The sequence below is a fragment of the Telmatherina bonti genome (assembly GCF_933228915.1).
Source record: "Telmatherina bonti genome assembly, chromosome: 14".
Classification (NCBI taxonomy): Eukaryota; Metazoa; Chordata; class Actinopteri; order Atheriniformes; family Telmatherinidae; genus Telmatherina; species Telmatherina bonti.
Window position 1 is genome coordinate 29,314,945 of NC_136612.1, and position 72,089 is coordinate 29,387,033.

The window sequence follows — 72,089 nt, forward strand, 5'->3', positions numbered from 1 at the left end:
GTGATTAAAAGTCCACCAAAAGAGTGATTAAAAATGGCTGCTTTTCAGTATGTGCAGATGGGTTTCAAACAAGGGTTTAGAGAAAGTTCAAAGTGTTGAAGTGGGGAATAGAAAAGTGGGAAACAAATGGGGCCGAGGCGGGGGTGTGGGTTCGATCTCTCTGCAGTCCAACTTATGATGTCGAAATGTGTGTGCGTCTGAATATGTGAGATCGTATTTCATCGAAGTGGACGCCTGCATCTGACAAGTACAATTTCACAGAAGAAGTCAGACAAGTGATTTGTCCTGGGAGGAAAAGTGCTTAACGGGCACAATGTAGCCGGCAGAGCGCCGCGGTGAAAAACAGCAACCTGGAAGAAATAAAAAGACGAGGAGAAAAGTGGAGTAAATATCGAAATGAAGCATGAAGGAAAGCCATTAATCATGTTTACAGGCTGGAGACTTCAGGTTTTCATTTATGAGTTCGGTGTGGTGCAATGATGGCGTCCCAGCACACACATTCTCCTCTGACAGGAAGTGTGTGTCCTGACAGATGTTAGCAGTGTGACCAAAGACACAAAGTCTCACACATACAATATTTGTTGTAAAGCATCTCATCATTTCTGTGTAGGTGTGTGCGCTTGTCAAACATAACCAGCAGCACCAGGTTTTGTTTCTTTTCTACATCCTACCCGTCGTCTTACGAAGCTGAAGCTTTGAACTTTTATTTTTCACTCGTTGCGTTTCCATGACATTTTTATTTTTTGCAAAATAAAAGTGATATTTTTAAGTTTCAACAAACAACAATTGCAATTTGCATTAAACAGTGTTTAGTGCATAAGCTTCAATTCTCGTGAAATCTCATTATTGTCTCAAGATTTTGCAAAAATTGTGGTTGATGCAAATTAGCTACGTAGTGTTACTTTGGGGTTTTCTACTTGCTGCGGAGAATTTGGGGCTGTTTTTCGAAGCTTTTCTCCCACATTTTCTTTTCTAAAACTGAAATTTGTGAATGTTTGTTCCACACCGCACCATAGAGCGCTGACGATATGCTTTTGTCCCGATTCGATTCGATTCCAATTTTTTTGTGTGCCAACTCGATTTAAATTGCAATTTATCACAATTCTTCAATATTGCTGATTTTTGTAGATTAAAAAGAAAAAACATTTAGAAATATTTTTTTGTTTTGCCTGTCAGTTTTCTGGATTTCAATGAGGAAAAAACAACGCAGTAGCCAGACCATCATTCTGCTGCTATAATGCCCAAGAAGACAAGTAAAAAGATCAATAAAAACAATAAAAATGACAAAAATTTTATTATGGATTATTTTATATTTATTTGATTGATACCATTTTTTTTTTTTTTTGTTAAAAAAATCAGTTCTTTTGTTAAAAAAAAATCCATTTTTAAAATTGTAAAGTAAAAAAAATCCCGATTTTAGATTTTCCGATTTGATTTTCCCACCCCTACCTCACCATCTTTACCGGAGATGAACTGGTCATGCTCTATTACGTCATGTTCGGGGATACGTCAATGCCAAAAAAAATGTTTCCACAACACTTTTGCGAGATGTTTCTGTATCAAAACATCTGAAAAACCACCTCATAAGAGCCTAAAAATTTTTGGTGATGTTTGAGATTTTTTTTTTTTTTTAAATGTGTTTCCATTAGTGTTTTTTATTGCGATATTTAGTTTTTGAGCAATTTTAGGTGTCATGGAAATGAACCTAATGACACACAGCAGGGGACATCACACAAAGTTTTAACCTTTTATTTATCCTTAAATTACACATTTTTGCCTCAGTTCTTTATAAACTTGGCTTGTTTTATTTAAAGTTTAATCTGATATTTAAAAAGAAAACAGAAAAGGTCATCTTGCAAAAGTTACGGCCCCTCAAGTGCTTTGACATTTTTAAGACCTCACATCTTTTATCAGCTTGTTGCTTCTATAAGTTGTTCACAGCCGTCCTTGGAAAAGCTACTTGATGCAGCTTTTCTGAGCTACATAAACTCCTCGGGCAGCTCCTCTAAAACGGCTTCTTCACACTTCAAACATGAAAAAATAACTGATGGAGACAAAACAGGACAAACCTCCGAAACAGAAAAGTGCTTCACATTCCTTTTTCCTCTATAATCTAAATATGACATGGCGCAAACTTTTAGAGTGGAAACTGCTCCTTAGCTTTCTAAAGCAGAGAAAAAATGCTAATAAAAAGGTTTGACTTTTAAAGACCATCACAAAGATTTAGGTAAACACCACACTTCCTGTAAATACACAGATAAATTAAAAAAAAAAAAAAAAGTGTGTTTCTACAAGATAATGATCTTAAACACACCTCAGAGTTCACAATGAACCGCTTCAAAAGGAGCGAGCTCAAAGTCTGCCCCCTCACAGTCCACTGACCTAAACATCATTAAAAACCTGTCAGCAGATTTCCAAACAGCAGCGTGTGACAGATGGATCCCACAGAGCGGCAAAGTTTTTCAGAAAACATTATTGAAAATCCTCAGAAAAAAGAAATTATAATTTATACGACTACAAAAAGTGCCTCTACTTTCCATCACGACTGCAGCCGCGAACATGAAGACCGCACAAACTTTAGCTTTGGCTATTTTTTGTTACTTTTAAACAGAAGCCAGAAATTAAACTTTGATGTTGCTGGAAATGATAAACTAATCTGTTACTCACGTCAGCCCGTCTTTTGGCTGAACTGTTCAGTTATTTGTAAATTATTTAGGGTGTAGTTAATCCAAATTTTAAATTACAAACGGGTCAAATCTAAAGCGGTAGGTCTACAGCAGAGGTAGGCGAGTCTGGTCCTCGAGGGCTGCAGTCCTGCAAGTGTCAACAGTTTCCCTGCTGCACCACATCTCGATACCTATCAGACTTAATTTACAGACTTATGCAGAGCTAGAAGTCAAACTCTGCACAAGTTTGCTGATGAGCCATTGATTTGAGTCAAGTGTGTTGCAGCTGGGAAACTCTGAATACTTGCAGGACTGCAACTCTCAAAGACTGAAGTTGTCCATCCCTAATATACTGTGTATAACAACCTGTGCATTTTCCCGGTCAGGTACAACATTCAGGCTTTATACAGGTCCTGCACACAAAGTCTTCAGGAGTCTTGTTGACATCACTATAAATGATCATCAGTTTCTCGTACCAGAAATAATTAATTGTTTAAGTATTACTGTATTCTTTACCTTACTGTCATGATGTGCAATGCTGTATTACTTTTTTGGATAAAGATTTTAACATGAAGAGGCTGGTAAGAGAAAGAAGATCTACACATGATAGTGGAGTAAAAGGGCCTATCACTGTTGAAAAAGTGTCCTATATACCATAACCTCATATTAGTTCTTCGAGGCATTTAAGTTTATTTTTGATTTACATCTGTGATAAATGATATTGTCATGAACAATGAATTACCCATAGTTCCCACTGTGTACTCATGACCTACAGATTGGTTGAAAGTAAATTCTTGTGTGTAAAATGCATGCTGGCGTGAATAAAGCATACAATGATAAATGTTTTTGCAGATTTGTCGATATACATCAGCAGTGCAGGGAAATAATAGCATCAAATTGATTTTGGCTGCCCATCTGACACCACAAGCAGCACGGCTCCTGAAGCTGACTGAAATATCAGTGTAACAAATATCTTCTTAGACATGATGCCTTGCAGCTAGCTGAACTAATTGATTCATTTTCTTTGATTACTACGTACAGGACCAGTGATTCCACGATGTTTTGAAACTGCTGCATGCCAATGGGAGGCAACTTGAAGACTTCCACAAAGTGTTTTTTGAAGCGCTGCGGTGGCTGAAATAAAGTGCATCCTGTCATCCTGAAAGCCTCGGTGCCTATTCATGTCTCACGTGTGCTGCAGCGATGAACGGAGCTAAAAGGTATTGATTATTTTTCCGAGGGAACATGAGGACATTGTTCAAGGTTTGCGCCACAGGTCTCTGTGAGAGATTCACCTCTAGTCTTTGGATATCTCCTGACACCTGCAGGGAGGATGTTTTTTTCCAGGCTTTTAGTGAAGGACTGGGTCACCGGTCACAGGTCAGGTCATGATAGACAGCTATCGATTAGCCCTGTAATCTTTAGCGTGGTTAGGCAGAGCAGTGAGTGGGTAGTCCCTGGAGGATGTCGGTACTTCTTCTCCAGGATGAACCCTTCATACCAGAAATAATGTTAAAGACGTCCTCACACACACACACACACACTGCCCACAGGCGAGTATTGTAATATATTCATGAAAAAATCAACACATCAGTCATTCATTATTTTCAAAGCTTGTCAGCAACAGTTGTCTCCATTGTAGGACAGACGGGATTAAATTAAAATGCTTCACCGAAGACTTGGGCTCGCGTTATTTGCTATCTTTTCCCCTGCTTCCCTCCCAGTTTCTCACTGTGGATGAGGTTGAATAAATCAGTGCTGCAGATGAAATGCTGAATATCAGTGAGCCAGCTCATCTGCATACAGAAACACTCCCAAATACACACTTGGATTTAAAATGCAGACTAGAATAATCTTACAACCAAAAAAAAAAGCAACAAAAGAAGCACGCACACACACACACACCATCAGCTGTATGCTTAGCTCCAAGTGCTACAGGATGAAGGGGATCCAATGTTGTCGTGGTGATGGTGAAAGATGGCTGCTGTGTTTGTTGTGTTCATGTGTCTCTGAATGTGTGTGTTTCACCAGGACAGTTCAGTCAAGCGTGTTTCTATTTAAGTCGACACAAGTGGCTTTATTAACATACATTCACAGTCGGCGTAGCACAAAGAAATGTCTCATCGTGGATTTTAAATGCATCAGCTGTACTTCAGAACATCCTAAATCAATTTACTGGCAGAGAATGGCCGATTTATTTAATCTTTCTTTTTTAAAAACGGAAATAAAACAGAGGTTCTCTGTTGTTTCGACCTCATGCAACCCCGTCATTGTGGAGCGGACACTAATGTGACAGAGGCAGATGTGAGTTTTAGGACAGTTTGAGGAAGTCAGTGAGAAGGACTCATAATGAGCTTTTATGCCACATCTTGTTATTAAGTATTCATGTTCCAGATATTTTTAACTGACTCTGCAAAACTGACAGAAGTCATGTTGCCAAAGAGCTTTGGTTTAAGCAGGCAGAAGACTGAGACACTTTCCAACAAAGGATTCATTCATGTGTGACTGTGACAGGTGGCGTATCGAGTGGCACCTGCTGTCTTTTATGCTGCTGTGTTTGTGTTTGTGGAAAGAGGTAACTGCATTATATTTTATAACTCTTATCTTAATAATCACTCAATATATTTTACACTATAAGCCACATTAAGTCATTTACACACATATGATCATTTTTAGCGTGTAAAGTCATGGTTTGAAATATGGAGGAACTATATTTTCAGGAGTGGACAACTCTGGTCCTAGAGAGCTGCAGTTTCCTGCTGCAACACATCTGACTAAAACCAATGGCTAATCAGCAAACTGTGCAGAGTTTGACCTCAAGCTCTGCACAGTTCTGCTAATTAAGTCTGATAGGTATCAGGATGTGTTGCAGCAGGGAAACTCCTAACACTAGCAGGACCGCGGCCCTCGAAGCCTGGAGATTCCCACCCCTGAACTAAGGGGCACCAAGTTCACTGAAAAGCAGGTTTCCTGTAGACATTCATCTGAACCACCAGGGGAAGGGTTCACTTTCAGGTTGAATATTAATTTATCTACCGTAAGGTTTCTGAGGTGCACTGTGATGGACTGGTGACCTGTCCAGGGTGTACCATGCCTCTGGCCCAAAGATTACTGGGCTAGGCTGCAACGTTTCTGCAACACTTAATCAGACTAAACGGTTCAGAAAATGAATGAATGAATGAATAAACGTTTCAGAGGATTCTTAAACAAAGAGAATCGTCAGTGTTGTGGATTTTTTTCCTATATTACATTAGATTTCATGAACATTTAAGATTGTCTGCTGCAGTCACTACAGACTCATGGCCTGTAAGTTACAGGGGGGCGAATAAACAGGACTGATCTTTAACATTTATGATTTTGTCATTTTGTCATATTCCAGGAATTTGCTTTGTATGATAATGCAGGACATGTTAAACTACATATGTGTGCTATGTTGCTTTTTGTTGGCTCCAAATTAAATGTTGAACAAATAAAACTCTTCAACCTGAATGGGTTTGAGGGGTTTAAACTAATTTTATAGGGGGGGTGGGGGTGTCCCTGAGTATATCACTATTAAAAATGCATTATTCTTGTTTCATTCATGTCATTTTTTCTAATTTAGTCTCTCAAACCACTATAATAGTTTAAGAGTAAAACCTGCACAATGAGGGAGAACAATGAGCAAGACCAAGAGATTGACTGACTGCAGTGTGATTCTGCTGAGGTGTGAATATCAAACATTAAACCTCACTACTCCATGTAGCGATGTGATGAAACTCTGTCAGACTTTCATCTCCATCATCTTCAGTTTCATCATGAAGTGTCCCCATGTTTTTTTGATGGGGTGCACGGTCTTGTTGCCACTTTATTTCTGTTCATTTTTTGTGTAATTTCACAAACTACACACCGCAAGGCACAGGAAGGGTGCCAGTGTGTGTTTGTGGTGAGTGGGCAGTGTGTGCAAACACCAAATTCTCTGTTTGCAAGTAAATTGCAGGAGCGAAGTGTAGGAAGCAGTTTTAGGCTGTGTGTGAAAGGAGTGGGTGGTCGAAGCCGTGGATTGATGATGTCGGCGGGGGGTGTCTCAGTGTGCATGGGAAACAGAAGAAATCTTTTTTCTTTCATTGATTTTTTTCTGTGTTTGTGCAGCTGTGGTAGTAAAATTAAAGCTCGGGTCCCGTCAGACTTGAGAAACGCTGACCCTGATGCGCTCCTGAAGTTACATCTGCGCAGTGTGTTGCAGTTATTCCTGGATTTTATTTCGCCGTGCCTTCACCTTTTTTTGTTGTCCCAATCATACAGTTGGAAGATGTTATAACTCAGAAACAGGATTGTCTTCCATCCTGTAAATCTTTCACTGGTCTTTTACACAAGAGCTGATTTAATCTGAAAGTTAAATCAAATGAATGGAATTTACGAATAAGTGGAAACGATAGATGTGGTCATCGACTGTTTTTATTGGACAATGTGTGCTGCATTGGTTGGGTGTTTATTAGATGTGATGCCTCAATGACCACATTCCTCCTTTTTCAGGAACAATGGGCAGACCATCCTCAGGCTCTCCTGTCCAGTAAATCTTGTTCATGCTTCTCTTTCCAGCACTAGTGAATCTCATTATCCTCCTTATTTTGAACAAGAACTTTACTCACTGAGCAGCAGTTGTGGGTTTCATCCTGCAAAAAGAGTTGCTTGCAAACAGCCAGATTCTCCCAAACGAATTGATAAGTTTAAATTGATAAGTTTAAACTCCCAGCCGAGGAATCAGCACAGTAGTGTGAGCACTTTTCATTTTCTCCAGAGAACGAGACTCCCCGCCTCTCCAGAATATAGACATATTTTTCATCAATAAACTGAAACAAAGAAATGAACGAACAAATGAATAAAAACATAAAAACAATACAAAACATTGAAATATCACATGAATTTTTAAAATGAATTATTATGAGTATAATTTGAGGCATTATTTTTTAGTTCGAAGCTCTAATGGCAAAATGATCCCTTTCTCTGTAAAGTGAAGAATCCTTTAAAACAAAACTTCTGCATCCAGGTGGTGATCTGGATCCTCTACTAAATGTAATTACTTGTTCCTTATTCCATTTCCAAGACTTCCCATAAAATTTGGCCAAAATCAATCCATATAAATGTTTTTGAGAAACGTGCAAACAGAGTTACAAACAAACCAACTCAGATGAAAACATGACCATGCAGGTAAAACAAGAGGAAATATATTAAGAAAAATAAAATTACATAAATTAATGTGGTAATATGGAGGCAATTAAACAGAGAAAAATAAAAATATTGTAACTACTTTTAAAAATCATTTCCAAGTATATATAATTTTTGTAAACATATTTACAACAGAAAGTATATTTCTGCTTTTTTTTCCCCTCAAATAAAAAAAATGAAAAATTGAATAATGAAAATGTAATGAAAAACAGCAGGAAAAGTTTGGAATTTCTACACAAAAAGGAATTGTTTTTATTTCTAATACATTTATTTATATTTGTATTTATAGGTTTTTTGTGTTTTTACTAATTTATTTTTGTATTATCTTTTAGATTTATTCTTTATTTTGTGGCACTCCTGTAGCTTCATTAAAAGCTCAATAAAAAGTCCATGCAAAAAGGTTTCTCCTTGTCTGGTTTGTTCCCTCTCTATGATAAGAACTTTCAAAATGAGTTTTTATACTAAAATAAAATCTTGACGGTGGAACAAAAAGCAAAACACAACAGAAAGATTAAGAGCATTTATTATCATCTTGTATAATTTATATTTGATTAAAACTAAGATTGACTATGAAGTATAGTGTTGTTTAGGTTAAACAATAGTGAACACATGCACAAGTCTGGCAGAATCATACTTTTAGTTTTCTTGTGGCTTTGTGTGGAACAAAGTCTGCATGAATAACTCTGCTATAAAACAAAATCACAGTAATTCCAGTTTTTTTTCTCAAGAAAAAGAAATTTAAAAGATAAAATGTCAGTAAGCCACCTTTGTTTGTTGTGTTTGGTCTGTTTTTCCGCCTCCTAAGGTAAAGCAGATCTCTGCTTCTGTGTCCGTGTGAGTCTGCTTGTGTATCTGCCGTGGTCTGGTCTCAGCGGTCTGCATTCATCTTCCTTAGTTTTGCCGGCAGGTTGTCCTCCAGCCTCGCTCCAGCTGACAGAAGAGGGCTGTGCATTGGGACCGGAGCAGGAGCCAGCGAGGTCGGGGGGCTGCGTTGGTACAGGTCTCCAGTGGACTGGGTCATAGGCTCAAAGCCCACTTTGAGGGACTTGAGTTGCAGCCGATCCTGCGCCACTGGACTGCTTGAGGAGCTGAGGCGCTGCAGCTTCATGGGGAGGTCCCCCGTGCTGCAGGCCTTCTCAGAGTGCTGGGAGCTGAGCAGGAGCACCTTCCTCTGCAGGTCCTCTTTTCCAGATGAACTCATCCTCTGCAGCTTGCTCGGCAGTCGACCTGCAGTCCCTCCCTGATGGCCCCTTTCCTCTGAAGTGTTGATGCAATCCACAGAGAACACCCGGTCACGCCGGGCCCCGTGGCTCTCAGTCAGTGCGGGGGTGGGAGTGGACAGAGGGGAGGGCAGTGAATTCTTCTCCTCGTGCTCTTTGACACTATATGGTGGTGTTGGCACCTCGAATGTGCTGTGGAACTGCGAGTAGTCTACTCTGAAGAAGCCTTCCTCCAGAGACATCACTGGCAGAAAACGATGGCCCCATAACACCTCATCCTCGGTGTATGACGTCCGGGCCTGGCATGTCATACCTAGACGAGGATTACAGAGGAGTAAAAGTCGTTAAATACAATAAAAACAAAACAGTTATTAGCTGATTAGGAAGAAAATGAAAGGACAGCATGCTGCCTCATTAGCTTCTTCCTCTCTCTTTAGCTGTGAGGAGAGTTTCATGCTGCTGCACGCATCATTAGTTCATTTCTAGTCACAAACCAGAAATGTAAACACAGCTTTTTTTTTTCTTTTTTTTTTTTAAAGCATTTTCTGCTTCACTGACACAAACGCAAAGATTTTAAAAGCTATTATCACAACTTTGTCTTCCTTTCTTCAAATCAGACTAATGGACTGTAAAGGAATAACAAGGAAGATGAAAGAAAAGGAAATCATTTTGTGAAGTTGAGGAGAGAAGAAGTGAAATCTTTGCAGCCTGAAATTTGAAGTAAATTACCTGTGAAGTCGTGTGATCCTCACACTTTTTGCTGTTAGCGCAGGTGGACGTTAGCGGTGCTTAATAACACGTTAATTACCGGTGTAAATGATATTGCATCAGTGGATATAGCACCACTATTTGACAGCTAGATATAGGCTTCAAGGTCTTGTTCAAGATCAATAAGCTCTTAGTCCGTGTTTTTTCTGAACCAGTAGCTCTGCTTCACGATGAGCTTCTCTGCCAAACACAACTGTTTCCTGAAGAGTAGGAGTCTGATTGCATGCCTCTGAGGGGTATGTGCAGGATTATGTCATAGCTCCATGCTATTCCAAGCTCACTACTCATCTTCATCTACTGTGAACCTTCAACAGTCCTTCATCGACTCAAAGATCATTTTCTAAGCTGCCCGAAGGTTTGGCTTTAATTACAGTAGTGAATGCAAGATAATTTTCCTGCTTTTTCTGCTTCTCTTGGTTGCATTTCTGCTGACTGTGAGAGCATAAGACAACATTAATATTACTGAAGTAGGAGCTGGTGCAGTTAAAGCCTGCCAGGCATGCTAGTTTAGTTTCATGTTTCAGGCATCAACCACCTGATTCACTCACTGGTTCTTGAATAAAAATGAAAGCCCTCAGGACAACAAGCTAATAGAAGTCACTGAGAAAGAGGTCCGTGCAGACAAGTTTATGTGAAATGACTAACAGTTGCCTTCGCTGACTCAGAACTCAATGTCATGATTTGTGATTCCAGGTGAATGTGACCTCTGAAGAAGCTACGACTGAATGAAACCTGAGTCATATAGAAAGAAGTATCTGTTGTCTGCATATTAGTGAAACTAAAAGGGATCAATGTTGATGTTTTCTTATTTGGAATTAATAATTCAGAATAAAATAATTCTGAATAACAGTATTCTCCTGAGGGTTCACATGGAAATAATTCTGAAATAAGGTTTACATGAAAACATGTCTTTACTTAATTCTGTTTTAGATTCACATCCGCGGACGTGATGTACTGACATCTACCGGAAATACACAAAGTTTTCTTCCTGATTGTTGTTTTTTCAGTCGTAACATGGAAAACTACATATTATGTGCCAGTTTCGTCATTTTGATTATAACTTTGAAGTGCAGCTCGACACGAGCTTACTTTTTTTTTATTCAGCAGCTGAGAAGGAAGATAGTCTACCAAACACAGGAGGCAAAACAACGAGTAGAATATGTGTGTCATCGGGACGTCATTGGGACGGATTACGACCCCCGATGGAGTTTGTCCAGGGGTACAAATGGATGGCAACATTATCAAAAGAAAACCAGGAAAATGCACAAAAGAAGGCTTTATTTAGGACCCACTAGTCCTTAAAAAGCATCAAAACTCACAAACCAAAAGCCAAACCAAACCCAACAACACAAGTGTAAACCAAAACTGGCACCAACCCAGCTATAATCACAAAAATGTTCAAAACACCAAACAGTCAATCTCATTCACTGTCAGTGAATGAGTGGCAAGCTGTGGCACCAAGGCTCAACCAAACACAGCTGCCAGGAACGAAGGTCAGTAACAGCGTTTATTCTGATGCTCAGCAGAAGGTCCGGCCAATCAAGGGTAGGTGGGGTGTGTGGGCGACCTATCAGCATCCAGCACATCAATCTGAGGGCAGTGCCCGGAAGAAAACCAGGTGTATCAAATCCTCCCAGGTTAATCAGTTTAAAGCAGATTTAACTTTTATTTGGAAATAAAGAGCAATTTAAACTCTCATGTTAACTTGGCCAATGTGTCAGAGCATTCATTTATCTATTATCTTAACCGGATAGTCCAATGAAGGGTCGCGGGGAAGGTGGAGCTTATCCCAGCAGTCTTTGGGCGAAAGGCAGGGTACATCCTGGACAGGTCGCCAGTCTATCGCAGGATGTTTTAGAGCATAAAAGACTTAAGGACCTACTGGTATACAAAGATGTCTGCTCAAGCAGCTAAGGTGCATTGAACCCAGGATAGTATGAAAAATCCAGCTTAATTAGCAGAGGATTTCCAAAAGATTTCACAACTTCCTTTGGTTTGGTTGCATTCAAACTGCACTTAACTCAAAGAAAACCCGACCAACTGGACAACGTTACGTAGTTACAGCAACTGCTCGCTGGAGGGCCATTTCACTTGACTTTCTCTCACCAAAATTCAAGTAATTTATATCTGTCTGTATTTCCATGATAATGTTCAGTTCAGTTGTTGGAATAGAAATTCTCCCTGAAGATTGTTGTCAAAATCCCAGTAGATTAGCAGTTTCTGACATACTCAAGCCGATAACCAAATCCACATTTAAAGTCACTTAAATCTCCCTTTTTATCCTAATTCTTATGCTTGGTTTGAACTCCAGCCTGCATGACAAAATGAATTGCTGCCATGTGATTGGCTGGTTTATTTTTGCTGGGGGGTATGTTTACCAAGATAATGATCACTGCCGAACAGTGTTGTACATTAAGTATATTTGCATTGGCTCTGTCTGTTGGTTTTAGGACTAGATGTATTTGGTGTTAACATCTGGTAAGTCAGTCTGACATGAAGTGATTTTCTGATTTCAATGCGTCTTTCAAAGTTGGGACTGACAGGAGGATTGATTAAGTTGTCTTCTATCCTATCTATAAAGTTTTCTCTGTGTAGAAAACACACAACATGTCTCAAGACCTGAATGAAACAGAAAGCAGGGGATTGTAAGACTGTGTAGGAGAATTGCAGGGATTAACCTGACTAACCTCCCAGACCTGTGTCAAGTGAGAATCCTGAGCAAGACCAGTTCAGCCCCTTGGCTTGTGAGTTCCCGCTGCTTCAGTCAGAGCAGGTGGATCCTGCCAAAGTATTACGTTGTCCCTGCTTCCATCTTCTTTATTTTCTGTTTTCGTTTATCATTATCATTTTGATATTTATTATGTGGTGTGTGATAGTTGCATTGATTGGTTGTTTTACTGCTTGCAGCATGGTGAATTACCCCAGAGGGATAAGACAGACTCTCTGAACTTTGAAACTTTAAGTCTTATTGAGTGGTAATCTGTCAGGTGTGGCTGGAAACGAGTTGAGGAGATGGCTCTGTTAGCAGCAGCTGGTTGTGCAAGAATTATTGTGTATGTGTTGCGGTAAATGGGTATTGTGTTTGTGTTGGTAGTACAGGAAGTCCCCTCAAACTTCTGGCTGCACCCTGATAAATGGTATTACCAGTGGAGCACAGACTAGGCTGCCTGCCTGCCCCTCTGCCTCCCTGCTGATCCCTCCCTTCCTCCCTCCTGCTCTGAGCCTTTTCAGCTCTCTGCTCTCTCCTACAGCAGTGACAGTGTGTGAGTAATGGTGGATGGATGGACGGAGAGCTGAAAAGAAAAGAGGGAGATGGATTTATTTGTATTGGACTTTAGGGAAGAATCATTCTGTTAAATATGCAACAGGGAGAGCAGCGCCGCTGCTGAGGCATGGTTGCCGGTAGTTACCAGGCTGCGTACCAACCTGAGCTTGCAGGTGTCATCAGAAGACAGCAGAAGTTTGACTAAAACCTCAGCTAATTCATCACAGTGACACATGCATCCATGACTCCAGACTTTTATGCATAAAGCCGGCATAAACTGATTCTGCAGGAATGAAATAGACCTCATAATTCAGTAAGAAAATTACTCGACTTCTTCCAGCTCTGCTCAGAAACGCAAAACTAGAACTGATGGGAAAATTAGATCTCAGAGTCTGGACTGAAGTCTGTTTTCACAGCAAGGTTTCATGCATAAATGTTCATTATCAAATTTGAACTTGGAGTGAGAAAAAAAGAAAGGAAGCATGAGAATGGGGAGGGAAACAATAAGCGGAAGATTCCTCACCGGTGGTCTCCACGATGCCCTCGAGTATAACGACGATCTCAAACTGTTCGTTCATGAGAGAGCGCTGCGATAAGTCGAAAAAGGGGCTTTTGGGGTTAATTTCATGGCAAATGGTGAGCGGGGACACCAGGAAAAGCTGGTCTGCACCCGTCCCAAAACCGACATCCAGCTCACACTGGTCCAGAGGCAGGAACTCCCCCTCGGGGGTCTGACGAGACTGGAGGAAAAGAGGCAGAAAAAGGAGGAAAGAGACATGAAAGAGAGGCTTAGATTCATGTTGTTGCAATACATGGTAAGAGTTGCGTCTTCTGCTTTCATCTGATCCACGTCAATTCAGTCCTGAAGCAGTTCAAGTCTCCTCATAGTTAAAATCAATAAATACATGACAAGAAACGTGGAAGTGACGTTACTGACATCGTCGACACAAGTGCAAGCTGGAATCAGAATACATGAAAATATCTAAAAAGACAAATGTAGCAAAAGCAGCAGAGAAAATCATTTTAAGCTTCTTTTTTAAGAATGGACGCAGTTGGAGTGGTTGTTGCAGTCACTGCAGATACGAGACCTTCCGGGTTGCAATTTAAGCATGCAACGTTTAAATATATGTGATTAATCTGGTCTCAGACCATAGAGGGACTCCTAGATGTTTAAGTCCCCTACAGGAATATTTTGTTGTTTGAGCTGGAAAGTACTTATGATCCCTTACAGCCTTATCTTTAGCAGGCAGACTCGGGCTGGAAAATCAGGGAGTAATTCTGATGAGGAGCAAAGCTAAGAGCTGCTCAGGATGGGGCCAGAAGAGCGGATGTTTGACACCTAATGTAACTAAAAATGTTGCACTTTCAAAGTGGTTCAAGTAAACATTTTAAATATTTTCTGTTCATACAGAAAAACTGTGTCTGTGTTGCTATGTGTCGTTGCACGATGAGTTTCCCACCATCAAGTCGAGTCATCAGACTTTTTGGATATCTTACTGCTGGGAATTACTTCATGAGGGATCCAAAATGTTTGTGCTTTTTAAAGCTTTCTATTATATCTGATCCCTTGTAGTTGGTATTTTGAGATTAGAGCAGAAGTGTGAGATGTTTATAAATAAAAAAAAGAAGAAGAAATTATTTCGAAATGCTTGAGTTTCAAAACTGAAAAGTTATAGAAGATATTACAAAAAGCCTCCATGTTTTCCATCATTGTCCTGTTGGCTGTAGCTAAAGACTTTTAGTGCTCCATGTTGATGTCTTGCAGGACTTGCAGGCAGAACATACGAGACAATCGTGTTCGCCCACAGCGAGTTAACTGATGCAGAAACATTTAATTGTCCAGATGATGTAAGAGCCGAGCACCGAGTTCCTGGATGTCTTTTTGTTTTCTGTCACATCAATCTGTTCAACTTTGCATTTCTCATTTTCTCAGTTTGTCTTTTTTCTGAATACTATTTCTTATTAAATACCTGAAAAGAATATTAACAGCAAAAATCTCTTTTTCAGATAAAAGAAAAACTTGATTTTACCTCAAGTTTTCCAAAACCTGCTTATTTTTATACCTTTTTTTTCCCTTCTTTTTTTAATTCTTTAGTTTAATCTCTAACCAATACCTTGGGATGTTTCAAGCAATAGCCACCCACCTAGACACACACGCAGCTCCATTATCAGCTCCCACGCAGATAAACATACAGTCTCATCCCCTCGCTGAGGTTTTTGTTGACGATGAATCTTTGTTTTTCTTCTCTAAATCCCTGGAGCACAAAACTTTAAAATCACAATAAGAGCTGGAAACGGTGGCCTGAATTCAAACAGTATTGATGATATTGTGGGTGATTAGCTGAGCAGGCTAACAATTACAGTCCTAAATTTGAGGAAGTAAATCCACTTTTAATTCATTCCAGACATTCCTCTAAACTTATGCGAAAATCATAAGCTTGACTGCATGTTTTTTATACTCTAAACATTTGCTAAAAGTTGACCTAAATATGATTATACTTTACTATGAACAACAGTTTGAATCTAGAAATCATCTCCACTTGTCTGTGAGGCTGGAAAGTTGATTAAAATGTGTTTAAAGTGGATTTGCTGAGTCTGGTGGTGAATTAAATCATCCAAATCAACGAACAGAACAGTTGATTCTTATTGATTTTCTTTCTCTACATTATAATTGCTTCACTTATACCTTCACTCCTTGCTCCAGAGATACACTCCCTCTCAACAGTCATGCCCTACCAGTGAAAGACGCCTCATGTTACCACCACTCCGTAGGGCTAAATCACTAACCAGACTCTTTTCCTATGTTGTACCACAGTGGTGCAACAAGCTGCCACACTCTGTCTGATCTGCAGGGTCCTTTTCTACTTTTAAGAGACAGCTGAAGATGCAGATCTTCAAGGAGCACTTCCACACTTAATTTAACGCTTTGTGTCAGAGGAGTTGCAGAACTTGGCCCAGTTCTTTGCAACAAATATTATGGGATTTATTTTTTGTATTTTAACAAAGGGAACAGTGTCGGGAGGGGAAGGCAAACATGGCAACGCCTGCATCCAACTGGACTTGCAGCAGTCTGACTAGCACCTACCTACGATGTCTTCTACTGTTTGATTTTGTGCTTGTGCTGTTCTCATTCTCGTATGTAGGTCGCTTTGGATAAAAGTGTCTGCGAAAGGACTGTAGAATAGAATAGAATAATATCAATACATACGTTTTAAAATATCAACAACTACCAAAGTGTAGAAAATCTACCAAAGCTCAGAAATGTTTATTTTCTGTAAATCTTCATTTTAATCAGTAACTTAAATTACTGAAAAGTACACTCAAAAGAAGTCGGTAGCAACACAAAGACAAATAGAAAAGTTGACAGAAATAAATAGTAGGGAAGATTCGATGTCAAGAGACAAGTGAGGGTGTCAGGATTGGGTATAAAAGAGCACTTGACAATCTGTTTAATTAATCCTAAATTAATCCTTTGATTTGAATCAAGAGTAGAAGCATTTCTAACAGGAGGGCAACGATCAGGACTGAGGAACACTGATGTAGGGGTAAACATTGGAATTTTTAGTGTTAAAATGGCACACATCTTTCTGCACAACTGGCCTGTCTGCAGTTAGGATTGTTCTCCTTTTGTTGTCAGGATGTGACAGTACAACAGTTCAGCATCCTTTACAGTCACCGTGCAGTACATGGCGTAACTTTGTGCTGTCCATAGTGACAGATTTCAAGGTAGAGACGGTGGGTTCATGCTAACAAGCACCAGTCCCAGACTAAGCTAACTTCCCTTTTCTAAATGAAAAATTGTACTGATAATCATTATTCTGTGTTTTTACAAAGACAACCTGAGAGCAGGAAAAGTCTTTGATACTAATGCGTTCTACATAGGCTACTGTAGTTGTAAGAAACAAGTGTGTTGACACAGGATCAGAGTTTTGCATTTTGAGCCCTGAACTGAGCTCAATACCGGCCTTGAAAGTTGCAAGATCTCTGCCTGCTTTTTTTTTTTTTTTTTTTTTATTGTCCAGGGTCCATAATCTTGGATCAAGGAGCTTGATCTGCCAAATAAACCTTCCGCTTGAATGTACAAAAATGCCTGATTTAGCAGGTTGCTAATTTCCATCTGTGGTCCCCAAAAGAAAATGCATGATATCAACAACAGTAATGCAGTACTGTTTAACTATGACTTAACACAGAAGTAGTTTGGTGATTGGATTCTGTTTCAGTTTTATTGTTTGGTCTGTATTCCTTCAGTCTCTGGATGTTTCTGGGAAACATTTTGTTTCCTGGACTGGAGTGTTGCTTCTTCCAGCAGTTGCTATTCATTTATCATTGTGTTATTTATACCTGCTTGTCTGACAATAAGACTTTACAAGGTTTGGGACAAAGGTTGCACTAATGGCACATCTGCCCACTCACATCATATTGTTTGGATCCGTTATCAGTCTGCCAAAAACAACAAATTACAGCTAGATCTTAATAACACCAGTAAAGTTTTATACTGATGCAACACTGTTGACAAGAGAAACATAAAGCATCTGTTAAAGTGGAGGTTTGTTCAAGTTGCTGCTGCACAGACACACACACACACACACACACACACACACACACACACACACACAGCAGGTGTGATTTTGTGGTGTGAAACTACTGTTTATATCTTTGAATCCTCTTTTTCTACCTCAATCCTTAAGTTTCTTCTGCACTTCATCTTGGACTCGGTCCAGTTTAATCCCAAGCCGATGGCGGTGTTACCGTGAGGTTTAACCCTCTGGGACAGAAATGAGGTGCGAGCAGTGTTTTCTGGCTTTGCATTGCCTTCTTTCTCCTGTGCATTTCAATGAGAAGCTCCTCTGGATTCAAGTTGGAGGAGGGTCGTCGCCTCGCATGGGGAACTGTTCATATGTTGGGCACTCAATACTGTTTAGCATCATTCCCACATGAGGGTTATCTTGCACTAGCTTAGGGAAATTCTACATTTCACTTTCTCTCTTTGTCGCTTAGGATTAAGAAGATGGATGACTGTCTGCAAATGCTGACAGGCAAAGCTCCTCGTACATTCCCATGGCCATTGTACCAGTCTCCCCGCTGCACAGAGCTTGTTTGCGTTGTCTTTTTTCACTGTAAATTTGACACGCTGTCCCAATAAATGAACAGGTTTTTCTTGAGGAGTTCTGACATCTGAGGGCAAGGACTCTTCATCCAGTTCAACCATGTTTCCCAGGAAATTCTTTGGAGGACAAAGCAGAAATTTCCCCCCTCACATCTGATTGTTGCTGACCTTCAGAATCAGCTTTAATATTCTCATTTCTTCACACTCTAAAATGGAGAAATTTAGTGGTTTAAAGTGTGAACATTCATACAAGTTATAGATAAAATTGATTGCACTCTAAGTGTCCTGATCTTGCTATTTATTTCCAGTCCTGTCTGCCAGACCGCCATCAATCAGTATTCTCAGTAGAAACAAGAGTGGAGGAGTTTGTCTGCAGTCCAATCAACTGACAAGCCAGTCGAATCCCACTGACTTTCACCTGCTGGACGTCATCAGCCTGATCAGTACATTTAATAAGAAGAAACCTCTCAAACATTTCACCTCATGCTTTCAAGACAAAGTGAAGTTAAATGGTGAGTTAAATGCTGTAAAGCAGACCACCTGGCATCAGCCTGATCTCACACATGCATTAAATAAGCAAAATGCTTTCACAATGAATCACATGCTAAAGTAACACACCAGCACCACAGAAGCTGTGCAGCTTTGTCTTGCTGGGAGCTTCATCCCAATGAACTCCCCCAATGTAATAGTTCTACGTAAAGCACTTTGGGTGCCTTAATAAGAGCTACATAAATGTATTATGATTAATATGATTATGATTATGATTATTATTATTATGATTATGATGATTATTATTATTATTATTATTATTATTATTATTATTATTATTATTATTATTATATTCTTATTGTTTTAGTAGTAGTATTATTGCTCTGTAATATTTAGTAAAATCAATACTGTTTGAATTCTGCTATTGGACTGTACTGTAATAATTAGTACATGATAATTATTATATAAAAATGTATAATTATTATATAAAAAATTATTATATTGTTTATTATTTATTTATTTTATTATTTATTACATTATTTGATAATGAAATTAATTTGAAAAATAATTTTAGAAAATAAAAAAAATCTGAACACCTCTATCAGCACTCATCACACAAAAGTACCCACAGCAATATTTGTAAAGTATAATGAACAAACTGTAAAAGATCACAAAAAACATAAACAGAAGTCAGCATGGGTCAGACTGGCGAGATAATAGTTTGCCATGTCATTTTTAGCAAGATGTCTTTGCTCCCAAATAATTTTTCCACTTTCTCTGTTGTGTTTTTTTGTAAACCAGGCCCCACAGTTTCAGCTGTATTCCAGACAAGGCTGCATCCTTAAACACGCTTGTTTTCAGTCATTTGGACTTTAAGAATGGAAGACAATAAATTTCCAGATGTACGTGTGTGAGATATGACAGAAGATCAGGTGGAAGCAGAGAAAAGCAGCATCTAATGTAAAAATATAACAACGTCTGAGTCTACTGGAGGACAAACTGGTAAAGTTGAGCATCCATCATATAAATTTCACTGTTACAATAAAATATTTGTTCAAAATCATCAGTGGTATTTCTGTACATATGAGACAGTGTGATTATTCCCTGAACCTAACCAAGAGAATGTGGTGTGTAAACTTAATGTTTTAGAGCCTGAACCTAACCAGACTGAGAATAAACAGACTAATTATTCATCTCACACTGCAAATATGAGCTGCATGTTGTGAACTTGCATCTCTTCACCAACTCCAAAAGCCAAGTAAACCAACTTGTAGCAGCAAATATAGTTTAGAAAAGTGAACAATAAACTTAATTACAGCTTAGAAACACTAGCTGCTTTGTTGCAGCTCTTTAGTTTAGCTCATAATCAGACAGACCTGCTGTTCGATCAGCTTGAAGCTTGAAGAGGCTCTGAGCCACCGGTGAATCAAAAAGGCTGGCGGTTTGCCGTGTTCTCCACTCCAGGGAGAGTGTGACTGAAGATAGGTGTGGTTTTTTTTTTGTTTGTTTGGGTGTGAAAATGTCCACTGAGACTGAACAGAAGGCCACAAAGAAAAGAGGAGTTTCAGGTTTAAATTGGGCCTTGCTGTTGTACCAACAGGAACATTAATGGGACATCTGTTCACACACATAATTGAATCTTGAGCCAAAAGATAAACATGGTTCATCCCCGTTTTATTTGTCTAATTATTGTCCACACTTTAACTCGCAAAGCAGCCAGAAACTCCAAATATCCATCAGAAGTTTAGAGAAAGTTATCCCACTTAATTCAACTGAGTATTGTGCTGATTAAACAACTAAACTGTGTGTTACACACTTTAACTTCTCTTTGTAAAAAGTGGATTACTTCATAATTTTGTGTTGCAAAAACATAAAAGGAGCACAACACAGAGCCACACTCGCCTCCTGTTTTATGATGTCTTGAAATTGTTTATTGGTCAGATTTAGGCATGCAGTGATGTGTAAAACTGCAGAGGCTTGCACCACTCCAAATTTACAGATTAGACTATAATGTCTGCTGCTTGTCCATCTCTGGGTGTTTATTACCTATTTTTACTTCACAAAAACATTTTAATCCCCGCTGAGGGAATAAGCGGCAGAGATAGTATCATGTTGTGGTTGGAAAAATGATGTACTGGAGCATCTTTACTGAGAAATAATCAAGTTATATTTTAGTATTTTTGCATTTGAAGCTCAACTCTAAATGCTCATGCACACCTTCGGTGTTTCAGGTGTGTAGGAGGAAATATCCACAAGAGAGAGAGGATTGAACTCCCTCACACAACCCTGTTTTACTTTTAAAAATGCGTTATAGGAAACACAGCCCTTCAGTCCTTTCACCATCACACGGTAAACAGTTTAATGCAAATCAAATAACAGGGTTTGGATGGTTTAGAGAGAACTCTTAGCTAGAAGACCAAGGGTCGTGTATAATTTCACATGCTTGTTTGTTTTTTAATGTGCACACCTGCGACAAACAGCCTGTGAGGAATTATTCAGGTTCAGAATACAAAAAAAGAGAGATAGAGAGAACAGGGTTTTCTGGCTCTCAGCTCACTTATCAATGATTGCAGAGCATCAAGTTCTCTCTCCAGCCCTCATGGTCATCTGATATGGGAAAAAAAAGGAAATCAATTCTAGTTTTAGTGGCTCTGTAGCCATCTGTGGAATCCTCCGTGGAGATGTGAATGGAAAGTATTGGAAAGAAAAAAAAAATCTGTAAGTCATGTTATTTCCCCTCTCCCACCCCCCTTCTCAGTACTTTCCATCACTTTCTATCTATTTCTTCCACATCCTTTATCCTCAGAGGAAAAAACCAGAGTCATAATTTTTCTGCAAGGATGTTCCACCAGGATGCCCTCCGAGGCCGTCACGGATGCCCAGCGCAGCTACATGTCAGCTGCTTATGGTGAGCTTTGGATGACAGCTCCCATTGGGCTGTGTCACCATGCTTTCTGCATCCTGTCATCAAGCAATCATCCGCTACGGCACGGCAAGGCTCAGATGCGTCAAACACAGCGGTGCAAACAAGTGGTTGCAACTTTTCACTCAACGTTTATCTCTATAATCCTTTAATCTCATTTCCCCCCTTTTTTTTAAAAAACCTTATTAGTTAGTTAAACATGCTAGAAAATAATCAAAATGATCGTTTCTTTTTTTTTTTCTTTCTTTTTTTTTTTTTTGTCTTGTTCAGCATTTAAGCAGCAGAATGATGGTCTGGATGCCGTTTTCTGCTGAGCAAATTTACTTTGCCAAGGGGAGCATGACTGGTCCGATGATCCCCTTGATTTTCTGGAGTTTTATTTTATTTCTTTATTTATTTTGTATGATTGTAATACAGAGTTTCTACTGCTGGACCAGACCAGTTTTGTTTCTACAGATTTACAACCACACATAAAGAAGAAACTTCTTAAATGTTCACATTTCTTACATTGTTCTTGCTACTAAGTCCATGTGCAGAACGTCTCCTCCATCGGAGGAGCAGATGGCAGCCCCGCTCTGCAGCATATGTTAGCAGTTTGAACTAAAACCCGGCCAAGCTGCATTCTCCGCTTTCCTGGGTATCACCGACGAGAAAGGGAAAACCAAAACTCTGCATGCAGGCGTGGGCAGATGGCCACAGGCCCACTTCAAACCAAAGGTCAGTGAGTCTGTGGATTGCAGTCAGAGTGGTGAAAGGCTGGTGCTTTTATCCTCCACAACAGAGCTCTTCTGTCTGCGTTATACACACATTACAAGTGAGCTGTGGTGGTTTTTTTAGCTGACGTACAGAATAATGACAGGCTAGTCACCGCATAAAGAGCGCCGTCTGCCTTCTTCCCTCCATCACAATAACAAGTCTGCACAAAACCAAACAAAGATGGTTGCTTATGCTAACTGTTGCTTGTTTGGAGGTAATGGAGACTAAAAACAGGCTTCCCTCAAGTTTTTCCTGCTTCTTATGCAAAAAGGGTAAAACTAGTGACTGTTCAAGATTTTATAGCGACTTTGCAACTTTTAGTGTTGATACTAATGGCATCATCAAGTCTTTTTGTTCTTGTATGTTTAGATGATAAGACAAGCAGCTGCGCAGGTTAAACCTGCAATGTCACTGCACTCAGTCTTCACTCAGCAGTTAAACACTGGAAACAGCAGCAACACCTTGATTATTATCATTATTGGTTCATGAAATGTTGTTTTAGCTCCAAATATCTAAACTTTTACTTTGTTAATCATAAAACATGATGAAAAGTGGGATTAAATTGGGGTGTTATTGGCCAGTAAAAAGCACAATGACGTCCACCTAATGAAGCTGATCCTTTTCTATTTAATACCCCCACTAAATGAACTTTAGCTTCACTGTTGTTTTGTATGTTTTACAGAAATGAGAGCGTTTGGATGGATTTCCAGCTGGAGAACCAGGATAAGGAAAGATGCAACTCATCAACTAAATGCCAGAAAACCCGCAGATGCAAAGAAGTCAGTTCTGTGTTGAGAAAATAATGCAGTTTGAATGTGAATGAGCAACACAAATATTGTTTTTACCATAAATTGATCACAATTTAGTTCTTTATTTCCATGCAGGTTTCAGGCTGACACTGAGCTGAGCTGATTGTGTAAACGATGCGCTCAACAAGAGGAGCCGTGAGTCACAGAGACTTAGATGTTTAAACTGAATCAGTCCTCCACAAACAGCTAAATCTTTTTACTCATATCTGCATGTGTGAAGAAGAAAAGGAGCAACAGCTGTGGCTGCTGACAGTTCAGCTTTAACTCAAACGGCTGATATTTTGGAGATTACAAATATTTTCATAATTTGAATTGTTTAGGTTGTTGTTAAAGCTCACGAGGCGCTCTTCATTCTGTTTTTGGAGATCCAACCTATTACTTAGACCCTGTATTTGTTGCTTACGGTGTTCCTATTGACATCCAGTAATATCTGAGTATTTTTGATGTGGCGTGACTGAATGAGGGCTACAGCTCAACAGCACCTCCAACATCTCCCCACGGAGACTGCACTGCAAGAATCCACATTTATAGTTTCTTTTTATCAAGGCATTGCATGTGAAATGTAATATTGAAAGGGTTTTTACATCCTTGGCAGGGTCTTTGTCTCTGCACTGACTCACCTGATTGCGTTTCTATGCTTTTTCTATGTTTTTTTTCCCCCCTTCTATGCAGCAGAGCTGCTGACAATCTCTGAAGCGAAAGAACAAGGTTAGAGTACAAAGCCCTGGAGCAAAAATAAAAAGATACTAAGGAGGACACAGTGGATGCCGTGTTCGTTTCCCACGATGACTAAGAGCACAGATCTGATGTGGAGCTGTAAAACGGGGGTTAGATTCTATGCTGTTTGTATGTCTTTCATTTCTGAATGAAAAGGTGAAACAAATCTGGATCCAAGACAAAAAGAAATCGTAGACAAGCTTCAGTTTTCTCACTCAGATCTCCTTTACAGTGCAGATGTAACACTTTTCACGTTTCACAGGGACACGGACAGCTGGAGTCACACAGGAGAAATGGAAGTTGTGCGACTGTGCTGGACGCCTATGAAACTGTTCACCTCCTCTGTGCGTGGAAGCTTGGTCCTCCCCGCCGCCCTCCCTGCCTGCACGCACCATTAGGCTGACCAGCGCTCTGCTGGATGTGGCTGTGTGGAGGAGAACATGGACATAAACAAGCTCCAAGCACCTCACTAATGCTGTTTGTCTTCTTTATCGCCCATTTTGCTCACTGAACATGGATGTGGCTGAGAGGAGCTCTATTATAGTAATTAAAAGAGGAGTCAATGGACCTTGCTGCTGTTGGTGGTAATTTTCTGCATTGCTGCTTGTTTTCAGAGTGAGAGGTTCATTAGTTGCATTTGCTGCTAAAAATCTGCAAAACTCTTCTTTAATAGTGAGGAATGAAACCCGAAGCTGCTTTGGGGGGGTCCGTTTAGCTGCATGGTTTAGACCCCAGAGTAAAAAAAAATTTAAAAAAGCATGAAACATGTATAAAAGGGAAAAAGAAGGGAGAACATGTTGCGGCTTCTAGACCCTCACATTCTCCCAGCAGTGCCTTTTTACCCTCTCAGCACTGGTTCACTGAGCTCAACTTTCTTGCTAAAGCTTTGCCTCTCTCTGTCACATCCACTTACTGATACAACCCTATCTGTCACCAGCTGAGGAGGAGCTGACGCCGGACACAGACTCCATCATCCACGCTGCAGCGCTCCCAACAAAGAGCCAGTGCAGGCTTTGCTCTCTTATCTCAGTGCTTTGAGGTGTTCCTACCTGGCTGCCACTCAGCCTCGCCATCCTGCAGCTGGTGGGGGGGATTATGGTAATGCCACCTTAAGCCTGCTTTGTTAAACAAGGCGGATATGTGTAGCAGGACCTGCTTACCATAAAACATGGATAAAAAAATGTTCATTTTAACCTTCCATGTGCAGTTTGCAGCTGTTTCTCTTGCCTCCACATGAGAAAGTGAGGAGAATAAAACTGTCAAGAAAGCAGCCATGCTGCAAAAAGAAGAAAAAGCTTCTTTTTTTTATGCAAGCTGCTGTGATTTGCATAAACTGTGTTCCATACAGTCACCAAGTGAAATGGTGATGCACTGCAGCCACAATTCAGCAGTAAGTGAAACTTGTTTGCAGTCAGTGGATCTGTTTAATTGCGTTGATTTATTGGTGAAACGCGCAACTGTGCGCAAACTGTGCGCTCCTACACTGCAGGGCTTCACTCACGAAGCTGATATCACATCTCCCGTGTCTTACCTTTATGAGCTTGCACCTGATCTGTGCGGACACCATGTGGCTGTTCCGCAGGTTGCCCACGCGGAACATGAGGCACAGTTTGCCGTCTCGCTGTGAAATCACTGCGTCCTGGCTGAACATGAGCGTCTCTGCGCGTTTCTTAGGTTGGGACATTTTTATGAACATGCAGCCGATGAGGAACGCGTCCACAATGGAGCCCAGCAGCGACTGGAACAAGAAGAGGATGATGCCCTCAGGGCACTTCTCTGTGATGTACCGGTAGCCGTAACCGATCGTGGCTTCAGTCTCAATGAAAAACAGGAAAGCTGAGGGAAAGTTGTAAACATTGGCCACGCAGGGGGTGTAGGACGAGTCGTGGCCGTGATTTAGATCTCCCCTGATGTAAGCAATGATCCACCACATGGATGCCATGACCAGCCATGCGATGGTGTAAGTTAGGATGAAGATGAGCAGGTTCCACCGCCACTTGAGGTCCACCAAAGTGGTGAACAGGTCAGAGAGGTACCTGCTGGTCTCCCCGCCGAGGTTTCCGTGCTGCACATTGCAGCGGCCGTTCTTCTCCACGAAGCGTTGCCGCTTCTTTTTGACCGGAGCTGAAAAAGTGGTGGCTCGGTTTGTGTTCACCACCTGGTAGTCCTCTCCAAATTTCCTACGAAGTGCCGCCATTTCAGCTCAGCTGGAGTAAAATGGAACAGTACTTGCAGTTTAATCCATGTTGTGTTTGTTGTAGCCTCCAAAAAGAGCGGTTACCTGCAGTGCGTAAAATGCGCCATGGTCACTTCAGCGCGCACAGACAATCCTGAGAGTTGTTCCAAAAATAAATTTTAAAAAAAGATGTGCTTCTGTGCTTTTGCCCCCTTTATTTTAAAGATCTCCACTTGTTCCCCCAGTCTTTTTTTTTTCTTTTTTCACATGACAGCAGAGGGTCCGTGGCTGTAACCGTGCGCTCTGCTCAGCCTCCAGCCGGCGGAGCGGAAAGCAGTACGAGGAGCTGTCTACCATTCACAGCTTCTGGTGGGATGTTAAAGATAAAGAGGGTGTGCGAGAGTGATGGGGAGAGAGGGAGGGAAGGGGGCAGGGAGAGAGGAGGAGAGAGGTGGGTAATTTGACTTTTTGTTTGTGTGCAGTTCAGCTGGGTAATTAGATAAGCGTGGGGGTTTAATTCTGTGTTCATCAGCAAGCTGATTGATTAATTCATTAATTATCTTCCAGACTCGCCATTGTCTTCACATTTTAATTGATCCTCCAGTTAAACAGCTTTCAGATTAACACATATACAAAGTGATGATGTTGGAAGATTTTTGCTCTTGCAAATGAAACTCTGCCATCTACTGGATGAACGATCCATGTGCAGGCCTGATATGTGGGATGGGACAGGATGGTTCTCGTTCACTGCAGGGCATCTTTGTGCTTCTGTTGCTTTTATGAAGAAATTTTCATTGGTAATATACAACAAGAAAAAACTCACAATAGCTTGTTTCAATGTTGATATGAAGAAAAAATCTCATTTTCTGAACTGCTGACTTGATGAAATTTACATTCCTCATCCTCATCCTGAACCTGTCTTTCCTTATATCAGTCGTTTTGCTCTTTCTTCTTAAGGCCTTGCATAGATTTAGACGTTGACTGTCTTGTGGAGAATTTCCAGGACACTTTTCTCCTAAAGACTGATTGTAAAAGGGATGAGTCACCCTTGGATCTGATTTGCCCTCATTTTAGTCAGACTGCACATGAAACTCAGCACTGCATGAAGGCTCTGTTAACAAGTGTTTAATCATGCTTTCAATCAGACCGGAAGCACGAAAACATCCTCAACTTCTCTCGTTTCACAACCCGTCCTACTCTCAAATGTGTTTTCCTTCAGTTTTTCAGTTTGTGATGAGATGCAGAAGTGTCCCTGATCTGAAGGGGCAACATCCAAAATCAGATCATGACATCATTTATTGATTAAAAAAAAAAAATGCTCTTAAGATGCTCTTTTAAGCTTCTAAATAATAAATGATATCACCATCTGATTTTGGATCAGAGTTCATGTAATAGCTGCCCTGATCAGAGAATCACTGCCAACCTGGTCGGCTACTCTGACTTGATCTTTGACTAATAAAAATCATTTAGGTTTGTCTCCTGGTCAAACTGGTGTAAATCTGAGAATGCAGCCCAAAACTAACAAGTTTGTTTTTGCCAAGTTTAACTATAAATTATTCTGAGGTGTTTAAGATCAGGACAAACAGACATGTATGAACAGAAACCAGAAAACATGACTCTCTTTTGCACAACTGATACCGGCATGGAGCTTAAGAAGATCTCAGATATGAAGATAATGCAATAATCCTGCAAGAAATCTGACCTTCATCGTTCCTCTTTTACATTTTTTCTCAGCCTGGTTTAGTTTATCTGATGAGCTTTTATTGTAGTGCTGTCTGGTTATTGTTAAATAAATGTTAAAGTACCATAAACACCGGTCCTCTTACATAAGATCATCATGAATAAATGTTGGATTTTACGCTGTCAGACTGTCAATTGTTCTAACATCAGTGTGTTAAGAGTTTTTATTCTATCTATATATTAAGATATATTAATGGATCAATACTTTCAGGAACTGGATGTGAGCTTCCAGCCTCTCTAGTCCTGTCCGCATAATATTTTTTGTCTTTTACTCTGTTTTTTTTCCTTTCCAAGTCATTTAAGTCATTGAACAGAATAAACATCCCTGCAGTATCGTCAGGTTACATATGAAAGAAAAGGAAGAGAAAACTAAAAGCTTTGCTAGTTGTAAAATGTGTGAGATCATCGGCTGTCCTTGGAACACATTTTTCCAGGTTAAATGAAAATCTTTCATGTGATGACAGCCAATTCGTCCTGACATGCACATCTCAGATGCTAGAAACTGAAACCTGATAGTTGTAGCATCGCTGCAGCGACTGATAAACTTAGATCCCACAGTAGAATAACACTGGAAATGTAGTTTTCTCATCTAACATTTAAACAGAAAGGCAAAAATTGACAGATCTGTGCTGTAGATAATCAAACGTTGAGAAAGTTAACAGTTAATGTGTTTTAACTTTTCATTATGAGAACACATTCAGATGGATTTCAGAGAAGAAAGGAGAGCAACACTGATGTTAGCGTTGTTAAAAGGAGCTGCTGATGATGGTGGACCACAGGTTCATAAGTTTAAAGCACAGCAACTCTACTCCATATGGTAACGTTATAAGTGCTGCTCTGGCTGGGTCTGGTATTGATATTGTGATTGAGATCTACTTTGTTGCATATTTAAGAACCATCATTACCCTACACATAAACCCCCGCAACGGCTTTTTCTAATAACTGATCAGGGACTTGTATCTCAACAGAGGGAGCTCATATACTGCTGTGATCCCCCTGAGAATCGAGGATTAGAGTGTAGGCAGCCAGGATCGCCATCTGTTATATGTATAGGCATCAGGCTTTCCCAGACAGAAGGATCCAAATCGGCACAACACAGGAGCTCGCCAAACATTGTGGCTCTCAGCTGCGGCGTTTTCCAGGCATGAAGGAATATCAGCATTCATTTACAGATTATGTGTGCTGTTTGTGAGGTTGGGATGGTTGCAGGGTAGGAGAGCACAAAGACATGCTGCACACAATGAATTATTAATGAGAAGTTAGAGTTGATAACCATCTGTGTCATATAAAACACAAACTGCCTCAGACGGACTGTTTACCCAGCTTACTTGTCACTGTGATATGTGTGCAGACGCTCTCGTGTGTCCCCCGGCCGACATTCACTGAGGAATCAGTGGCGCACAATGTGATAGGAGCTCACGCAGGAATCCTAATGTCCTTATAATGTTACCTTATAATGTCCCAAACACTCGGCTGATGGAAAGTGGAGCCATACATTGATGTTTCCTACCATCATCCAACATTAAAGATTCAGAGCTTGACACTGAAAAAACACCGTGCAGGATATTCTCTATTTGTCTCTGGTGGTACGGGTCACTGTGGATGTATTTGCTCTCTTTAAAAGGCTTTTTCATCCCCTTGTCTGCTGCTGGAGTCTGGGTAACTAAGCATGGGATAAAGACTGGGAACAGGAAAAACAACTTCCCTGATTGGGCCCAGAAGAAACTAAATCCATTAGCACATATTTCAGAGCCCTATCAACATCTTATTTGTGATAAACAATGAAAAAAAATATACATACTAAAAGAATTTCACTGTAATGGTTCAGTGAGCAATATTCAGCTATATTTTTCATCAGCTGCTTAAAGGTGGAGTAAGTAAGATTTTCAATATTTTCAAAATAAATTAACTTAAAAAAATAACTACAATCATAATTATATAGTTTTTTTTAACGTGTAGGTTCCAGTCTGTCCATATTTGATGCGTTATTAAATTACAAGTTTAATTAATGACAAATGACAAATAGCAGTTTTTTGTTTTTTTTTACTGGTAGGCAAACATTTAAGAAGGGTCTTTGTCATTAATTAACCTTGTAATTTAATAACACATCAAATATGGACAGACTGGAACCTACATGTTTTAAAAAATACTATCTAATTATGATTGTAGTTATTTTTTTAGTTAATTTTTTTTTTTTTTTTTTAAATATTGAATATCTTACATACTCCACCTTTAAGAAAAACCTCAAAGAAATATTTCTGGTAATTGTGCTACACTTGGAATTAGTTTTGAGTTTATTTTGGTTGTATTTCTGATGCTTATATAATGTTTTCTTCCTTGGATGTCTGATTGAGCTACTCATCTTTTCTCTGACGTCACTTCTGATATATTTCAATGTCATCCATATGAAAACATGTCAAGAAAAGAATCGCATCCACTTTATATATTTATGGGATATTAAATGAACCTTCCCTGAGCTCGTGCCTTGAACATAAAGAGGAAAATCTACTTGGTGTGCTTATAGAATAGTTTTATACATAGACAGATGAAGTAAGTTTTATGTTCTTCCTCTGACAGTTCTGCATGTTTGTGCAGAAACGCAGCATTTTCTTGTTAGATAGAGTTAAGGCAGAGCAGATGGCATTCCTAATAGCCAAGCTAATAGCACTGATAGTTGTTTTCAACCCATAAAGCTTGGATAATGATCATAGCTGGTCATCAAGAAACAGTCTGCAGTGTTATAATCAAGCCGGGGTTTCTTAACAACAACGCAGCAGCCTCATTGGGGGAAAAAGATTGAATCATCAAATTAATCACTGAATGACAAAATTATTTATAGAAGTAGTTTATGAGCCTCAGTTCATCACCATCATGCAGATTTAAACGCATCAGGTATAGTATTTTCAAAGATTCACCACATATTTTGAGGCTTATGGACATGCAAACAGAAGAGGAACATCACAAAAAATGCATCCTCTGATCGGTTCTCCATTACTTCACTGCTCCTTCTCTGTGCTATCTGAATGAATTTCTTCATTAACACAGGCAATCAAGAGTGTGTGTGGGTGATGAGGTCTAACTCTGATGTGCTCTTTAGATGTATACACAGTTATTCATCCAGCAGATCAAAGAGCTTTTTTTTCTAAAAATATCTGGTATAATTTCCTGATTGGGTGGGCTGCCACACAATATTAACAATCAGCCCAAGCTATTTGATTTTTTGCACAACTTTGTTCTTTAGGCTTTGTTTTTTTTCTTTTTCTTTTTAGAGCTAATTAATTATTAGAGTATGTTGTTGCCAGTCACAATTTCAACACATTGACCACCTGTAAAGTAAGTATACTGTATGTGTTCCAGTTTGTGTTCCTTTTAAAGTTATTATATTGTCTATGGCCCTGGTTTCCCCATTTCTGCCTTTTTCACTTTGTACTGCAGAAATCTTGAGCCACATTTCATTTCTTCATGTTTTGCTTAGAATTAGAAAATTGTTCTGCAATTTATTAATTTAATTTAACAGTTTTGCAGCATTTAACTTCTTAGAAAAAATCTGATTCTTGTTTCTTTACCACCTGACATTCAGTGATGTCAAGGAAAACGTATAGGGAAAGACTGTTTGCATGCGTGGGTTCTGTCCAGGTATACATGGCTTCCTCCCGCAGTGCAAAAACAGACAGGTTAAAATCACTGCTAAGTCTAAGAATACGCAGCTTTTTTCATTCATTAATTTCATCATTTTCCACTCGCTTTCATTTTTTACTGTTTCCAAATTGAAAATATAAAAATGTGTTGATAGTATAATATAAATATAATTTAAATATTATATATATTTATATTATGTATTTTATATATAATATAAATATAAATCATCAGTGCAAGGCTGATTTTTCCTCCTTTCGCGAATTTGTTCTACTCAAGTCAGAAAGACTTTAGACCTAATCAGCACTATTGCCTTAATCAGAGCATACTCTCAGTAGAAAAATGGTAAAATAAATAAATGAATTAATTAAATCAACCATTGTCTGAAGGTTTATATGTGTGTTGTTGCTTATTTTCTTTTGGATACTTAAATCCTCTGGATTTAGTGTAGCTCTGCGAAGAAAAAACACTGGGACAGTGTATCCTATTATGAATTTAAAGTACTTTATGGTTATTAGTTGGACTGGATTAACTGTTAATTTACATGCAAAGGATTTTCATTTGTGGTTTGCAATTACATGGATACAATATGGCAAATTCACTGTTAATATGCTGCTGTCCATTGCAGGGTTAGAATTTGCATGTTCTATTTTATTTGTAACAGCTTCCAAATCGTAGGTTTACTTGTAAAATATCAGGTTGGAGACAGCTTTTTTTTTTTTCCAAGTAAAATGATGTAAAGCTAACTCTTTTAAATAGCAGGATGCAGAGGTGCTATATGGCGGGAAAAGTTAGGAAGATTCTAAGGGCCCCACGACTTAATAGGGGCCCAAACACAAAATATATAAGAAAATATATAGCAGTAATACAGCAGTAATATAAACTGATAAACCATTTATTAGGGCTGTGACGATATACTTTTGTCCAGATTTGATTCTGATTTTTTTGGGTGCTGATTCGATTTAAATTGCGACTCTTACAATGATCTTGTTGATTTTTGTAGATTAAAAACAAAATAAATGTATAAAACTTATTTTTATGCTCATTATTTTTCTTGATTTCAATGAAGAAAAACAATACAGTAGCCAGACCATCATTCTGCTGCTATAATGCCCAAGGAGACAAGTAAAAAGATCAATAAAAACAATAAAAATGACAAAAATTTTATAATTCATTATTTTTGTTAGAAAAAAAAATCTATTTTTTAAATAAAAAAATCAATTTTAAAATTGTGAGGCAGAAAAAAAAATAAAATAAAATCCCGATTTTCGATTTTTTGATTCAATTTTCCAACCCCCTACCATTTATATTAAAATAACCTAGGTAAAAATATGCACTATGATTTAACCCTTTATAGGGCACTCAAAGAAATAATCCTAACCCTAACCTAAAACTGTCCTGGTATGTCCTTCGTCTCCACCCCAACTAGTCGAGGCAGATGGCTGCCCTCCCTGAGCCGGGTTCTGCTGGAGGTTTCCTCCTGTTAAAGGGGAGTTTTTTCCTTCCCACTGTCGTCGCGTGCAGCTCAGGATGGGGGACTGGATTGAAGTCATGATTCGATGCAATCAGTTGGTTTCTATTATAGGATATGAATGAATTGGCTAGAAACTATGTGTATGTTGATTCGTGTATGTAAAGTGCCCTGTGACAACATTGTTGAATTGAATTGAATTGAATGTACCAAGACTTCCATTCTGTTGTTACATTAACAAAAAAAAAAAAAAAAGTTTCACGCTGAATATGAAAGAAAACAAAGTGATAAAAAAAAATCGTCACCTGCCCCATTAAGGGCTAAACACAGCCCTAGATCTTTATTATTCCCATGAAAAACTACTCTTTTTTTTTTATCAGCTTGAAGTAATTGAAGCAAAAACAAAATAAAAAATTGCAATAAAGTGGTGGGGTCTTTCATAGGACCCAAATGTCCTGGCGGCGCCCCTGGCAGGATCATAGACTGTATATAGAGCACATATACAGTCTATGGGCAGGATGCTGGTAGTGATCATAGACTGTATGGTAGTGCAGAAGCAGAAGAGGATCCTTTAGTCTCTGATCAGGACGCGTCCGCCTCCAGGACCCACAATGCTCCGCGCCGAGCCAAGATGGAAGAACCCAGCTGCTGCGGGAGAACAATGTTTTGGCTTTAGATATTTAAAGCGGACAGCTTCGGGGGAACTACGCGAGCCACAGTAGCGGGTCATGTTCCTGCACCGGTAGGATAAAAATAATTTTTATGAACCTTTGCAGCAGAGTTGGCGCTGTTTAGGTAAAACTCGCCGTAACGGGACAGACAACAAAGCGCGGCGGAGCAGCAGCGCTGTTACCGCTAGTTAGCTCCTAAAGTTAGCAGCCCGGGCTAGTCTGGTCCGGACCAGCATCATTGTTCACCGGAGTTGTTTGTTGTGGGTCATCATGTCTGTGTGTCTCTCCATCACTTACAGGCGATTCAGGAAATAAGCTAACAACTTAGAGAGAAAACCCATCAATAATGATCCGCTTTTCCTTTCATTATCGATCACAAACCAGCTTTCAACAGATTTCACAGTTTGCTGATTTCTCTTGTTTGAAATATGCTTTTAATTTGAAATATTCAATTTAAACTTCATTAAGTACAAAAAAAATTAGTCGTAGTCTTATGCTAATAATAAAAAAAAAAAAAAACAAAACAGGGGTGATTTTGGTGTTGTGTAGCTGTTTTTTTGGTGATATGTTTGCAGATCCATCAGCTGTTATTGCGTGGCCAGATTAATTATTTCCTGATCCCGCATCACAAAGGGCCCCGCAACACTGCTTAGCCAAATGCTTAGCCGGGTTGCTAATTTCCACCACGAACAAACGTGGAAGTTCATATAAATATACACTGAGCACCACGCTGTTTGTCTGCAGAAACACAGCATTGGAAGCTGAAGTTAAAAGAGTAAATAAAGTGTTATTCAGTGTTTAATCAACGTGATGTGTGCGCTAGCTGAGTTGCTGCTAACGCTCCATCATTTGGCAGCAGACAGACTGATGGATGGGTCGCTCATGTTGCCAAAAGATAACTGCAAAACATTTATGATCACTTCTCAATCCAACTCTGATGGAAAATAATGAAAACTGAGCTGCAAAGAGGCACCTTCCCATCCATCTGCAACATTTGTGTTCATCTTTAATATTTGTTTTAAGCTCTTCTAAATGTTGGCATTAAGCAGCTCATTGCATGAGGATACGTGCAGACAAGGATCCTGGTTATGTCCTGCCTTTATTTCTGACTAACTTGCATAAAATGTACTTTAAGGTCTGGAAAACTGTATGATATGCATACCTTGTGTAGATTTCTGCATATTCCACATGTATGTTGGTTGAGATGTGAGATTTGAAAAAAAACAAAACAACAACTAAATAACCAGGTGTGCCTTAACCCAAATTATTTTGCATAATTGCTTTAATTATTTCTAAATTTAAAAAAAAAAAACCAAACAAAATCAACGGAATCAGACACATATCAATCACTGATTTCAAGGTTTTCTCCAGTCTGAGGTTGACTGGAGCTCTTTTAAGCACATTGACTTTGTGCAGCCCCTTCATCTGATCTTGTTTAATCCCACCTGAATGGAGAATGAGCAACACAATCTGTTATTTCTCTACTGACAGACTATTGGCATAAATTTCATAAATTAATTTCCACAAAAACCAACCAATTTTCTCATATATAAGTTTGGAAAGATAGCTTATACTATAACGGTGGCATAAAAGGATCAGCAAACTATTATTAAGTTGTTAAATACAACTATTTATGTGACAGTTATCAAATTAGATTATATGATTGTGTCGATTCCAGCTGTATTCCATATCTGATCAAAATGCAGCTAAAACTTCATTTCCTTATGCTAACATGCATAACGGCACTAATTCAGCGCTATAACAGGACAAACACTCGACTTGTTTATGCAGCAGCTACACAAGTCCACAAACAGTCATACTAATGCAGTCTGTGTGCACTCTCATTGGCAGATAAGCTCATGCAAATAGGATGACTGGGTCAGACAGCTCCATCAAAAAGATTAACACACTACTTCAATCCTGTCATTGCTTGTCTGTTGTGTCTGGGTCTGCAGTGGTTGTGACCTTTTTGGATTCAAAATACCAAACATGCATACTGTAATCATCCAGCGGGAGTTTGGTGCTCTGTTTCTCCACCTTGTGTCCATGTGTTCCAGACTGTAACCCTTTGTTGACCCACAAACCATCAGTTTAATCCGACTAAGCGCCTGGTTGTGAGATCAGAGGCCGTGACACTGATTCCTGAGACCAAGCTTAACTGGCTCATAACTGTTGTCTATTGACGATTATTTGTTTGTGTGCCCACAGACTGATTGTAAGTTATAATATCTGTTTAAGTCGTGGTGCTTAAGTATTTTTGCAGTTATACACATTGCCTGCTGCCATTATGCCCCTCACGGAATAACATTGATTTCCACCCCATAGTTTTCCTGCCCACCAGCCTTCACCATGAGCATCATTCAAGACAAGCTAGGGAATGAATTCCTGCGCTCCAACGGGAGCATGGACTCTAATTTTGGAGCCGGCATGATGATGTTCAGCCATCTCCCCCCGGTGACCAGCTTCACGCGGCTCCACACGGTCATGCAGGACCTTCCACCGCAAGAAATGATCCTGAAGAAGGAGCGTGACTCTCCTGACTGCAGCATGGGTACACAGGGGGGCGGCCTGGGATGTGCTGGAGTGGCAGACTACGTTCACACCATGGGCATCAAGCAGGAGAAGCATTCGGAGCACGATTACCGCCTGCCGCTCTACCCTGGAGGTCTGGGGAAGAGCACGGAGCTGCTGGAGGTGACTGTGGGCAACAGCCACAACCTGCTGGTGCACGACCCCAACATGTCCAGTGTAAGTACCATCGATGGGAGGGCAGAATGTCACATTTTAAACAGCCATTTGATTCATGAATCTGATTGAGGGATGATTTATACAGCGAACACTGTTATGAAGTTTTTCTGAGTTGTTAAATGAGGAAAAATACTTCATTTCTAAAAAAAAAAAAAAAAAAAAAGTTATTATTATTCAAGTGATTCCAGTGCTAGTTTGGTTCTCTGAAACACTGACCTCTGGCCCACGGAAACGGTAATAAAGTTGCATGCCTCGTCGGATAGATGACCGTTTGAAACCGAGCTTCATCAGGAGTTTGCAGGTTCATCTCAATCCCTCCAGCTCAGTGTTTCTCATCCTGCAGTTGTTTTATTATCACCATTTGCCATTTATAGATCCTGCTCCAGTCATAAAATCATAGATCCTTTTTTATAAATACAGGTCAGCACACAGGATGTTCTGTGACAAAGAGCTTTCACAAAACAGACTGGCGACATTAAGACATCAGTTTGCAGGAAAAATGAGTCAAACTGTTTAAAGTCGCCCTGCTCTGCTTGTCACAATACTGAAATTTCGAACTGGTTACCAATACTAGGGATGGTCCAAGATACTATTTTTGATGCTACACAGAGGAGAAAAACACTTTTTTAAAAAACAAATTAAAGTCAGAACGCCACAAAAAACATCCCAACTTATAGGATGAAAGATATAAATAAATCTAAGAAAAGACGTTAACAGTGAGGAGTAAAGGCATTATGTTGAAACTATCACCATGCGCTGCTGTGGTCTTCTGAAACTGTTCACTGTGGAGTACAAGTACACTAAGAACCTGGCGGATAGTTAACTTCTGCTAACGGTAATGCTGGACAGCAGAAACGAAAACTTGCTCACCGCCCGATACTCCGCACATTATCCGGAGTGACGGTTTGGTCCCCCTCAGACTGACTCTGGTCCACTTCCACAGATGATGCGGTTCTCTTTGGGTTTTATTTTTCACTATTTCTACCCTGTTGCTATTTTGAAAGTGCGTCACCAGTGTAAACGCTCCACCAGGAAGCTGCTGTATGTGCAGGGCTGCCCGTGGCAGGGCCTGATGAAAATGGTTGGAAGATCGTTCTAAAAGTGACATTTGAGTATCATTACCGGTGTAGAATGATATCTAACTAGATACTACATTTTAGTGAGTACCTGAGTATCTTTTATTTGTTTTTGGACAACGCTACACCCCGCTCAGTGGTCCCTCAGAGAAATGTTTGTTGTGATTTAACTTTGCTTCTGGAAATCCAGCCTCATCCTTCAGCGGTTTCAAAGTTTTTCTCAGCGCTGACTTGTACTAAACCAGTGCCTGGTTCATATTGGGAAGGGTTAATCCTCACCAATTCAAGTCACCATGACGACATTTAGCAGGATGATTCAACTCGGCCCAACGAGGGCTGCAGTCCTGCAGCTTTTCAATGTATTCCTGCTTCAACACACCTGAACCAAATTAAATAAATCCAAAAACCAATAAAATTATGCAGGATGACTCCTTAAATGGAGTCAGGTGTGTTGTTGCAGGGATGTGTTGAAACCCTGCAGGGTTGCCGTCCTCATGGGACCAGGTGGAAAAGCCCTGGCCTACAGCCTCCTATAACCACGTTGGAAATACTGTGATCCATAAACGGATTTCCCTCCTCTACCTGTATTCTGGGGAAAGGACCTGGTCTTGTTGACTTCAGCTTAACTGCTTTTTTTTATAACAATTCTCTAGAAAAACGAGTCAGAAAAGAGAACTGTGTTGCTGACTCATTTCATTTTCTGTTCACATTAACTTGTCAGTGTTGGTTCAGTCAGCTGCACGTTGTAAGCACAAATTAATTCAGGAAAAACTTTCTTTCGTTTTAAATCTGGAGATGGGGGAGCCTGAAGCTTGTGTGAAACCAGTTATGGAGCCATAAATCTCTCGACAGCTTAAAATGCAAAATAGCTTCTCTTTCTGGGCAGAGTGGTGATGTCATCCAGACTCGGCATGAATGCGAACGTCTCGGCGAGGACACAGCTGTCTTATTTGAGCTTGCACTTCATTTCAGGCGTCTTTTGTGCTCATTCAAATAGAAATATACACATCCACACTCTCCTAACAATAGTAGGCCATCAGAGGTCAGCAGGCCGGAATTTTAATCAGGTTCAATTATTATTGTCTTCATTTTGCTGCTTTTTTTCAATTTTCAGTAAATATTCTGAGTTTTAACATTTTAGACAGTTTAGTCTATAAAATGTTGCTGTTTTTATAATTTATATGACCATAATGGTACCATGTTATTACTGTTATATCAGAGTGGCAGAAGCTGCTTTTAAATGTACTAAAAGGATAAATGCTGATGAGTTTTTCAGTCATTTTTGTAAATGAAATGTGTGTTTATAAAAGCCAACAAATAGTTTCTTTTCTCGCTTTTATACCACTTCTTTAGTCTCTATGATTTATACCCCACCCCCAAGCAAAATCATCCAAGCCGTATTTGTACCCTCATTATTTTGGTTTGACTCGTTCCTGTTTATACTCTGAACGTCGGGCTGATTTTAAGAAAAACAGGTGCCGCCACATTTGTGCTGTCAGTCTCCGTCTGTCCGCGAGAGGACCTACGTGCAGACTGCAAGAAGATGGAGGGAACATTTCTCTTCTTCTCTTGTCTGAATTAAAGTTTACTAATAGCTAATAACGTTTAAATGTGGAGTTCTCTTTGAGGTGTGCACGCTGCGTCTCCATGAAAGGCCCATAAATTCTCTGTCCTGTTACACCGCCCACAAGAACCGTGTCTTTCACAATGAGCCGCTCGCACACAGGCCGTACACATTGTTTAAGTGTTTTGTTTGTTTGCATGAGTAGCAAACGTGGACTTGTTTTCATGATGGTTTAATACTGGAGACCCTTAACCTTAAATCAAGTGATTTTCTTGTCAAGGCTCGCTCTCACGGCCCTCTGCCGCTTCCTTTGTCATCCACGCAGCTGCCAAGTCCGTTAGAAAAGGAGGCCGCTGGGAGGAAAGGTCGGAGGTCAAACACTGACGGACAGGAGGGTAAACCAAGAAAGAAAAGGAGTGAGGCAAAGGTTTGTTTTGTATTTATCTATTTGTGAATCCAGTCCTGTTTTATTTGGTCCTCTATTCACTCAGTTATGTCTGTGGTTGCATACAGACTGAAATAAACGTGTTGCCACGTTGTAAATGTTTAAACAAACAAATGAAAGTATTTTACAGGATATGTAATAGATGGACTCGAGCTGAGAAAATTACATGAAGGTGCAGAACTGCTGTAGATTAATTTATTTTTAATAACGATCCGTACATGTTTAAAGACTTGTGATTTGTCTTTTCTCACCGGTAGCTTCACATGTTGCTCACTGACAAAATAACAGACTTGTGCTGGTAGGAAAAAGAATGCGGAGCGTGTGGGAAAGCAGGAAGTTTTCTATCATGAATCTGTGCGACATTTATATTTAAAGCCTAGTTGACTCAGAGCATTGAGCCACTCGGACCTCTCTCATGTTTCTCTGCAGCAATCGATGATGCTGGATGCAGATGGAGGCAGTCTGTCTCCAGGAGCCAAGCCTCACATCTGTGAACACTGTGCTGCATCCTTCAGAAGCTCCTACCACCTTCGCAGACATGTTCTAATTCACACAGGTATGAAAGCCAACACTGACTCCACAGTGTGTTCACCGGTTTAGGTTTATTCTGACCGATCAGTGCAGATGGGATGATGTTGAAGGGGTCTGACAACACTTCTCTACTGTGATGTTGATGGATGAAATATTATGATGATTCTAGTGTGTAAAATAAATCATTCACTGCAATATATTTTGGTTGCGTTGTAGTGTTTGCGGTGTCCGTCTTGAGCTCCTATGTTGAAGTACAGAATTAAATTTATTTTCATTGCTGGCTGTGATCATTGGGATCAAGTTGCCCGATTGCTTTTTAATAACCGGGTTTATGCTCTCTATCGACTTTATGATTGGAAGTTTGGGCCAAAATGACCGTAAAAACTTAGCATTCAGGGTAGTTTCCTTTTGTTTTCTTTCAGCCTTCATGCATTGTAGCGCTGTAATTTTGCAAATGGCGACACCTGCTGTTCATGACAAAGATTGCACCAAATCCAGCATGCACGATTCTAAAACATAAGATTTGCTTGCATTTCTATATGAAACGTTACTAGTAATCAGCTCTGATTATCTGTTGTCTGTTGAAAGACACAACTTAAGTGTAAGTATTTCAGGCTGATGAGCTCTGATACAGTCGATTGTTCTGTTTTATCATGATCTGTGTGTTTCCAAGGGAAATCCAGTGTTGTGGGTAATTTATTTGTGTGTTCAGAATGATGTGGTGGGGATGGGTGTGTTTGGGGAGAAAACAAATTGAGAATTTGCTTCTTCGTCAAAGATTGATGCATGGGTGGAGAATTAATTTCAAGTAGCTTACAAGTGAAAATTATCACACCAGCAACAACTCATAAACAGAAAGCATCATCAGAGTCTTCACAAAACATCCAGCAGCCTGCAGTTAAATAGGAGTGTGAAAGAGTAAAACCTATAAACCAACTATGCAGGAGCATCTACACAGATATATTGACCAACGAGCCCTCAGAGGGATGTTAGATGACTTTAAACTGAAATTTCTGTTTCCAGTGATGATTAAATTACCTTTAAAATCAACTGGAAAAACACAGAAAATGCACAAATCAAACCCATTTAAACACTGTGTTCTCACTGATTTGTTTATTCATTCATTTTTAAGGTTTAAATACAAATAAAAGATATCTCTCTTTTTCCTGGGAAAATGATTGAAGCCCCCTCTTTATCCCTTCATCTTTTATCCTTTTGCAACTTTCTAGTTTGATTTTTCTCAATTCCAGTCTGTAATTTAATTATTGAATTGATGAGGAATTATTATTATAATTATTATTACTATTGTTAATATTAATATTATGATTATTATTATTTTCTTCCTTAGTATGTATATGTATGTGTATGTACATATGTATGTATAGGTATGTACATATATTTTCTTTTCTTATTTTTTTTCATTTGTTCGAAATAAACTAACTAAGTAACTAAGCACCTCTTGCCTGCATAATTAGATGTTTCTTTACTTGAACACACCTGGTTGCAATGAACGGCTCATTAATGTGCTTGCAAAGAATTTGATGAGGCCTGTTAATCTGAATCCGGTGTGTTGGAGTGGAAACATCTAAAACCTGCAGGGTTGTGGTAGCAGAGGACCAGAACAGTAAAGTATTGTTGTAGTTTTATCATCTACCTGCTGACCTTTTTATAGCAGGAATGGGCAACGCCGGTCTTCCACTTACTGCAGGTTTTAGATGTTTCCTGTTGAGCAGCACTTGATTGGAATTAATGACTGAGCAGAATTTGATAAGCGGACTGGCTTCATATGAATCATGTGTGTTAGAGCTGGAAAATACTTCAAACCTCCAGCTCCGCAGAACTTCTTTGTATTCTTGTTTTATAGATTATAAAAGTAAAGGCGCATGAACAAGACCCTTGGTTACATAAACAAAGGTCGCACATGTGACGTCATGGCATTTTCAGTCGCAGACGGTCACGTTTAAAAACCCAAAACTCCCGGTTACGTGTGTCAACATGCAGACGTGCAAATGGAGTAAATCTTCATTTTGGTCGGAGGTTTTTAAAACCATCGTTTTGAATGCATAAATCTGCATTTTGGTGTGGATGACAGGCCAAATCGGAGAACAATATCTTTGTTTTGTGAGATACCTGCTACGTGTGGACAAGGCCTGAGTCACAGGACTAAAGTCACACTCTCTGCCATTAATTCCTGTTTCTCTGCTTCACTGATGTGCTGTAAGTGAGATTTTTTTTTTTTGTATAATTTAAATAGTTTGTCTACCAAAGCTGTTTCCTTTGTTTTACTTTCTTTAAACATCTTGCTCAAAGTTTTGACGTCTCTGGTGTGTATCCACAACGTGACATTGTGCTGACACAGTTCAGTGATTGAGAAAATTGAGTTTAAGAGGGAATATGAGTCAGAGGTCACACACTGTTAAACACAGTGGCCACTCTGTTTAGCCCTTTTTATTTTCTGTCCCTTCTTTTGTCCAGCTTCTTGACAAATTTTTAACTTAACACATATTATTTAGGAATATTTTGTTAGCTGTGGCCTGTTTCCCTACAGGCAACTATATGACAGCCAAAGATTTACTGAGAGATGAACACAGTGACATGACAGGCTGAAAAATGCACTGTAATACGTTAGAAAACATAACCATCACTGCCGTGTGATGAAGTGTGTGTTTGGGTCTCAACTGAGCTGAGTCAGCACCTTTCTCATCCACAGATGGATACAACACAAACAACTCAACACGCCCTTTTCCTTTATTCCAGGTGAAAGACCCTTCAGGTGCAGTCAGTGCAACATGAGCTTCATTCAGAAGTACCTTCTTCAGCGGCATGAGAAAATCCACAGTGGTGAGTAATTAACAGTGACTTTTCGTCTGACCCAAGGGCCCCGGTGCCATCTGTTCATCATTGTGTGTGTGTTTTTTTTTTTCAATGCCGCAGAGGGTGATTAACCTAGAGTTGTGCTGTCCTTGTTTGACAGGAGAGAAGCCATTCAGCTGTGACCAGTGTAACATGCGATTCATTCAGAAGTACCACATGGAGAGGCACAAGAGGACGCACAGCGGAGAAAAACCGTACCGATGCGAGACCTGCCAACAGGTTTGTTAACCCGTTAAATCCTCGTCTCTGCTGGGATTCGTCCATAGACTGTATATAAAAAGATGGACATAGCCTCCGTGACATCACCTATAGGTTTCTGAAGAGCTGAATTGAAACTCTGTGGGCGGTTCCTACAATCGCCATCTTGGCAGAGGCACGAGTGTCATCTCACCAGGAAAAATACAAATATTGGCAAAGAGGTGGAGCTGAGAGGGGGGCTGTGAGCGTCATGGTGGATGATTGACATCAAGCGAACTCTGACCTTTTTGTAGCTAAGAGCTAACTGAGCTAACCTGGAGATAACAGGAGCTAAACAGCTAACGAAGGTAAGCGGGCTAAAGCTGAGTCACGTTGTTAACCGGCTAAAAACCGCGGTTGTTCTACGTTCTTCTTACTTGAAGCAGGAAATCGAGCACCTGTCAATCAAAAGGACACTCCCCTAAATATGCAGAACTTCAATATTAAATTACTTTTAAACAGGCGAGTTCAAACCCCCCCACAGTTGTCATGAAGGTAAACCTGACCTATTAAACTGAAAATAGATTTTTAAACCAGGCTGTAAACATGTTTTTCTGCTGTGAAGTTGGCCTTTTTAACATGGGAGTCTATGGAGATTCACTCTGTTTTGCAGCCCCTAGTGGATGAAGGAGGAACTGCGGTTTTATCCACTTCCGCATAGGCTTCACTTTTAAGCGCCAGAGGCTACGTCCATCTTTCTTATATGGTCTATGGATTCGTCGCGCTGCAAAATTACTTATTGCAACATGTGGTGTTTGTGTTCTGCAGTATTTTTCTAGGACGGATCGACTTCTTAAGCACAAGCGAACCTGTGGAGAAGCCATAAAGAAGGGGCTGGATCCCAGGATGATGGACCTGGGTTGTGTGGACATGGGACAAGGCAGCTATGGAATAACTCAGGGAAACACTGGGAGCTGTGGTAGGAAGAGGGGAAGGTCTAAAAATTCTGCCGAGGGAGGGGAGCGTAAGAAGAAGAAGGGAGACGCGGGAGTAGCGAGAGAGCAACACATGCATGGAGCTGTGTCTGGAGGCTACAGCATCCTTGAATACTCTGTGGAGAGTCAGGCGGTGTCTTCTTCTACTGAGGCGGGGCCGAGCACGCAGCACGGCCACCACAGCCGGGCTCCAAAGATGGCATTCAAGAAGGCCAGTCGTAAGAGCCTGGACAAAGCTGCTTTGGCCAAATCCGGATCGCTGGAGCAGGGTGGGGGCATGGACACCCTCGGCCTCATGCAGGGTAATGAGGCTAAAGTGGGTCCAACCAGCAGTAACTATGACGACGCCATGCAGTTCATAAAGAAGAGGCGTTACCTTCAGGCAGCAAACAATGCAAGCCCCTCGGGGCCCGCGGTGGCTGGGGGGGCCAGCAGTGAGTACGACGTCAGTGTGCACCTGTCTTCCCACCCCCCTGCCATTCAGGGGGGAGTCTCCACTGTGCTGGAAAACGATGCTGCTCTTAGTCTCGATAAGTCGGGGATCCCCGATGAGGTGCTGCAGAGCCTCCTAGACCACTACACACAGAAACCCGACGGCTCACACCACGACGTTCATTTTGACATCAGCGACCAGCACGTGGAGTTGAACGCCCCCACGGCGGACGAAGCCGACATCGGTCACGGCGCCGACGCCTCCAGCCCGTCTGGTGACAAGACTGTAATGATGCACGAATACTCCCGCTTCCTGCTTCAGGCCTTGGAGCGCACCAGCCAGAGTGCCGGCTTCCCTCTGGGCCCCGGACCTCCATCAGGACCCTTCACCAGTTCCCACCCAGGGAACCCCCTCTTCGCCGACAAGAACATCTACACTACGTCCCCGCTGGAGTGCGGGTTCAGCCAGTCGATGGCCTCGCCTTCGCTGCCCGCGTCTGTGCCAAAGTCTCACTTTGCGATGCTGACAGGCTCCTCGCCACAGCACAGCTTCCACCTGAGCAGCCTGGAGGCCTCCACACACCAGCAGCTCACCCCCTCTCAGGAGCTCACCGAGCAGTTGGAGAAGCAGCACTCCTCCACCCCCCCCTCATCGTTCCAGATCAGCCCGTCTGACCTGAGCTGCCAGAAAGACCATCCGCCGGTCAAGAACGGGATGGTGGTGGTCTTCCCCCTGGTTCTGTCCCAAGATCTGGGCTCTTTGGACTCCTCCAAGCCTTCCTACCAGATAGAAAACTTTGCCCAGGCCTTTGGCTCCCAGTTTAAGTCTGACGGCCACGATTTGTCTTACGGCGCAGACTCTAGTGGGGAAGTGGATCACAGGATACGAACGCCCGTGTCTGAATTCTCAGGGTATAGTAGTTTGTTATCTGATGTCAACGAGCCAGTAAGTACAGGTTCCAAAACACCAACAAGCCAAAGCTACAGATGAGAGCCTGGGAGGGAGAGAAATCTGTCCTTCTTCTTTTTATTTTATTTTTTTTAGTGCTCCTATTTTATTATGATTATTATTATTTTTTTAAGTGACATCTATATTTTAATTATACCGATCCTCTGTCTTTGTGCCCACTCCTCTCTGCAATAAGCCTGCAAGGCATCTTGCAAATGCAATTTAAAAAAAAAAAAAAAATGTTATTTTTAAGTTAAATATGTATGTTACTGTTATTTCTTGTCTTATTAATGACATTAGGTCTGGTCATGAATTAGAAAATGAAAATCCAGTTTGAGTGACTGCAGAGAAGTGCAGGATATATTTATCTTTCCGTGACACTGAGGTGGTTGAGCAAGCCAACTTTACAAGTTTAGAAGGAAAAGAACAAACCTGGCAGGAACGTGCCCAGAACTGAAATGACAAACAGGAAATGGAAAGAAAAAATAAAAAGTTGTCTGTTACAGGTATTACTCAGGAAAAAGTGAGGAAGGAGAAGCTTATGGGGGCGGTGAGCACTCTTCTCAGAAGTGTAAGTTTGCGACTTCAAAGAGGATTTTTTTCTTACGTTTTCTTACTGGTTGAATGAGTGTGACACAAACGGACTGCTGCCAGCTCCTCTGAACACTGAAAACACTTTCTACTCGGCTATATAGAGATTATGGTACTGTCATGTCAATGTGAAACTCATGTTTTCTTCAGTAAGGGCCATAGATATGAATATCTATATATATTTATAAGAATATATATTATGTAAAGTAACAGTTTTAATCATGGGAATCTCCCAGTTGAAGTTGAATGAAAGGAGAGCTGGTTCAGAGGTGAGGTGTCTGATTTTAGTATTTTTGGAGAACAGAAGCGATGGTCAGGCTTTTCTTCGGCCAATAGAGGCTGCTGTTGGACAGCAGTGGAACGGCCTCCCCCCCCTGCCCCCATTCTCCCGTTCTCATCCTCCAATTATTTATCTTTATCAGAACGAGTCCGATGAGCACTTTGAGCCACTTTCTTACCTGGTGTAAAGTACGCTGTCAGATTACGCTCAAACACCAGGAATGAAATGACTTTTTTTATGTGACAGTTGCTGTTGGGGCAGATACGGACAGAGCATCTGGGGTTGAGCTGATTGTGGGGAGGGGGCGGGGGGTTGCCTTTTGCTGGGTTGCATGGCTTATACATGACAAAAGAAAAGGGGGGGGGGGGGGTATGAAATGTTTCTTTCTCCTTGCTTTTAGGGAAGGATTAGCTTGAGAGGGTGGGCTTTTTTTTTTTTTTTTTTTTTTTTTTTAAGATACACTGATATTTAATCGGGATAATGTAAATGTAATTCAAACCACTAGTTTTAGTTGCCTTGGTATCCGAATTAGCAGTTTTGCTTTGTTATTGACTTGGAGGACAAAACGCATTAATGATCAAGCATTTGTGCAGATGTTTGTACACACTGTCCTGTTAGAAAACACGGTGCCTATTCCTCCACAGAACAGGTGCAAGACATCGTCTAGTACATGTTAGTGACTTCTTGCTGAGTTTCAAATGTCTTTTTTTCTTTTTTTTCTTTTTTTTCTTTTTTTTGTTAAAGACGACAATAGCGCTGTCTTCCATAGCAACAACTGGCCTTGAGTGCTGGAAATGATCTTTCTGCTGCTCTGAGTCTTTGAGCCCCTTTGTGCCCCGATGACCCGTTAGAAGCAATCATTAAACATGGCAGAGTGAATGCAATGCTGTCATATCAAGAGTAATATGTCGCCATGTTGAGGTGTTTGATAATTCGCCTCACATATACCTCATATCACTGTAAACCAGGGACAAAGGTGTGAAGGTTTGTATGAAGCAGGTATGCTGTTTTCTGTAAGATGTCACGTTTCTGTACGGCTATATTTAACTGTTTGTACACGACTCAAAAGGTTTCTGTCCGTCTCATGGCAACCAGTGTTCAGTCTCTTTCCCTTCGTGTATTCTCTTATTGTTTACAAATACTGTATGAAACACTACATCTGATTTCATCCTTTACCAGCTGTACTAATTAGATTTTACCATCTGGTTCCCCTCTTTTTCTTTTTTTAAACGTTTTTTTTTTAATCGCCAAATTTTGTAGTTGACATTGTTGATTTCTTTGTTCTTTGAACTTCTTGTGACATGTTTCACAGTCTGTCCAATGAATTGAAAAGTGACCGAATGGGGACAAAACAAATAAAAACTGCTGTTACCTTGAAGTCCTTCGCCTCTGTCGGTGTTGTTGGTGATCAGAGGAACATAAGAGGCTTACTGAAAGCTTATAGCGACTGTTTTTACAGCCTCCACTAGATGGTAGGGAGATCCTCTAAGAGGTCTGATGAAGCCTTTTTGGACTCTTTTAGTCACTTAGCTGTGAACATGTTCTAGTTGCTGCATTTTATGTATTTATTCTAGAGAAAAACATGGGAATGAAGATGATTCTGATCCGTTTTGCTGATTATGTTCATTTAATTGCAGATTTTTCTGCAACTTGTGTCCCTGCTTAGCAGGTTTTATTCTGATTTTATTGTAGAAATGTGTAATAATTGCTGATATCTAGGGGTCAGGTTGAAGATGGCGATTAACCAAGTGCTAGTTTGCAGTGATTTCCATCTCTGTGTTTTAATTGGACTCATTCTGAATATACCCCACATCTTCATATTTTAGCTTTCATCAGGTAGTTTCAGGCCAGGTCGCTTCTCCAACACACGTATCCTCCGTTCCTTTACATTCATACCTTCAAACTTTACACCAAGCTAGACCTATCTTGGTTTCTGTGTATTTTATGTCAGTTTTGTGTAGACGGGATCAGTGCACTACTACAAACAGTTATATAATCTCACTTTCATTTAGATCTCTGTTACATGAGTAGTTTTAAGAGAGAAGACACGTAAAACAGGCCGTTTATAGAAAGTGTTGGACCGCTTTGACGTACAGACTCATTTTATTTAGCTGCACAACAGGATTAAAAGGAATGCTGCCATTTTTTCTCCTCTTCGTTTTTTTTTTTTTTTTTTTTTTTAACAGGAGATTTAATGAACTGAATGTTTCACAGTCCCTTTTTTAAAATCACAAGACACCTAATAAAACGCTGACCTGAGAGCTGGTGTTCCAGGATGCAGCGCAAACACTGACAAGAACTTTATCTCCAAATGGTTTTTCCCCTGTTTGTTAAAGAATTTAATGCTTCTTGGACTGCAGCTCAGTTACGAGCACAAGGCTTCACGGTAATTTCATTTTAGAAGGCCTCATGTTTTTTTGTTTTTTTCCCCCACTTTCATTGATTCAAAAGTTGTTTATTCTAAACAAGTTGCAGTTCTTTTCCTGATCCATCACTTTTTTTAAATCACTTTTCCAAACTAGTATCAACTCTTTTATATCTGTATTTTGTCTGAAATAAGAACTGACTACTTTGTAAATTCAAGAGGAATGAGTTATGTTTATGACAGCCAACCTGTCATTGATTAGCTCATAAAGTTTGTTTTTCACATGTCTGTGATGTGACAAATGTGAGGAATTAAACCACTTCCTCGAACTGAAAAGAGAACTCTGCAGCTTTTCTGCAGAATAAACCCCATCCCGTGGCTCATGTTAAAAGCTTTACTGTCTCTCTTCTAATTAATACACACCTGAAACCTGCAGAAAAGCACTCCTCTTTAATAAATGACTCTTTTCTATTTTAGCACGATGACTATTAGACCAAAGTTCCTGCTCTGTTGATCTCTTAGGAAATATTAGGCTGTAAAAGTTTAATGTGTGACCATGAGGAATTTGACGTCATTTTGTTGAGTGACAAAGGAGTTGACTTGCTTTTATAAGAACTGCTTTTGGCAGAAAGCAGCACAACAGATGCTGAGTTAAACCTGCGTGTGAGCTTTGTGTTTGTGTGTGTGTGTGTATGTGTGTGTGTGTGCGCGCTTTGTTGACTCTTGCTGCTCCCAGAGGGTGCAGGTCTGTTGTCAGGGTGGATGAGAGAGTGACGTGAATGATGTTCTTATCTTTAGAGCCAGTAAATGACCACATATTGAGTGTACACAGGGAAATAGCAAATAGAAAAAACAGCTGTGAAGGGAAGGGGTGAGCTTTGAGGGTGTTGTAATATGAGTCATAGGCAAAGATGTATTTGGTAAAGAATGCAAATGAATCTTTTTTTTAGACTGCAGTATGACTCCAGAGTTGACAATGTCCATCTCTTTGTTGGGCCGCATTGCTTTTTATTCGAGCTGAAGTATTTAGACTTATTTCTAGAGCTCAGACAATGACTTATAACGACTTTGCTGTTCGTTGTGTTGCTTTGCTTTGAGGAAAAACTATAATGTCCCTTAAATGTCAGTATCATTTGGAAATAATCTTATAACCCTTCCCAGACTGACAGCAGCAACAATTACGTCTCCAATGTCATTTCTGATGTCTTTCCTCCTTGACATTGTGTGAAAAGACCGTGAACTTTATATAAGTTGAATGCTGTGCTGCTTACCCGGTCCAAAAGTGAAGAGAAAGAAGAAGCAGCTGGTGAGAAGAGTTATAAGAAAATTTCCAAATAATTCAGAGCCCAACAGTCTAGCTTCTTTCTTCCCCCAACACTATTCGTACCTCTGTAGCTTCTATTTCCATTCTATTATTCACCTTTTACATTTCCTACCAAACATGTGGTGTTCCACAAAGTTATGTCCTGGGTCCTTTTACCATTTTTCTTTCGTCATTCTATTCGAACACATTTCCCAGTCTTTTTATGTTTCGAAATTGATAACATTTAGTTTAGGGGTGCCTAGAGCAGTCCTGGTGGAGGACACAATCCTGCAGGTTTTCCATGTATCTCCAACACACCTGACTCAAACTAATCAGTCATTATGCAGAACTTTATAAGCTGTTGGATCCATTTAATCGAAGTCAAGTGTGTTGGAACAGGGATACACTGAAAACCCGCAGGACAGCGGTCATCCAGGACTGACTTTGGGTCCTCCTGAATTAGTTGTATCTGTCCTTGAAGTGTCATCAGCTGGATAGGATGTCACTTTAGTCCGCTGTTTTTCCACTGAACTGACCCACTATAAGTCTGACATTTTTATTTGGCCCTTTATCAAAATGTAAAAACAGGAATTAATAAATTGCATTCACAGTATAAATGTTTTTCCAAATAATTCCAGTGCAAAAAGTATTCACCGGGGGTAACACACAAGTGCTGGATTTTATACAACAGGGTTTTGAGTTGAGTTTTTATCATAAAGTGAAGCAATACGTCTCAGAAACTCTAATAAATATATGCACAATGGTAAGGAGTTGACCCAGATTAGTGATTGTTTTTTTCTTTTAGCTGTTTTCTTGTTATAAACCCCCACTAGACTGAGACCATGATGGTAGTTTTTATGTTTTTTTACGGAGCTTTATTCTATCATCAGCCAGGCTCTTTACTAGTTTTTGTTCACCGGCCAAATCTAGCATTAAAAATTCTTCAGTGATATTTAACTCTTCTCTCTGCGTAACTCCCATTTAAAATCTCTCTCTCATCCCCGTTTCTCGCACTTACAGAACACTAGTAAACTGTTCTACCGAACTGGAAACTATTATTAATCTTTACTGTGTTTACACTGTTGTCATGCCCTATTTTCTTGAACAAATGATCTCTTTTACACCTCAGTGATACAAAAGGCTGCAACCAGGCTGTTGGCACATTATAGCCAGCAGACTCACATTGCTCCTGTTCTACACTCTTTACATGGCCTCCCAATAACTTGTAGCATCTCCATATGCCGAAGGCTGCTGATACTCTCATCTTCTCTCATCTTCCTGGAAAATACTCTGCTCCTCGCTGTTTTCCTCAAACCTGACCAAAAGTCTGGGACAGATCTTTCAGTCTGTGGAGCCACTATATCTATGTTCAGTAGACCCTTTAACTCTCTTCTTTGAAAAGACAGTTTTTTTTTGTTGAGAATATGATTGATTTTTATTTTTAAACTACCTGTTTATTTTATTGTCTTTTTATGGGCAGGTGTGACGCTTTTGTATTCATTTTTTATTTTGGAGCAGAGCTTTGAGACTCATCAGTCACTTAAACTGCCTTCACTTCAGTTTCTACTTTACACATATTTATGTCTTCAATAATCTTGTGTTGCAGAGTTAATTATTAATTATAATAATTAATTATTATCACAATAAAATACAGTTAATGTTGTTAAACCAGTTAGAAATTGGCTTTGTGGACGAGTGGTTTTGCCTGCTCTTTGGTCCCAAAAGCAATTCTTTATTTATGTTGCAGCAGAGGAATCCTTCAACAGTAGAAAATGAAAGCCTGCTAAAAGGAAAAATGTCCTTGTGAAGTTAAGACAATGGCAAACCTCATTCCCAGAATCCAGCCATGAAATTAAACACAATTGTGTCAGCACAGAAAGGTTATTTGGTTGCCGGGCTGAAAATTAACACAGTGCATTGAAATATGTTGCAATATCCACAACTATTTGCATGAGATAAGAGTGAGGCCAGCAAGTTTGAAGTGTTTTTATGCTGCTTTATGTTTGTTATGTCTCCAACACAGGAGCGTCAGAGGCTATGTGATGGCCACGGAAGGAGAATGTTAGGAGATAGAGAGTGAATTTGCCTGGAAAATACTTTAGAGGAACGAGATGAATAGTTAGAAAGGCTGCAGTGAGAGATGAAATATTAATGTCACAGATGAAAAGGTCAGCAGTTTAGTTAAACAATAACAATGTTCCATTCACCCATGACTGCAGGACAAAAGTACTTCCCCGACCAGTTGTTAACTTCTCTGTTAATCCTTCAGTGTGTACAAATTACGGGCCTATTTCCAAACTGCCTTTTCTCGTAAACTTCTAGAAAAGATGGATTACACTGGGTTACTGACCGTTCTGAAGGAGTGCAATATTCCAGGGATTTTCCAGTCGGATTTTTACCCTATAAAACAAAATGTAAAGAGTTTCTAAGACATTTTTCGTCACTTAACAGAAACTTCCTGTTGTACACTGACCGATACTTGTCTCCTGTTCCCTAATGGATACCGGTAAGCAGAAGACTTCACTTCAACAATATGACCTGTTGCATGGTCATGAGTGTCTTTTTTTTTTTTTTTTTTTTTAAATAAAAAAATAGTTGATTAAAAAAAAAAATCAACAGTCTGAAGACAAAAACTATAGATTTTTTTTAAAACAGACTTTCTTTTCTCCAGTTTTTCTGCTGTTGGGTTTAAAGGGTTAACCCCCTAAGACCTGAATTTATTCCCAATTATATAAGAGAAAATAAGTCAGGAAAAAAATAAGTCAGGAAAAACCAACATAAAAAGACAAGACTGAAGAAGATGCGGTTAGATTTAAATGATTAGCAAATAATAAATCATAAAAAAAATACACAGATAAGTGAGTAAAAGTAAATAGATCAAATAAATCAGTTTAAGATGGATAAATAATTCAGTCTAAATAATCCCTATTTGTTTCTGAAAGTGAGTTGCTGAGTTTTAGAAAACCTTCAAAGTGCTGCAGATGAAGAAAAAGTCAAACTGTTCTTCATTTTCTCCCGTTTAATTTTCGCACTTTCTGTTAATCTGCACATAAAAACAAAATGTTTTTCTTCTTCTTTTCACTGTTTAAGAGTGGAAACTTTTACAGCTGTAGTGTGTGAAGCCCTGAAGCTCTCAGGATTGTATTTGATATTCAGGTTTCTGTTGCAGTTTGTCTGTAATTTTTAAAAATTCAGTAATCAATAATCCCGTTTCATTCTGTCAGTGGTGGATCTAGATAAATTTAACAAAAGGGTGGAATTGGATGTTCTCATTTCAACGTGTGAAAATCCCCTTCAAATAAATGGAGAAAATGAAGATCCACATTCAAACTATTTCCTAATATATAAAACTTCAAAACCTATATTAAACTCTCTTCCTATACTGAATAAGTATAAAAACAAATTATATAACCTGCATTCTCTCCTTTTCTTCTTCCCTTCCCCCTACCCCCTCAAGCAAGCATCAAAATGAGAAAATTAACACAGATCCTGTAATAAAAAACACAGTGATCAATTCAGTTTGACATTGAGGATGAAATCATCCCACTAATCACTGTGATCACGCAGAACGTTTACTGAGACAGGGACTCTCCAAACCTTATTTTGATCTAAATGCTTCATAAACTGCTGCTGTTTTGTTTCCTCTTATCTAACATGACGAGTGAAAAATGCTCCAACAAATCACATGTAATTGACTCACTATCAGCAAATGATGAAGCGTGACGGTCCGTCTCCCTTTACATACATTCCATCTCTTTACAAATGCAAACTTTGTGGGTTAAAACGTCACCTGGAGAAAGTTGGGCGTCTCAGTCCCTCCACCCTTGCAGACAGAGTGTCTCCTATATGCACCACCGTGTCCGGCTGCGGAGCAGGAGCAGAGGTGTGTTCAATGCAGGGCTGAAGCCACGTTTTTGAGGGGCCAAATGCTCATTTCTGTTTGCTTTAGTTTTTTTGTGAATCCATTTGGATATAGTCTGCAAGTTTGTTTAACAAGTTGTTTTTCTTGGTTTAAAAGTAATGTAAGAACATAAAAGATGGGGGGACAAAGGTGTAAAATGGGGAACAACCCCATTTCCACTTTCACATTTGCAGTTAGTATCACTATACACAGATACGTTTGTAGTTGGAAACTTTCTGCTTTATTTGGGTGCTGGCTTGAACAAGCTTTGATTATATTTACCATTTACCATTGTACACATGGTAAATGACCATGTGCACAATTAAGAACATATGGTTGAAACACTATCAGTTTTTTAATGCAAACAGTGAGCCCTGCTCTGGACAGGAAGCCTGAATGGGTTCACTTAAAACACAGATCATTTCTTGCCACCTAAGAAGGATTAATGAGTGTACAACTTACAGGTTTCCCTTTTCCCTGTTTAAGTCCTTTTGCATTTCAAAACAGATGCTTCTCAGCCTTCCTCATCATCATCCTTCCTCAGAATGGATGTTTCAACCTGCTTGCACCCCATCTTTACTTCACATTCAGGCTCCACTGCATCCTGTCTTCACTGGCTCCTTCATTTTGTTTCTGTACTCCATGAAGGTGCTTCCTGTACTGTCCTCCACCTCCATGAAATTTCTCCTCACTGAAATGCTCCCAATGCTACAAATTGGCTGTCTGCAACAGCCAAATCTAAAACAGATGAGTAGGAGTAAAAGTTTGCAGCGTTGAGGAGTAAACTTTGAAATATATAGCTTAACTTAACCTAACTAATAGAAATCAGAAAGGTCTGGAAGCATTTGCTAACTATCTTGACTCAGTGGTTATGTAACCACTGAACATACAGAATGATGTGCAGGGTCTCTTCTTTTCATGCCCTGACAGAACTAATTTAACTTGAATGCTCAAACCCATTTAGTGGTGAACAGAAAACAACACGAGAGAAAGGGAAGTTTGTTGTTTTCCCTGAATGAGTTTCTGCTCTTCTGCTCTCATTTTTGGACAATGAGGCTCTTTTGAAGAGAAAAGAGAACGATAGAACACAAAGAATAGAATTATGCTCTTTGTCCAACAACACATCTTGTAAACGGTGTCAACAGACCACACAAAGAAAAGCCTGAAAGAATGAAATGCTTTACATTTCCCTTTTTCTGTGTTTGGATTTCTTGCCAACACTCAAATTCATTTCAAGCCAAGGTGACCTGGTTTGGAGCCCGATGACGCTGCGAGGGGCCAGACCTGATATAAATCAGCTGCTGTAAATCTGAGACACTGAGCACACAAACGCTGGCTGATTCTGCACCGCCATGAAAGAATGAAAAGATTCAGGGGAGTATCAAATTAAAGATCAAACTCTTCCATATAGAGCTCCACAGCTTCAAAGTTTGGGAGTAAAGCTAACATAAAAATGTACAACTTTCTGTTTCTTTTTTCTTTGAAAAAAAAGCATGTTATTTGTATAGAAATGGTTTTGAGATTCTCTCATTGTGTCACATGCTTTAAAAACAATGAATTCAGGTAAATATTCAATTTTCCCTGATGACTATTGAGGAGATGTTTTAGCACAAGTCAAAAAACCTAAATGAAAGTACCGATCAAAACAAATTTTTTCTACTTAATGATCTGTAACCTTTAAAAAAAAAGTTAAATATGACAACAAAGTTTAGGCCTATAAATACTGTCTAGTTGAAATTTACGGTGTTAAATTTGTTTCATTTATGACCTTGCCAACTTCTCCTTGAGCAAGGCATTTATTTGCGCCCTTAACGCTGAGCTAAAAATACACTTCATTGTACAACAATCTTCTTTGCTATTGTTGATGGCAGGTTTACAGTCCCAGCTCTGGGAAATAGATATGGGCGGAGCTTCAGTACAGTAATGACAACTGACAAGCGACGCAGCCAATCAGAAGACGGGCTGAAGCTTTTAACGGTGTCGGAGGCGGTTTCTTCCAGTCTGAGCCACCTGCAGCAGCGCGAGGGGCGGCAGCGTCTGTCCCGCACCGTTATATCCACCGTCACGCCGCCGACACGGAGCGGCAACACCGAATAAACGCTTTGAAACAAACTTCCATCGCAGAAACATGGCCCTGACTTACCTGCACGTCGTGTTTCTCCTCTGTACGGTTCTAAAAGGTGAGTACAGTTTGTTTTCACGCTTCAACATTTCATGTCCAAGTTCAGGTAACATTAGTTAGAGTGAGGGGAAAGCAGCTTTAATGGCCGCGTTGGGCTTAAAATCTGATAATATCAGACAGAAAAGTGCTACAATTAATCAGTTATGACAGTAAAACTGCAAGACAATAAGCAAAAAGCTGCTGCTCCACCTACAAGACAGTTTAATTCATATTCATTATCTTAACCGTGTTTTTTGCATCTTATGGACTTGAAATAAATTTAATAATTTTTCTAATAGGATTTTTTTTTTTTTTTTTTTTTTTTTGCGACAGAAAATGAAAAGTATTGTTAGTAATCAATAATTATCTGGACCAAATAAGTTCCTGTACTGTTCTGTGTTGGGATTTAAAAGAAAAGAAGAATATTTTACTCATACCAGTAATTATTTTTTTTCCCCTTTTATTAGCTACACAATATATATATATATGACAAATACACTTTGCCTGGGATATAATAAAGACATTTTAGACTTAATATAATATATTATTACCAGAAAATAAGAAAGAAAGTTTAAAAGTTACAAAAAATGTTTTTTAAAAATGAAGGGAAAATAAGTTATTTATAGTAATCTCTATAATCTTATATGGTTTAAAAGCATTTAACCAATCTGTGCAGGTGTTTTATTACATTTATGTACGTTTTTGAAGAAGAGAAGTTTTTGTTTGGCTTTCTACTCATGTATTTGGCTTTTTTTTCCTACCAGTTTGGAACCAGACTTCTTTGGTTTTGCTCTGAGTGTGGCCAGAAGCTGGAAAGCCTGGCACACTCATGCCTCTGAGTTTACTCTGTACGTTCTTGTCAGCGTGCCGAAGCCTCGTGGGGAATTTTGAGGGACTCTTCAGTGTGCACTTTGTCACCGAGCTCAGCTACTGTTAAATCCATTAGTCACTCTTTTATGAGATGGAACGTTTTCAAGCATCCTTGTATGACGACATAGACAGTCATGTGCTGGAAGCCTGCAGGCTGTGTGTCCTCTTCCTGTCATGTGTTTACAATAGAGAATATAAAACACAGAATGCAGGGAGTAGGGGGTAGCAGCCCCACCGAGGGGCTTGTGTCTGAAGAAGTGGTAAACATGTCCATTTGAAGAGCTCCTAAGGGGTTGTGCTCCTCATCTTTCAAGCCTGGCGCAGAATAAGACATATTTCAGACAGAGGAGCAGCGCACACGGCTGCCTCTCACATGCCACATGCTCTGTCATGACTCTTCCACATGTGTCATGTTTTGCTGGCCAGTCATCATGAGATCATAACCAGAGCATGCACAACCTGCTGGGGAGTTACTGGACAGTCAGAGGAGTGTGAAAGGACCATTGTTTGCTGCTTTATTTGCGGTGTAATGGTAATTTGCTTCACTTCACACCAGAACACGAACAAACACATTATAATCAAGATTTTTACACCCCCCCCCCCCCCCCCCCCCCCTGTGTTTTACTAAGTTTCTCGTCTTTCTTTCTTTCTCTGTAAAACTGAAATTTTTTCCATTGAACATGAAAGCTTCCCTCTTTATGTCTTCCTCATTTGGTCGCAACCTGCCAAGATATATATTGTATTTAAATCCATTTTCACGCATACTTGCTGTTGTGTGTTTCCTCTGGCCGCGTGTGGCTGCGTGCCTGCTGTATCCTGTTGGATTAGACCTGCTCCAGGCCAGTAAATCTCGTCCTGTAATTGGAAAGCATGTGCTGGCGGAGCTTTAATTGGATATGATATGTGCAGAGGCCCTGCTAGTGAGCTCCTGCTCCAGTGAGCCATCTGTTTCCTCCCAGTTACAGTAAAAGAGCTCCGTTTGCTCACATACAAAGAAGTCATTTCTGCTTCAACTGGAGACCGTTTGATGGGCGAAGAAGCAAACAAAAAAGCCAGCAGTGGGAAATGCAGCAGACTGAGCAGCTGGATAAATAATACACCTTGTTATGTATCAGGTTTGATGGGTCTTCTTCCTGCACACACATGAGCAACAGGAAGAGCCTCAGTTTAAACCAGGAAGAAGTTTGTGACAGTCCAGATAGATCAGAGCAAAGAGCTGCTGTAGTTTGGGTCAGCCATCTTCAGCATCCGGTTTTCATTCTCGTTTTTATACGCCTGATTTTCTCAGTAATGTTTGGATCAGATTAAGTCATCACATCGACGGGGTCGGGGGTTCTTTCTCCTGCTCTGTCTGGGACATTAGATAAAAAGAAGGTAATCATAAAACAGCAGTGTCTGAATGTCAGTTCTTGTCTATGACCAGATGCATCATTAGTAATGAATTTAGTTTCTGAATCGCTAACCAGTAAAGCAAAAATAGATTACTAAATAAAAACCAACAGCAAGCATAACTTCTTTTCTTCATTTATTTCCTTGTAGAATAAACATCAATATGGACTTTCACAGGTAAATACAGCTCAGTTCATAAAGGCTCCTCCTACATGAAACTGCTCCACAGCTCTGCTTCTTTACATAGCAGATTATTTATTTACATGTCCAGTGTCACATATTTGCTTGTGACAGTGTAGCTCGTGTCCGAACTCGTTTCTCTTTAAAGCAACGCAGCTTAACGTTGAGAAATGATGATATCGACCTTCAACGTCTGTCTGATGTTGAGGTTGATACCGTTTAAAGATTGTTCTTTTTGCTTCATTGGTCACGGTGTCCAAGTTGAATGATTTCCACTTTGGATAGCTTTGATTTGAGCATTAATTGTTATTATGGCCGAATCCCTGGAAGAATGATTAAGTTTGAGACTCAATCCAGAGACTTTCCTGTTTCACTGACTCATAGTTAGACCTAAAGCTATGGTGAGGAGTTATTTATTGATTAATTTAACTCTAACTGGTTCAGAGGATCCTGATCATGGATGTGTCATCTATATTGTCAAATCAAACAGTTTTAAAGAGAAAATAAATATAGATGGAGTTACTCATGTTTTCAGCTTCAGATTGGACTCATTGACGTCCTTTCAGGATATTTCCCAGCATCCCTCCACTAATCAGGACTGTCAGCGGGGAAATGGACTGCTGGTTAATGAAAATTAAAGCTCCCTCTCTGTCTTGTGAGGATGCTCCTGCTGAAACTGGCGTCAGCTGAGTGGCTTTGATGTGGCGTCCCTCAGGCCGGCGTCCCGCTTGGCACTGAGGATCCCAGTGTGTGTATCTGCTGGGCTCGGCAACACAGGAACAGGTACTTTTAAAAACCACGAGGTCGTAAAGCAGTTTGTAAGAAATGCTCACTCTCATTAGCCGCAGAGGAACCTAAAGAGCGCCGCAGTAAAGATCTGTGAGCTGCTGTCCGCTGTGTCTTTGATCAGCTGGCTTCAGACTCATATGCTGCTACATCTCAGAAACATGGCGACCATAAGCAGAACCCTCCACACAACTCCGGCGTTCTTAATGACATCCTGCCTTTTGGCCTCGGGCTCCTCCTGACGTTTGGGTCACAACCTCTCTGTTCAGATTCTGCTCTGCGTGCAAAATCTAATCTGGTCTCTGGCTCACAGAGCACAGCTGGATGTGATTGAGAAGTATTCTAGGAACGCACTTTCCCCCGCTTAACGGCAGTAATGAGAAAAGAGGACACTGCAGCTTGCTGGACATTTCAGCATCGCCTGTGTGCGTCAGAGGGTTTGGGTTTGTGCTCGCAGAACTGATCCGGGTTTATTCCTCAGGTGCAGCAGTGTAGAGGAGAAGTTTAGGGTGTGTGCACGAGGAAGTGGATCAGCTCATGATCAGGTGTGTTAGAGGAGCGCCATTGTGCCGCATGAATAGAAACGCTCGGTAACACAGACCAGAACTGAACACAAACCTGCCTCTGTGTGTCTTTCTGCGACTGTCACTGATTTGAAGTGAGGCAAAGCGTGGACAGCTGCAAGCAAGCATTTCCCTGGTAACAAATCCACACTGCCTTTGTTATGTAATAAAAAGAGAAGCGAGGCAGACAGGCGTGGCAGCTTTCAGTGATAGTTTGGGAGACATCTTCAGTAGAGTTGGAGCAAAGCTGGACCTCCTTACCTACATCCTGCTGAGTATACGCTCGCAGGCCGACCTTAGACCCACTTGTTACCCTGCCTGGCCCAGTCATCTCTTTTGTGTCTGCAGGAGATTATCCGGCTGTAGGTTAAATCCTTAAAGCCAAGGCTCCCAATTAGACGTGCTCACAGAGTGCTCTTGATTACTCCACTGTTTCAGCATTATTACATCCAGATATCTGCTTGCAGGGTTTGTCTTTTAAATTTTAATGACTATTTCTAGTAGAATTACTTCATTATTATACATGACATGGATGTTACATGATATGATGAGTTACGGTGAAGCGGATGAGCTGAAACAAACATTTTGATGGCCATTGTTAAGGCTGGGAAAGTTCATGTTTGTTTTGCTCTGTGAGCTTTATTTATGGTGGTTATTTTCATATTATTGGAAACAGAGAAGCTGCTCTGTGAATGACCGTGGAAAGAGAACCATTGTGTGGTTTTTGTGTTTATGCTTGCAGTAACTTCCCTTTGTCTCCGCGTATTGACACTTCGTTTTTATGACGCGCCAGCACATTTCTGTTTTGTTTACCTGGAAAATTTATGATACATGATACTGTGATCCTTCACTTTCTATAATGCTTGGTCCAATTCAGGATTGTAGGGAAGCTGGAGCCCATCTTATCAATTAACAGACGAGAGGCAGGGTACAACTTGGACAGGATACCAGGGATAACCTGTCATTATACATTACTCTCATTATAACTGTGTTAATAGCTCAATCACAAGAATATGGGGAACTTTGGAAATGTTACTCAGGAAACAAACGGAAAAAAAAACTTGTTCAGGTTTTTCTTTTGCACAGACAGTTGCCTCTGTTCCTCTTTACAATGCCGTAGTGGTAATACCCTTAGATCTGAACAATAAATTATTTTAACATGCACAGTATCATAAAATGACTGTTTGGACTACATTTAATGGAGGCTTATAGATCCTTTTGCTTTCGACGTTTTGGCTTGAAAAAGGACAAACTGGTGCGTTAATCAGGGCTGCATTCCTATTTTTGTGCTTTTTCTACAACGTAGAAATGGTATGCAGCCTTGTTGATCCACCTGAACAGAATACCACATACTAAAGTATTTGTTTATATATTGCAATGCATATTATCATCATCATATTTAACAATGATATCACATGCTTTCATAAAATCGTGTTTCCTTACTTTATCTGTCTTCTTTTCTATAACACTGATGGAAAAAGTAAAAAATGGGAAGGATTAGAAAGGCACGAAGACTGAAGAAGAGAATCTGATATTTTACACCTGGCTACAGTGTTTGCAGTAAAACTACAGTGTTTCCAGAAATAAAAAGAAATACATTGCATACTTAGACGGCGGTTATTCATGCGTGCTGTAGAAATGTTGAGCTAGATGGAAATCTCATTTTATTTCCAAGGCTGGCAGTGGAAAACCGAGCAGCAATATGTGACAAGTTGTCACATATAGGTGGCTGAGCACCACACGGTTTTTATTCATTCTAGTTACTGCAGATAATGCAGTATTTTAAAAGTAAACCCTTTCACTGCCGTAATTTAGCATGAATGTGTCAACAGCTGCTGGAACTAAGTCTCTAACGCAACACCCACCTGACTGACCTACAGGATGGTATGTAAACTGAAACTAGCTGCTCTGGAATCTAAAAAATGCCTAAAATACAGTTATTTATTTATTTTTTTTAATAAAAGGTGATAAAACATGATCCTGCAGTGCTTTATTGAAACAAAGTTCAGGCATAAAGTAGACAAATACTTGACCTTGAAGTCAAACATTCAGAGAAAATAGAACCTTTGCAGATGAAACACCAGAAAAATATAATGAACTAATCAAAAACAGGGTCAGCTAGATCTGATCTAAGAGGGTTTTCTAATAATCTTGCTCTCTAGTTATCCAGTAAGATTAGGCTGATGTATTTAGATCTTAATCTAGAAGAGCTTGTCTCAAACTGATACATGTGTGTTTTACAATATCACCCTCACACCGTGTGGCTTCACAGTTCAGAGAGACTGACCGATGCCACTGCTTCGTTTTACAACCATCATCCAAGACAATTCATGTGTTTTATACTTGTTTTCACTGCTTTACTGTTTATCTTGACTGTCTTCCACTCCTTGAGTCTGTCATTTTTGAGGGTGGGAACAGGTGGGAACGGTGTGTGTATTAGTACATCAAGTCCATAAAAGTTGCCCTATCACATGGGGTGTGGAGCGTGTGGTTTTTCATTTGTAAATGATTCTTGGTGATGAAGACATTAGGTCACTCAGGCTTTGTGTACACACTGATTATAATCAGATAAAACTCAGGATCTCATCTTAATCTTGATTTTTTTTTTCACCATTTCCTTGGAGAAAACTGTTTGTATAAGGCGTGGCCCCATCTGGCTCCACGTTCTGTTTCTGGCTGCTGAAATGCAGTGATTCTCTGGATGCGGATGAGGAGTTGATGTAAGCAGGCTGCGCTATAATGAAAGACCTCCTACTGTTTGTGTCGCTCCTCAGGCTGTCCTGTTTCTTCAGTTTCCCCAATAAACGCAAAACAAAGAGGAAGAGGAGCAGCAGCAAACTGAGCTATTCCAAGGCTGGTCAGATGAAGTTGGCAGCACTAGCTACTCACACTTCCTGTTGTTGTAAATAGTTATCATTTACTGTCGTTCTTTTGTGCTAAGTCACAGCATTTGTCAACTTTTCTACACCCTAAAGAGCTTTTCTGCTTCTGTGATTACAGCTGAAACTGTTACCATAGTTGTTAGAAACATTAGTGCTTCTAATCTTGTACAAAGTATTCTTTTGGACTTTCACTTGACACAGTGTTTGTATGATTCTCCTAACAGTGCAGGCTGAGACCTCACAGATAAAATTATTGTTCTGTTTAAAGTGAGTTTAAAAATATGCTAATTTATTGTTTTTAACCCAGGTAGAAAAAGTAGCATTGTGCAAAGTTTCCCCTGCAACATATGTAGATATCTAAAGCTATCATGGATGTTATTTGTTAAAATATTAAACCCTCATTTAATGTTCCTACTTTTGTGTGCTGTAATAGGGGAAATGTATAGAAAAACATATCAATGTAAAGATATTTCAAGAATTTTTAACTAAGTTTTTTTGCTACTTTTTAGCTCATTGTTTTGATTACACATAGTAACTTTCCTATTTTACCACAGTAGCAAATTATATAAGCACAAAATGTCTACAAACAAGTCACAGCCCCTATTGGACTTGTTCCTTTTGCATGGACCCCGAAGAAGTTGTTTCAGCTTTTATTCGCATTTATCACGTTTGACTGGAAGAAGTTATCTTGAAATGCATCAAATCATCTAACTTTATAGAAACAAGCCAGAATATTACCGTATTAACACCATGTTTCTATAGAACTGTGTCTCTGATGTTATATTATGGACAATTTCCCATTTTGTTGAATGTTAGAAAATGTATTATATTATGGATTTACTGATTTAATCTGCTTTTTTTCATATATGCCAGTCAGCTGTTTCATCAAGTTAGCAAAATATTGTTTAAAACTAGGCCTACATAAAAATTTTTCACCTTTAAAATGTATCAATAAAATAGTAGATAGTTGCTGTAACAAATGATAAATTCATCTCTGCTAACTGGGGTACACTGTGAGTTTGCTATAAATCGCCACAAAAGCTCACATTTTTCAACAAAATTTAAAATTCTTGTCAGGAGAAAAACTGAGAAATGTTTGCCTTAATAATAGAAAACACAGTGACTCCTATAACAATCCATCCTGACCAGCTTGCCACACATGCAAATACTTTGTTGTTCGATGCCTCAAGCCTGCAGTGCACTTGTAAAAATGACTGAATTAAAACTAGTTGCTGAACACGGCTGAGTATGAAGTTGCAAATAATACAGATATTTTTCTCAGGAGTCATCTAAATTCAAAACAGAAAGAAATTCTTTTTACATTATCTTATTTTCGTGGTTTTTTTTTTTTTTTGCACATAGTGACTTAAACAACTCCTTGTGTAAACCAGCCCACAAAATTTTGCAATGTTTACAAAATAAAACAGCTATTTTGTTGCTAATAGGTAGTTTTAATGAAAATGCTGTCCCTTTGAAAATAACTAGAAAATGAGTATACATTAATAACGTGTGTCTATACAGAAGGCATGCATGTACACAGATGTTGTGTGTATTTCTGTTTGCAAGAGAAATCCTACATATTTTTGTGGTTAATCCTTTGGTTTTTGTTTGCAAATTTGTACGGCATAAGGTGTTAACAAGTGATGTCCAAAGGAGAGAAGATATTGAGTGAATTATTTTGTTCTTTTGTTTCAGTTGCAGAAATATCAGCAGTGGATTCAAGTGCATCTCCCACAACGTCTTACATGTCAACAAGACCAACTTCCAACAGTGACCACACAGCAAGCAGCTCAACTGATTCTTTAACAATGCCAACTCTTGCTGGGAATGGTTCAGAGACAAGTCACACAACATCGAATGACATAGCAAATTCAACCTCTTTATCCTCCACAACTGCTTCAAGTGAAGGGATCAATCCAACAAACAATGACAGAGCAACAAGCACAGGCATCCAACCCAATGATGGTGCAACTACAAGTGCACAGACTGCAGACAGAAGTACAACTGCACGCATCACACCCACAAGAGGTGACAGGCTAACAACTATACGGACCGCACCCACAACAGACGACAGAAGTACGACTTCAGAGATCACAGCCACAAGCAACAATGTGACTATAGGGTCACTGAACACACTTACAAGTGATGGCACAACTACAGCTGAGTCCACATCTACAAGTAACAATGAAAAAACAAATGCACCATTTACACCCATAAGCAACAACACAACATCATTTAGGAGCACAACTACAAATAATGCAACTACAGGTGGAATGATCAGTCCCACAACCAACGCAAGTACAAACAAACCAATCACAGCTACAAACAACTCAACTACAAGCAGAGCAGTCACACCCACAAATAACATAACTACAAGTGAACCAATCACATCAACAAACAAAGCAAGTACAAGAAGTCCAATCACATCTACAAATAACTCAACTTCAAGTGAACCAATCACACCCAAAGTCAACGCAACTACAAGCGGACAAGTCACACCTACAAACAACGCAACTACCAGCAAACCGATCACACCTACAAACAACTCAAGTACAAGTGAACCAATTACACCTACAAACAGCTCAAGTACAAGTGAACCAATTACACCTACAAACAACTCAACTACAAGCGAACCGACAACAACTACAAACAACTCAACTACAAGCGAATCAATTACACCTACAAACAACTCAACTACAAACGAACCGATCACACCTACAAACAACTCAACTACAAGCAAACCAATCACACCTACAAACAATTCAACTACAAGCGAACCGATCACATCTACAAATAACTCAACTACAAGCGAACCAATCACACCTACAAACAACTCAACTACAAGCGAACCGATACCACCTACAAACAACTCAACTACAAGCGAACCAATCACACCGACAAACAACTCAACTACAAGCAAACCAATTACACCTACAAACAACTCAACTACAAGCGAACCAATCACACCTACAAACAACTCAACTACAAGCGAACCAATCACACCGACAAACAACTCAACTACAAGCAAACCAATTACACCTACAAACAACTCAACTACAAGCGAACCGATCACACCTACAAACAACTCAACTACAAGCGAACCAATCACACCGACAAACAACTCAACTACAAGCAAACCAATTACACCTACAAACAACTCAACTACAAGTGAACCAATCACACCAACAAACAACTCAACTACAAGTGAACCGATCACACCGACAACCAACTCAACTACAAGCGAACCGATCACACCTACAAACAGCTCAACTACAAGCGAACCAATCACACCAACAAACAATGCAACTACAAGCGGACCAATCACACCAACAACCAACTCAACTACAAGCAAACCAATTACACCAACAAACAACTCAACGACAAGCGAACCAATCACACCTACAAACAACTCAACTACCAGCGAACCAATCACACCTACAAACAACTCAACTACAAGCGGACCTATCACACCTACAAACAATGCAACTACAAGCGAACTGATACCACCTACAAACAACTCAACTACAAGCGGACCAATCACACCGACAAACAACTCAACTACAAGCGAACCAATAACACTAACAAACAACTCAACTACAAGCGAACCGATCACACCTACAAACAACTCAACTGCAGGCGGACCAATCACACCGACAAACAACTCAACTACAAGCGAACCAATACCACCTACAAACAACTCAACTACAAGCAAACCAATTACACCTACAGCTGCAGAAGTGACTTTAAGTAATGGAGTCACAACTACAACAAACGGTTCAACTACAGGCACACAATTCAAACCCACAAACAGCACAGTTACAACTATCTCTAATGCAACTACCATAACACCGTTCACAGGCAGCACCACAACAGCTGCAAGCTCAGTCACTACAGAAAGCTCTAGCGCTGTATTAACTACCTCCCCACTAACCAGCTCTACTAACACCTCTCCCGAGACTCCTGCATCAACTGCTACATCTTTCTCCTCCACTGCCACCACAAACACAACACTCACAGCTGGACCCCCACCTGCTTCACCTACCTCCATCTCTACATCTGGCTCTGTCTCTTCAAGCACCTCCCCAGGCAGTAGCACTTCACCCCCCACTGGAATGACCACCACCCTTAATTCCTCAACAGTAATATCAGGAGGTAATACCGGCTGCATGATACATTTTGATGTTTGTTTCTACATTTATAATACTCTAACATGCAGGGGGGAGTATGTCAAGGAAAAATGCTTTTTTTATGAGGGTGGGGGTACTAATAGCTTGCTTGTCTGCAGTTTGTGGTGAATTAACAGCTTTTGGTTCCATAACAATCCTTTGCACGGTTTTACGAGAGATGATGTACTTCCATATTAGCGGTGTAGACGTTTGCTTTGCCTTCTGCTTACGTTCTTTTGGGCTGATTGTGCCTCATTTTTGATGATAGCAACAGACCAACCTACAGCAACCACAGAAACTCTCTCAACAACGGCCTCACCCACCATCACGGCCACTCTGACCTCCAGCATCACCACTCCCACCACCAACAATGTCACCACACTTCTTCCAACAGAGAGCACTAACTCCTACACGACAGCTCTGACCAGCCCCAGCCAAGTCATTGGTTTGTACTTTTCTTTCTCTTCTTCTTTTGTGTTGACCCCCAAAAAGTTGGAGTGCATGCCAGTCCTGCCATGATACCAGGTTTTTGTGACACAATTATGGCCCAAAGCAGTCACCATAACAGTATCATTTTTATTGTGACCCTTGAAAAGTTGAATGCTTTCACACCAATTCAGCTTTTTTAGAATATATGTCATCGTTTTAAAGTCTGAGGTAAAGAATGAAAAAAGCTTCATTTAGTCATTTCAGATCAAATTATGAGATTTTGAGAACAATCAACAGATTATTTATATTTTCATAACCAGTCATTTACAACACTCCCACTAAATACACAAATGAAATATAAGATACAGTGCAGTAGTTTTCTCGATCAGGTCAGTCAGAAGCACCATTTTTGGCCAGTAGACCCATGAAAAGCAACTACCTGATAAATTAACTCTTGTTTCCATTAAAATGCCAAGAAGATTATAAAGTAAAATTTTGCCAAACAGAATTTATGAATCAGATAAATTTCCATAACCCTATGCTTATTTTTTTTAGTCCTCTGGTTAAAACTTAAATATCCATAATGAGATGAGTCTTTTTGTGCACCCAAAAGGTCTGTTTGAATACTTTTGGAGTTATTGTAAGAGAAGATCTCCAGTTAAAGTGGAGGCCTTGTCCTGAAAGTGGAACATGTTCTTTCATCTCTCATACCACGCTCCACTGTTTGCTAGTTTTTCTGTGCAATCTGATTGAAAGACAGTAAAAAACACAATATGAGATAAAGCTATCACCCTTGTTTACACTATGACGGAAACAAAATCAGAGGTACTCAACTAGTTATTTTTTTCTTTTTGTCTCTCAGTGTGTCCTGCCATCCCATGTCCGGTTGAGAGTCTCTGTCTTAATGGCACATGTCAGTGTCTCACTGGGAGCTACCTACAGAACGGACGTTGTGTACCTGGTAAGAACATAAAGCACGTCTGCATTACAACAGAGATTTAACTGGTGCTATGCTGCTGAGATTGTTAGTTCATGTTTTTGTCTTCTCTTTGTCCAGCCCAAGTGTTCCCAGGTACTCTTCAGCTCAACTCCCTGACATATGATGAAAACATGAGCGACAGGTCTTCGAGCATTTTCCAGAGTACAGCAGCGAGCATCTCAGCAGCGGTAGGCTGAGCAGTCATAAAGCAGATATCGTACAATGCTCCATTCCTGCTCATTAGATCTTGTTTGTCCTGTTTTGCAGCTCAGAGATGTTCTCAAAAATGAGCTAGGGTACATCCGCTCTGACGTGGTTCAACTTCAGTGAGTTTTTGCTTTTTATGCTCCATCAAAATGCCATAACGTGCCTCATAACGTAAATGTATCTAAGTCCTGCTGCTGCTTTTCATTCATTCTCCAGACGTGGAAGCGTGATAGCAAGTTTGAACATCCGGTCTGATGTTGTTCGACTTCAGTGAGTAGTTTCTTACTTTATGCTGCTGCAAAAAGCAGCCTTACTGGTGCCATGCATGTGTTTCAGCCCTGCTGGTGGTTTTTTTTTCTACAATCTTACAGGCGTGGAAGCGTGGTGGCAACTGTGAATAACATCTTTGAAAACACCAATGCCACCCAAGAGTCTCTTGATCAGACAATTAAAGAGGCGATAGCCAACTCGACGGGGTTGCTTAGTAATGCTTCATTCACAAGTAAGAACTGAACACTATGAGGGGAAAAATACAGCAAATGCTCAGTTACTTCATGTCAACTTTTTTCTGTCATGTTTGTTTTGTGTTTGTTCTTCCTCAGGAACAAGTTTGTGTAAGCAGGAGCCGTTACCTTGTGATGTCTCCACAACAACGTGCACTGATGGAAAAGGCCAGGTAGCTTGCTCCTGTAAAGAGGGCTACATCTCCAACGTGTACTCAAACATCAGCTGCAGAGGTAGCGTCTATCTTTATTTAAATACTTCCTATAATGTTCTGTTTTCCCAGCGTTATAAATAAAGTCATATCGAAACTAAGAGCAGACGACATGCTGCGTCAAGTGAATATTTTCCAGCTGATCTACAGTCCAGAGAACTGTAACAAAACCTTCTTATTCACTCTGAAAAACTTGTGTGTGGGAATGAGGGAGGAAAACAACAGGGAGTGAGACTCACAGACGAGGTCAAGAGCTGCAGCCTTTTCTCGCTACTGACCCCTGACCCGATCTTCATTTATCTCTCTAATCTGTTTTCATTTAAACTGGGATGTTACCCAGGAAACATGCAAAGGAATCGCAGCCTTGCGTCTGTGTGTGTGTGGCTGTAACCAGTGAAGTCAGCAGTAGGAAAAACTGTTAAAGCACAAGCCTCTAAGAAATGCTGTTTGCAGCTCCTCTCCAGAGAAAAGCATGGTGCATTAAAATGTGCTTGTTTCTGATGGTTATTGTGTACTGCATGTGTGAGTCTGAAACTGTAGCTTGTTATGTTCTCGTCTCAGCCTCTTACAAAACTTTGGCTTGTGTTTCTTTGTGTAGCCTGTCCCAGCGGTCAGAGAGCACAGGGAGATTCGTGCATACCGTGAGTACACACATATTAAACTTTGTGGGTTGTGTTTGTGGAGCGTGTTGGTGTGAAAGCACTGTCTCCCTCATGTGGATCCGGTGTTAAACTCATGACATGCTGCTGTTTTTCTTTCAGATGTTCATTTGGGTATGCTGGCTTCAACTGCAATGACTGTGAGTGACTTCTCCATTTCAAAGGGAAAATGATGCAGCCATGCTCATGTTCTGATGTACAGAAAGTAAAGTTTGTGCTCACCTGTGTTCACAGCGGCCCTTCTGGCGGTGGTGATCATCTCGTGTGTGCTGGGAGGAGTTTTACTCATCTTTGTTCTGGCTTTCCTCATTTACTGCTGCTGGTGAGAATATAAAGCATAACTAATCCTTCCAAAGTCACCAACCCCACCTTTTATTCTTTTCCTAGAATGACTTGCATGCAGCGCTACAGATAATGAAAGAATCCGGAAACAGTTTCATCCACTGCACCAGTATAGATGTGGTTTGGAGGATTTACGGATCAAAGAAAGCAGTTGAACCTTAAAGAGGGCGGGTCTTTAACCTGAAAAAGATGAAATGATGTTTAGTTGACTTTATTTCTGTTATTTCAGCTGCTTTACATTCAATTAAAGCAATTAGAAATTATGGAAACGTTGTGGCAACAGCATTTATTGGATACGTAATCTACTTGCTTACAACTGAAATTGTTTTATTAGCGCCAGATTAAATATCCGTTTACACCGACACAAATCATATTGTTCTCTACAACACTGACTGGCTAGAGCTGTGCCTGCCCTACTAACAACAGATCAGAAACAGCCAACGCAAACGTTCGTCTTTTCCACAAGTTTGGTATGCTTTCCTTCACAAAGGATCGTAATTGCCCTGTAAATTAGCTCCTTGTGGACAAGAAGCAACAAATCAGAGGGCATGTGGGTGTATGAACCATACCTGCAGCTACTGATGAAGAAATTTACGTCACTTTGGCCTTTGCAAGCCGTCGTTTTGTATTTGCAGATTCTGCTCTTTGTGTAGAATCTTCTGCTTTACTTGAGTTTCACATTTTTAGACAGTTTTCACAGTTTCTGTTCTTAAATGGAAAAGTTTCTGCTTTTTGGCACATTTACAGTTGTTTGCCTCGTAGCAAAAACAGCTTTCAACCCAAACCTGAGCTTACATGGGTGTTGGATAAGAGTTCATACAGTTCATATACAGATATACAGTGCATCACCACCTCTGATTATAAACTGTATATCTTATAATCCATATGGACCCTACATCCTGTCTGTCTCATGAAGATATGTGTAATTTCTGCTCCATTTGTTTAACTTGTATGTAGATATTTGTCTTAAAAAGCAGCTGTTTAACACACAATGGACATTTCATGTGTGTTTACAGCAGCGGGATGGCAGGTTCCTTCACACTAAAGCAGACTGAAGCCGCTTTCAGCCCTCAGCTCCACAAACTATATCCACAACTTGCAGAAATTCCTTGTCTGAATGAAATATTGTATAAAAACAAAACAGCCTGCACACATTTTACAGTCTCTACTTTTTTGCGTGTGTCAGGAGGACATGCTCGAAGAGTGAGACCAACTTACGCGGCAGTCCGTACTCATCAGAGGACTCAAACAAGCCGTGGCCCACTGCCATCACCCCGATCCCACGCGCCTCCACCAACTGGGACCAGTCTCCTTCCATGGAGATGACAGAAGGGGGCAGCACTTACGCCCTGGTGGACAAAAAGCATCAAAGCAACGGCTTGGTGAGTTCTCACATTCGGTCTTGTACTGTCTGACGAATATTGGTGTTATCAATCAGCCTCGAGGTTGTCCACCCGCCTAATCAACCCATCTCTGTTCACCTCACCTTCCTGCATCATGCCACAGAGAAATAACACATGCACACGCTAACTGTAAATACTTTACTTTAAATCTGAGTCACAGTTGCATGTTTAGCCCAATCCAGAATTCAAATACAGTGCTGCTAGCATTAACCCCCCCCCCCCCCCCCCCCCCCCCCCGCTCCCTGCTTTGCCTGACTCACAGTATGTTGCTTTAGGGGTTGCACCTGAAGCACAATGGATGGAAAAAGGTAAGGCATGGTTTTGCTTTTAGATTCTTCTTTGCTTTGATGCTTCCTGCTAATGGTTTAGACAGTGAAAAATGGTGATGGTCTTTCTGGGGTGGGGGGGGAGATGAACAATCTCAAGAGGTTGTAGTGGAAAGCTTTCAGCCTTCATCTTCATGCTAATGCTAGTAAATGACATCTGAATACTCATCTGATGGTAGTTT

The 72,089-nt window shown here is 40.1% G+C and overlaps 2 protein-coding genes across 2 annotated transcripts; one reads left to right on the forward strand and one right to left on the reverse strand.

Annotated features, from left to right (window-relative positions):
• Positions 1-8,739: 8,739 nt before the first annotated feature.
• kcnj19a (potassium inwardly rectifying channel subfamily J member 19a) lies at positions 8,740-26,122 on the reverse strand (the record flags this gene model as incomplete). Its single annotated transcript, XM_079253345.1, has 3 exons — positions 8,740-9,404; positions 13,648-13,864; positions 25,457-26,122. The coding sequence occupies 3 exons, from the start codon at positions 26,120-26,122 to the stop codon at positions 8,740-8,742; spliced, it is 1,548 nt and encodes a 515-aa protein (XP_079109471.1).
• Positions 26,123-35,968: 9,846 nt separating this feature from the next.
• On the forward strand, positions 35,969-45,452 carry znf281a (zinc finger protein 281a; the record flags this gene model as incomplete). The annotated part of the gene is made up of 6 exons (XM_079252586.1): positions 35,969-36,367; positions 39,333-39,434; positions 39,882-40,008; positions 42,741-42,824; positions 42,958-43,076; positions 43,863-45,452. The coding sequence occupies 6 exons, from the start codon at positions 35,969-35,971 to the stop codon at positions 45,450-45,452; spliced, it is 2,421 nt and encodes an 806-aa protein (XP_079108712.1).
• Positions 45,453-72,089: the final 26,637 nt, after the last annotated feature.